Consider the following 72,089-nt stretch of genomic DNA (forward strand, 5'->3'; position numbering starts at 1 on the left):
AAGAAGATCAAACTTGTCAGTCCTAAAGGAAAGCAACTCTGAATATTCGTTGGAAGGACTGATGCTGAAGCTGAAGCTCCAATACTTTGGCCACCTGCTATGAAGAGCCGACTCATTGGAAAAGACCCTGATGCTGGGAAAGATTGAAGGCAGGAGGAGAAGGGGATGACAGACGATGAGATGATTAGATAGCATCACCAACTCAATGGACATGAATTTGAGCAAACTCTGAGAAGGACTGGGAAGCCTGACATGCTGCAGTCCATGGGGTCGCAAGGAGTCAGACACAAGTTAGCAACTGAATGACAGGTAGTAATAGGAGATTTTGGAACAGGAGAGGATTATGGTGAAACGTACGGTTCAAGAATATTAGTCCTCTGCTGTTGTATAACATGGATGGAGAAGGGAGAAAGGATGTTCAGAGCGTGAATGCAGACAGAGGATGTCACAGTCATTAAAGGGTGAGCATATGCGACCGAATGAGGCCAGACAGCTCAGCGCAGGAAAACCATCCCCGAGAATCAGATGTGTTAAACTGTCAGGAGGGATGGAGCCTGTTATGGGGATGGTGGAGGGAGAAGGCATTTAAGTATTCATCTCCACGCCTGGGAGAGTGAAGGTAGCATCGAATTAATAGAAATGGGAAAAACAGACCCAGAAACAGGCTTGGGAATAAAATAGTAATCTTGGATTACATGCCTTACACAATGTTCGATGTCAGTGTTTCACACTTTCTGCAAAAGAGTGATTTCCACAATTTATTAGCCAAGCATTTGCATATTCAGATACTGTTTTCTTTCTAAATTAATATAAGGATTTCATTAATTTACTAAATTACATTGCTGGAATATGGCAATTCCCTAATATTTGGAACTAATATTAGTTCCTTCATGGATGTTTGCCGCTACTCAGTGCCTCAGCTTCTAGCAACTAACCTCTTTAATTAGAGAAAATAATGAAATGAGTGTAGATCACATTCTGCTTTTGGAAACTCAGTCATCTATGTGATGTCAGCCTTCATTTTAGAGTTCTTTGAAAAATGTGTGTAAGAAGTACACGGAGTTAGTTTATGATCTGTGTGTGTTGATGGAGATACTGTCATCCCTTGGCAGCCTTGTGGGATTGGTTCTAGGACCCTGAAAAAAAAGGTGAAAGTCCTGGTTGTGTCCTGACTCCACTCCTTGCGACTCCATGCACTGTAGCCCACCAGACTCCTCTGTCCATGGAATTCTCCAGGCAAGAATACTGGCGTGAGCAGCCATTCCCTACTCCAGGGGGTCTTCTAGACCTAGGGATGGAACCCGTGTCTCTTGCACTGAAGGCAGATCTTTCACCGTCAGAGCCACCAGGGACCCTCCCTGATACCAAAAGTTACGATGCCAAAGTTCCTTATATAAAATGGTGTAGGATTTGCATTTAACCTAAGCACATCCTCCTATGTACTTTAAATTATCTATAGATTACCTATAATACCAAATGCAATGTAAGTACTGCGTATGTACTTTCCTGCACATGGCAAATTTCAAGTTTTGCCTTTTGGAACTTTCTGGAATTTTGTCTGGATATTTTCAATACACAGTTTATTGACTCTATAGATGTAGAACTCACAGAGAGTTGACTGTATTTCTTTAGAACATGACCTCCAAAGTTTTTTTGTAAAAGGATTGATTTTTATTTCTCTGAATTTTTGGATAAGTAAAAAATAGATTATAAGATTAAAGGTATTGATTATGAATGTAATCTTTGTATACAGAATTATCTATACTTTCCTGATCATTAATGCTTTCGTGGTAAGTCTAAAATTAGCCCTGAATTTGCATGTTACTGTGTACAAAATAGGAAAGAAAATAGTGTATATCCAATATTTAATGGAAATTCCAAGGAGCTATTTATAAATGTTGGTTAAATGTACTTTTAAGAGCAAAATAATATTTTTAAAGACTGTTGTGAATAACTCCAGCACAATTAGGTAGGTCAGAAGTGTTGGGATTATGTTTATTCATTTAAATCAACTAAAATGTAGATCAGTCCTTACCAATCTTGAGAGACTTTTCTATATCTTCTTTTACTTTACATTTCCTCTTAACCTTCCATTTTTTACTATCCTTTTTAATTTAGTGATTATGTTTTGACATCAAATGACCAGATTCCAACATTGACCCCTTTGCAGAAAACAGATGCAAATTATAAGACTTTTCCCAACCTCATTCTTGATCAATAGATAACAAAGTACTGCTCAGAGGGTCTACTTGAAACCATTTGAAAAAACTCACCAAATCACGTGACTGACATTTATAGGATTTTCTAACTAGTCCTGCAGTATTAAGACAGTGCCATGTGTACAGTGTATTTTATGAGAACTGATTCAAATCCCCTATGTGATACAGTTGGGCTTGAAACACCATTGTATTAATAATTTCTGAGAAAATACAGTATGCCACAACTCACTCCATAAAGAGCATGTGGGAACATGACTATTTTACAAGAAACCTTTGGAAATCAGGGAATCTTAGATTAATGCTGTATTATAATTAAGAGGGGAAAACCCATGTGCTTATTAATTTTTGTAGTATAAGTACCAAAAAATGAAAAACAAGAATACCCGCAAAACCTCCCTCAACCCGAAAAGCTTAGGACTGTCTATGGAACCCAATATGTTCTGTAGATAATGTATTTCATTACTGAATGCAGTTGATCTTACCGAGAATAATTCAATGAATATAATGCCATTTTTCTACTGTTTCAATTATATTTTAATACTGGAAGAAATGTGTGAGACTTAGTCAATTCTACCATGATTAAAACTTAATTCCATTTATTAATAGCCATTGTATTCTATTAAATCTGGTAGAAAAGATTTATACTGCCATTTATTTCCATTCTTAATCATTAGAATGAAAGAGAGCTTATCAGTGTGCTTCTTAAAATACGCTTGGATTATGAATTGAATATAAAACTGTAGCTGAAAAAAACAGGAAGGTGTTTTTTGAAATGAACAAAAAAGAAAATCTTAAAGCGGCAATGGTCTGAGGTTGGACTGTTTGACCCTCGCTTCCTTCTCTTCCCTCGCCTCCTTCTCCCCTTCTCTTCTCCCTCCACTTCCGTCCCTCCCTTCCGACTTTCCTCTCCCTTCCCTCTCCTCCTTCTTCTTCCTCTTCTTCTCTTCCTTCCGCTCTCCCACTTCACTCTTCCTCCCTCCCTGAAAATAATTCCAAACTTTGTCAGAGATGCTATAGTACATTCTGGAAGTAATACATATAATGCTATTTAGCTATTGCTTAAGCAAATACACACAAATAATTGCGCTTAGATACATACTGAAGGAGAAAAGCATGGTGTGACTGCATGTACAATTTAAAAATTTGAACCTTTCCTTTTGAGATACTTGAAGCTTCACGCGCAGTGTAAGATGTCATATAGACATCCCGTGTACCGTTTACCGTGTTTCCCCCGATGGAAACATCTTACAGCGCTCTAGCTGACCTCACAGCCGGCGTGTGGACACTGACATAGTCAAGACAGAGGACATTCCCATCGGCACAGAGATTCCCTGGTACACTTTCTTTATCCCTCCCCATTTCCTCCCCACTCTGATTCCCTCCTTAATTCCTGGCAGCCTTTAATAATGTGATAATACAATGTGATATGATGTAAACATTGAAAATTATAAAGGCTATTCTTTTAGAGTCATTCTATTCTTTCTGCAGCCATCTGCCTGCAGTGCAGGAGATGTGGGTTCAAATCGGGCCAAGGAAGTTCCTCTGGAGAAGGAAATGGCAACCCACTCCGGTATTCTTGCCTGGGAAGTTCCATGGACAGAGGAGACAGGCTGCAGTCCATGGGGTCACAAAGGGTCAGGCGTTACTTAGCACCTAAACCACCGCTGTTTCCTTCCCATCTTGACTCCCTCCTTAATTCCAGGAAACTATTAATAATGTGATAATATAATATGATATAAATATTTAAAATTATACAGACTATACTTTTAGAGCCATTTTAGGTTCACAACAAAATGAAGAGGAAGGTCAGAGATTTCCCATACACTCCTCGCCCCAAACATGCATGGCCTCCTCCACTGTCAATATTCCCCACCACAGCGGTGCGTTTGTTACAATTTGTGAACCTAAGTTGCTGTGTCATATTTAAAGCCCATAGATTACATTTTAGGTCTCTGTTGGTATTCTGAACTCTGTGTGTTGGTTGCTCAGTCGTGTCCAACTCTTTACAACCCTGCGGACGGTAGCCTGCCATGCTCCTCTGTCCGTGGAATTTTCCAGGCAAGAATACTGGAGTGGGATGCCATTTCCTTCTCTAGAGGATTTTCCCGACCCACGGATCGAACCCGAGTCTCCTGCATAGCAGGCGGATTCTTTACCATCTGTGCCCCCAGGGGAGCCCGTATATTCCATGGATTTAGACAAATGTATGATGACATGCACGCATCATTAATGAATTATACAGAGTGTTTTTCAATGCTCTAAAAATCCCCTGTGCTGTACCTATGCCTGCTAAAGGACACTCTTGGTTTCTTCTAAGTTTCGGCAATTATGTGTAAAGCTATGAGCGATGTTTGTGTGTAGGTTTCTGTGTGACACGACTTTTCAACACTTTAGAGCTTGATTGCTGGGTCACATGGCAAGAGTCTGCTTAGTTTTGTGAGAACCTCCCAAAGTGTCCCGCCAGCCACCTGTGTTGGACAGCAGAGGGTGAGAAACTGTGTAGCTTGGAATTGGACCAGTGGATGAGCTAGCCCCCAGCTGATGGCCACTGGCCACAGAAGTGTTAGGGAACCCAGCTGAGCAAAGAGAAACTGTCCAGCTGAGCCCAGGACAAATTGCTTAATCTTAGAATTTTGAGTTAAATGATGATTATTTTATAATGTGTAAGTTTTGGAGGTTTGCTGGTTAAGCAGCCAACCTATTTGTAGTCTTTTTTGTTTGTTTTTTGTTTCTTTTTTTTAAAAAGATTTATTTAATTGGAGGCTAATTACAATATTGTGGTGGTTTTTGCCATACATTGACATGAATCAGCCATGGGTGTACATGTGTCCCCTATCCTGAACCACTTTCCCATCTCCCTCCCCATCCCATCCCATCCCTCAGGATCATCCCAGTGCACCGGCCCTGAGCACCCTGTCTCATGCATCAAACCTGGAAGGATGATCTGTTTCACATATGATAATATACATGTTTCAATGCTATTCTCTCAAATCATCCCATAGTCTTTGGACTTAAGGTGCAAGGGTCTGAACTAGGAGGATGGTGAGAAAAGTCAAATGGAAGGAGCTGATATAAAAGTCATTTCATGTAAAAGAGGAAAATAGAGCCTGTATGAAAATAGCTTCCATTTGGTGCCACATCTGTGCCCATGCTATATGCTTTATCTCGTTTAATCTTCAAAGGACCCCTATATAGCTATCATTTCCTGCTTTCCTGTATATAAAAGACCGAGCTTTGGGGAAATTAAATAACTTGCCCAGGTTTATGTTTCATTGGAATTCAGATCGGGTCTGAATTGGAAGCCCTCGCTCTTTCTCCCATGTCTTAACCAGAGGAATAGTAAAAATTTCATCAGCAATTTCCAGCCTTGCTCAATCTTTTCCTGCACTGCAGGGCCAGTGTCCCTGAGTTTTAACCAGAGGTCTAGGCAGCTCTAGACTGCTGAAGTTGGAAGTTCATGAAAGGCTATTCTGATTTTTTTAGGTCAGAGGGCTGTGTAGAACGTGGTTGCAGCCGTTAGCCAATGGGGAGATGGCGGCTGTTAACTATTTTGTGACAAGAAAAGGCAAACCTCTCATTCTGGAGTAAAAAAAGACTCCTGTGAGGGTGGCTGGGGGCTGGCAAGAAAGAAATGAGAGAAAGAAAGCCTGTAGGGTCAGTATTTACGGAAGAAATACTGAACCCTCCAAATTTAACCAGCTTTTTTGCACTGTTTTCAACTTATTCATAAATATGTTCACATCTGAATTGCACACCGTAGGGAGACCTTGTCTACCAGGCCAGCTCTGAATAGTCCAGGACATCAGGCTGAAGAATAACAGCTAATCCAATCACACCCGCGGCCCCCATGCTTCGCAAATATATACAAATAACGTTGGCAGGATCAACACTTAATAAACTATAGGGAGAAATAAAAACACGACATTTGTAAATGTCACGTATCTATTCTTCAGTCAGAAGAGATCCTCTATCCATTTGAGTTTAAATGACATATTTGTCTTTTACGGTAGGGGTATACATCCGTTTCCATTGTGTCACTTCATAGGCACAAAAAAGAAAAAGATCGCAAGAAAACAAAAGTCACCTAAAAGCGTAAAAGTTTGTTTTTCTCTTTATAAAATCAATCAGAATGAATAGCTTCCTTGCAGTCAGCAGGTACCCGGGCTCTTTCTGTCTTCCTGTGTTGTGACTTCAGCGTGTGGTTTCAATTCTCAAGGTTATTTCACAGTGGCTGCTGGAAATCCAGCGATCATGTCCACATTGGAGATATCTGGAAGGAAGAGGAGAGATGTATAAAGCAAAACAAAAAACGAACATTCAAAAGCCCACATCCAGAGTCACCTCTGTTTTTTAAGGAGACTTTTCAGGAGTTCCGTGGAACCTGCAGAAGGGCCAGGTAACCTAAGCTGTGGACCAGGAGCTGGTCATTTGTTCACATCTAGCTGCAGGCTGTAAAACGGAGGCAAAGTCCGCACTGCTCAGTCACTAAGGAAAAAGAGAAAATGGTTCTTGAGGGACAACGAACTTCTCTGACAATAAGGATGTAAGTGATTAATGTTAATACATGAAAAATTTCTCAGAATTTTGTCATTAAATATTTATCCTTTCTTAGAACCAGAAACAGTCACATGTACTGATTGGTTTAATGCTTTGTTAATAGCATGTATATGATGACTACAGTTTAAAAATAAATGCAGTTTTGCATTTCAAAGTTCATCTAGGCTCTGCATGTTCTGATTTGGCTTTCTGCAAAAACAACACTGGCTCTTGGGCTTTAACAGTTCACTTTCTGTTAAATGTAGCATATGATGTTTCAATATTAGAAGCTGACAGAAAAATATATAAAGCTTTTGTGTGTTTGCGGTTTGCGTCTATGTAAGCGAAGAATATATTTTTGCACTGGTTACTGGCCATTGTTAAAGCAATTGAATTATTGCCATTATCCATCATGTAACAGATTTGGATTTCTAGGAGAGAAATTAAAATACAAACAATCAGACAACAAATAAGTATGAGTTTAAAAATATCCAATGAGAAAAAATCAAATCTTTACAAAAAGAAAGATCGTAATCGCCTGATTGTTATGAACCATCTGAATATAGTTTTCAAGATATTGTTCACTCTGAATAGAGAAAAAATGACTCCCACGGGATAAGAAGAAAAAAAGCAGTAAGATCTAAATCTTAATCAAATGTTATTCAGACCTCTGTATCTAGGGGCTGGCTTTACAGGAACATTCAAAAAAGTTGTGTCTGTGTTTCCAGGTCTCAAATGTTGCTTTAAAGACCTCATGTGGAATACAATTGCATTCAATAATTTCACACTGTGTAACTAGAAATTCAAAGCCAGTAACAAGTATTTTTGTCCTCTTTTGAAATAAAGAATAATATCTTCATCGACTGACAAAAGGGATTCTTAGGAGCAGGGACTATGCCTTTAGGCTCTAGGACGATGACTTTTTAGTGTCTAAATGCAAACTTTAGTTGAATTATGGCTCTAATTGATGGGACTTGAAAATCAGAGCACCCACAGGCCACGTTGCTACATAGAACATCGTCATTTTCTTCCACATTGAATTAATTTTCAATCAACATTGTTTAAAAAAATGAGCAAGAGGAGAAACTGGCTACCAATACTCTAATGCTATTTCAAATCCCAAAGCACAAAGATTAATTAAGAACCAATTAATACAGAGGGTATACGTCAAAAGCAGATAAAGGAGAGATGATGAGGTCAAAGTAAAAGTCGTTTTTGTTTTCTTTTTCTGAAGCTTAGATATAGCATAACTATAAAATAGAGGAGAAAATAAAACTGCTGTTTGGATTATGTTTAAGAAATACACATATAAATTATCTTTGATGTTACTTACCCATAAGATCATCACCAAAGAGGAAAGCGTCAGAGGCATTCAAAAAGCTCCGCTTGTCATTTCTCAGGAATAAGATAAGTGGATAAGGGTGGAGGCCTTAGTGTGAAGCTGAAAGTAGTGAAAGTGTTACTTGCTCGGTCGTGTCTGACTCCTTGCAACCCGTGGACTGTAGCCCACCAGGCTCTTATGTCCATGGAATTCTCCAGGCAAGAGTACTGGAATGGGTTGTCATTTCCTCCTCCAGGGGATCTTCCCAACCCAGGGAGTGAACCCAAGTCTCCTGGGTTCAAATTCTGGCCTATTTGTATCACTGTGAGCAAGTATCTTCTTTGTATTTTGCATGATGTGTTTTTAAGTATTCTTCCACACAGAGTCTTGGTGAGAAATGAATGAGAAATTACATGTGAGATACATAGAAAAGAATCTGGATACAGCAAAACCTAATAAATATTCTATTCTTCTTATTCAGTTACAAGATATAAGTTAAATGGGAACTATGTAAAGATTATACATGAAACAGAAGCAATTGTACTGCCTTTAGAGGGTATAGACTTATTACTATTGTATTGAAATTTTAATTAATTTTAATTTACCCTACCTGAGGGTAAGTACAAATAATATACTATCCTTGTGTCATTTAGACAAACAAATAAGAAAATAGCCTGACAATGTTTTTAGCAAGTTCACTTTTATATTCACTTATTTATGTCACACTTATATATTAAAGGCAAATGTTCACACAAAATTGCAAAACTGAGAAATTGCATCTCAGATAAGAATATTATTTGTTGTTGCTGTTGTTGTTGTTCAGTTACTAAGGCATATCCTACTCTTTGAGACCTCATGGACTGTAGCATGCCAGGCTCCTCTGTTGCCCATTATAAAATGGAAAATGTACTTGATTACAGAAATGTGTGGTAAAGCAAAGTCATCATTTTCAAAGAAGGAAATGAGAAGAATTTGAAAGACAGTGTATTGAAGTAAGCTGGATAGAAATGAGATTGTACTATGTAAAAAGACTGTACAGTTAGTTCAGTTCAGTTCAGTCGCTCAGTCGTGTCTGACTCTTTGCGACCCCATGAATCGCAGCACGCCAGGCCTCCCTGTCCATCGCCAACTCCCGGAGTCCACCCAAACCCATGTCCATCAAGTCAGTGATGTCATCCAACCATCTCATGCTCTGTCGTCCCCTTCTCCTACTGCCCTCAATCTTTCCCAGCATCAGGGCCTTTTCTGATGAGTCAACTCTTCGAATCAGGTGGCCAAAGTATTGGAGTTTCAGGTTCAGCATCAGTCCTTCCAATGAACACTCAGGACTGATTTCCTTTAGGATGGACTGGTTGGATCTCCTCGCAGTCCAAGGGACTCTTAAGAGTCTTTTCCAACACCACAGTTCAAAAGCATCAATTCTTTGGCTCTCAGCTTTTTTCATAGTTCAACTCTCACATCCACACATGACCATTGGAAAACCATAGCCTTGACTAGATGGACCTTTGTTGGCAAAGTAATATCTCTGCTTTTTAATAAGCTGTCTAGGTTGGTCATAACTTTCCTTCCAAGGAGTAAGCGTCTTTTAATTTCATGGCTGCAATCACCATCTGCAATGATTTTGGAGCCCAGAAAAATAAGGTCAGCCATTGTTTCCACTGTTTCCCCATCTATTTGCCATGAAGTGATGGGACCAGATGCCATGATCTTCGTTTTCTGAATGTTGAGCTTTAAGCCAACTTTTTCACTCTCCTCTTTCACTTTCATCAAGAGGCTCTTTAGCTCTTCTTCACTTTCTACCATAAGGGTGGTGTCATTTGCATATCTGAGGTTATAGATATTTCTCCCGGCAATCTTGATTCCAGCTTGTGCTTTATCCAGCCCAGTGTTTCTCATGATGTACTCTGCATAGAAGTTAAATAAGCAGGGTGACAATATACAGCCTTGACGTACTCCTTTTCCTATTTGGAACCAGTCTGTTGTTCCACGTCCAGTTCTGACTGTTGCTTCCTGACCTGCATACAGGTTTCTCAAGAGGCAGGTCAGGTGCTCTGGTATTCCCATCTCTCTCAGAATTTTCCACAGTTTCTTGTGATCCACACAGACAAGGCTTTGGCATAGTCAATAAAGCAGAAATAGATGTTTTTCTGGAACTCTCTTGCTTTTTCGATGATTCAGCGAATGTTGGCAATTTGATCTCTGGTTCCTCTGCCTTTTCTAAAACCAGTTTGAACATCTGGAAGCTCACGGTTCACGTATTGCTGAAGCCTGGCTTGGAGAATTTTAGGCATTACTCTACCAGTGTGTGAGATGAGTGCAATTGTGTGGTAATTTAAGCATCCTTTGGCATTGCCTTTCTTTGGCATTGGAATGAAAAAGACTGCACATGGGTATTCAGTTTTGGGTTAGAAAAGGTTAAATGTTTAAATATTAGTGGGCTGCAGGAAAGAACTAGTAGAAAATCTATCTTCATGAAAAGAGCATTGGACAAAACAATTTGGGGTCTGAGTTTTTCATTAATTACCTGTTTTTGTGAATAAGTTGGCTCTTGAACCTCAGTTTTCTTATCTGTAAACCAAGACTATTTTATGTGATAATTTCTAAGGTTTAATATCTCAAGTAGGAAAAAAAAGGACAGAAAGCTTGATGTGTAATTATATCCTTGCTTCTTTTATTTTCTTGAAGGCATGACAGTTTTGCAGATAATCCTAGATTTCACCTTTGTAAACACCCTCTCAAGGGCAGCTAGGCTATTTTATCCACTAAGAGCTTTACAAGTATTAGAGGTGGGTGATAAAGGAGGCTGGGTGCTGATGAATTGATGCTTTTGAACTGTGGTGCTGGGGAAGACTCTTGAGAGTCCTTTGGATTGTAAGGAAAGCAAACCAGTCAATCCTAAGATAAATCAACCTTGAATATTCCTTGGAAGAACTGATGCTGAAGCTCTAATACTTTGGCCACTTGATGTGAAGAGCCGACTTATTGGAAAAGACTCTGATGCTGGGAAAAATGGAGGGCAGGAAGAGAAGGGGGTGGCAGAGGATGAGATGGTTGGGTAGCATCACCAACTCAATGGACATGAGTTTGAGCAAACTCTGGGAGATAGTGAAGGATAGGGAAGCCTGGCATGCTGAAGGCCATGGGGTTGCAAAGAGTTGGATATGACTGAGTGGCTGAACAGCAAAAACAACAGGAGGTGGAGGTGGGAATACTATAAGGATGCTGAGCGTCAAGACTCAGGGTTTTGAATCACTGTGCAGGTGCCCCACTTCTGGCTGGTGATGGCCTGGGTCCAGTGTGTAAAGGGGCCCTGGAGCCAGTCATTAGACAAACCAGACTCATGGCCAGTCTACTTAAGCTTCTGTGGTTTAAAGCCAGGAAGGGCTTTGCTCTCTGTGTTCCTTTGTCTTGGTGGTAAGGTGACGCCTGATTATACATCATACAATCATACTGCAGTGAAAGCGCACTTCAGCTACATTTCCCTCTGGGTCCCGAGTCTTCAATCCTGTCTTCCTCGTGCCTCGGTGCTGTCCTTCCACATTCTCCCCCTACATCTCCTCCAGTGAAAATCTCGGGGGTAGGTAAAAATAAATTCCCATTCTTGTATTCTTCTCTCTGCGGGTGGTGTTTGCATGGAAGCAGCATGCCACACATTTAGCTGAGGGCATTCTGTCTTCCTGGCACTAGCTGAGTTGTACCAAGAAACCGATTTTGAGTTGAAGCATGGCAGATGACGAGGAGATAACTCAGTAAAGAAGGATGAAAGAGCACCCTGGACTGAAGAAATACTACAATACCTGCTGGTAGGAAGCTGCATCCAGGTTTGAGAAAGGGAAAATTAGATTACGGGGCAGGAGGCCTGAAGGCGGGAGGAAGAGAGATGGAAAGAGAAGTTCCCCAAATAGTCAGGAAATTTTCTCGTGTTGTAGGCCATGTAAAAATGGGTGGTTTTCATCCTAAGATTAATGTGGAACCACCGGAGAATTTTAAGCAGAGGAGTTGCATGCTTAAATCTGGCTGTGTTTGCTACATAAATGTGGTGAGTGAGGGTCAGTGAGCGTAGTCACAGCAAGGCCCCCTGACATGTGATTGTAGTTTTTCAGGAGTCCGATCAAGTAAGTTTGGTCTATAGTTGGGCAATCTGCTGGAGAAAAGATGGATATTTTTGAGAATTACTCAGACGGTAAAGCTGTAGGACTAAGTAGACTGGATATTACGAGCGTCACACTTAGTGTTTGCTCGTGCGATGAATTCCAGTCATCCTTGGGCAGCTGGATGGCCTCTCTTTGTTTTTCCTTATCTAGTTATTTGTGTTGCTGGGAGGAATTTCCGGATGTCCTAAAGTCCTACTGAGGATGAAGGGACTATTCGTAATGTCTGTGTGTGAGTCCTGCTTTTTGTGACTTAGGGATTTAAACCGCAGTTCTTCTGGGGGCAAAACTATCTCAGCAGTGCTGCAGTAGCAGAGGTGAGGATATCTCAAAGTCAAAGGGAGGGGGGAAACTCAGGAAGAGGTAAAAAGACAAAACAAGAAAGTGAGAGAAGGAATTAAGGTTTTTAGTGAATTATAGGGATTACGTGGGGAGTTACCACCATCAAGTAATTATTCATTTTCTGTATTGCCCTATTTAATATGTATTGGAGGGGGTTTTGTTTGTTTTGGCCATGACAGAGGGCACATGAGACCTTACATGAGTTCCCTGACCAGAGGTCAATCCTGGGACCCTTGCACTGGAAATGCAGAGTCTCTTAACCACTGGGTTGCCAGGGAGGTCCTTACTGGTTAGTTATTTTTAAAAAAATCTTGCAGTATTCCTAAGAGCGGTTGAAACCCTGGTTTTCACATCCATTTTGGCGATCTAACTTATGTTTGCATGCATCTGTGTGAAGTTGCTTCAGTCCTGTCCGACTCTTTGTGACCCCATGGACCGTAAGCCGGCCAGGGTCCTCTGTCCACTGGAATCCCCAGGCAAGAATACTGGAGTGGGTTGCCATGCCCTCCTCGGGGGATCTTCCCGACCCAGGGATTGAACCCGTGTCTCCTACGTCTCTGGCATTGACAGGTGGGTTCTATACCGCCAGTACCCCCTGGGAAGCCCTGACTTATGTTTAGTAACTATTTAATCTCAGCCTACCGTAAAATTAAGCTGCAAAGACTATTTTCTGTAAAGAGAGCTCTCAAAGGTACCTTTAGTTGAGCTTTTTATTATATTTTATTTTGTACTTGGTGTATCATTAATATTAGTGAAGTTGCTTTTCTGACAGTTTAATAACTAGTTATTCTCATGGTGTTTGCTGTCAGAATCCTGACTCTCACAATTGAATGTGACTGTTTTAATTAATTGCTACTAAAAGAAGACAAAGGGGAACTGCAATAATATTAAATTTTAAACTTAATATAAATATATATATATTTATAATAGGTGAATATTATTCTTATGAGTTTTCATGAGGCATAACTAGCGTGCAAGCTAGGAGACTATGTTAGGCTATGTTTCTCTGTACATATTAGCGTGCTGTGAGTAATAGTCATCATATAAAACTTTAATAAATTCGTTATACTCTATATCTGAGTGATGTTCTGAACGTGTCTGCAATGCAAAAGGACAACCATGTACCCAGAATTTTTCTCAAGTTTATGTAACGTATTTAATCAGTTAACAAATTCTAGCAGATCTCTGTTTTTGGCATAGAGTTAAGTTTGTACAAATAGTGTTACAAACTTCTTGTTCTTATAGTTCTTATGCATCTGTTCAGTCATATACATTATACATAATAAATCGAAAATCACAGAGCTCCGTCAAATTGGCACAAGTCTATGAAAGCAATGGTATTTGAGTTGGTTAGAGTGGATTCAATCTGAGGTAAGATGCTGTTTTGTTACCTTGTCTGTCTAAAAGTCCGTCCTCTACCAAGTGTCCAGAGTGATCTTCAGAAAAGAGAAATCAGATCACCTGATGCCCTTGAGCGAAAACCACTGATCATTTTAGGATTAATATGATGGAAACAAAAACGCAGCTTCCTTTTCACAGGCTGTCACCCTCCGTGGCCTTCCCCCGTGACTCCTTAGCTGCCCTCATACCAGGCTCCCCTGCCCTCTCTAAGCTCTGCCCACTGAGCTTTCCTTCTGCTCCATGAATGTGCCAAGTGTTCATTCGGTCACCCTAGTCCTGGAATAGTTTCTTCCTCGTTCTCTCTGTGATCCCTTCTCATCATTCACATCTTGGTTCAGATGTCACGTCTTCAGAGAGATCTCTGCTGAGCACTCTTTCCAAAGGATCTCAACCCATCTTCATTACAATTACCCCATCTTCCTGTCTTATAGTCGTTATATCATTTATGCATACCTCTATTTGTCATATTTATTTATGTTTATTTATTTCCTTTGTTTTTTTCCAACTGGATGCAAATTCCAGGAGGGTATGAATATTGTCTATATGTTTTTACTGCTGAATCTCTAGTGCCTGGAACAGCAGGCTCCCAAATAGTTTGGCTAAATCAATGAATGTCAGGAATAAATGAATAAATTTTGAAACCCGATCGATCAGCTTGTCCTGTATTAGTGAATGGCACCTCCTTTCATCCATCGTTGTTCAGTTGCTGTCGAGTCAGACTCTGCGGCCCCATGAACTGCAGCACACCAGGCCTCCCTGTTCCTCACTGTCTCCTGGAGTTTGCCCAAGTTCATGTCCATTGAGTCGGTGATGCCATCCAACCCCCTCATTCTCTGCTGCCCTCTTCCCTTTTGCCTTCAATCCTTCCCAGCATCAGGTTTTTTCCCAATGAGTTGGCTGTTCACATCATCTGTAAGTAATTAAAGTCACTCAGTCGTGTCCGACTCTTTGTGACCCCGTGGACTGCAGCCCACCATGCTCCTCAGTCCATGGGATTCTCCAGGCAAGAATACTAGAGTGGGTTGCCATTTCCTTCTCCAGGGGATCTTCCCGACCCAGGGATCGAACCCGGGTCTCCCGCATTGGAGGCAGATGCTTTAACCTCTGAGCCATGAGAGAAGTCATCATCTGTTGCAGAGGTCAAAATCTTGGGGTCACACCTAACTTCTCCTTAGTTTTCATTCTCCATAGAATCAATCTTTATGTTCTGTTCATTCCAAAATAGCTCATAAATCCCTCTACTTTGTCTCTAGAATAGTTGTTGTTGATTCTAGAATCTATTGCTGAGATGTCTAACTGGCCATTGTCTCCTGTCTGTCCCAGCTGCAACACCCTCACGTCACCGCAGCCAGAATAAGCTTTCAAATCACAGTGCTGGTTGTGTCTCTTCAACCCTTAAAACACTTCCAACATTAAAACAGTTCCATGCTACGGCCACAGTGTCCTTTTTGCCCATCTGAGCTGCCTGAAGCTATGGACAGATTCTAGGAAGTCATAAAGTTCTGATGGTTTCCCATATGAGGCTTATGGTCTCTCTTACTCTCTATGTGAGCGCTTTCTCTAGCATCAGGGCAGCTCGCTCCATGCTCAGCCACCTGTCTGGAGCAGCTCTCAAACCAGTGGGAATGGCATCAGTGGGTGAAGCCCAGCCACCCAGGCTTCCGTGGCCTTCAACCCTGTCCACGTGTGATCTGAGGACTGCTTCATAGAATTAAGGCCTATTGCCTGTAGCCAAGTTGTTGTTTAGTCGCTAAGTTGTGTCCAACTCTGCGACCCCGTGGACTGTAGCCCACCAGGCTCCCTGACCATGGGATTTCCCAGGCAAGAATACTGGAGTGAGTTGTCATTTCCTTCTCTAGGGGAACTTCATGACCCAGGGGTTGAAACTGCGTCTCCTGTGTTGGCAGGTGGGTTCTTTACCACTGAGCCACCAGGGACGTCTGCCTATATCCATAACCAGCTCATTAACAGACCTTTTCCTGGATTCTTCTCTTCCTCACTTGTGCATCCTGAAATCCGCTCTTAATTAAACTACCTGCTTTTGGGAAACCACTAACAATGATACATGACTTGTAATAGCTCATGGATCTGACCTTCACATCTCTCCCACCCCTGGTGAGTTTTCCCAGGCAACAACCACTTCCTACCCAAATCAACCCTGTTTTTTGGCCATACTAATTCCTTTCTAAAAATATATAGTGTAATGTATTTATTTATTGGCTACTCCTTGAATCTTGCAGGATCTGAGTTCCCTGACCAGGGATTGAACCCGGTCCCTGGCAGTGATAGCGCCGACTCCTAACCACTGGACCTCCAGGGAATTTCCCAAACTAATTCTTGAGTGTATCATGTTCTTTCTAGCTCTATGAGCCTTTGCCTACTTTTGCCTACACCTTAAATGCTACCTCCATCCTCCAGCTGCTTACCAAGGGCTTTTTTGTTCAAACAGGCATTTCATGAATGCATGTCCAAATAATTGGAGCCTGAAATGAATTCCTCCTCTTGCAATTCCACACAGAAGTCAAATTATTTTGATTTATTTTTTCACAAACTATTATGGAAATATTGCTAAAATTCTGAGAAGATATACAAGCAGAATATTAACATGCAATAGTTTTTAAAATTTTTAGTACGTTTTTCTTCTTAATGGGCTTTGAATTAACCAGGTGCAAACTATCAACTATTTTCATTTGGAAACTATGGAATATTCAGCTGCTCAGAGAATACATTTATTTGAATAACATGATTTTTAATAAGCTAATATTAACTTAAATTTTTCTTTTTATAAAAAGTCAAGTCCTTTTTTACGGTGGATTATCACATTATTATTTTTAATATGGCCTTCTTGCCAAAAATGTTCCCCCAAAGTAGTTTGCTAGGTTTTAAAGAAAATTTAAGTTGTATTAGCAAGAGCCGAAGTGATGATGGAATTAGACTCATGATGTTTTTATTTTATTGCAATACTCTTAGCAAGAAATAGGGCTGATGCTCAGCATATAATTAGGGCATTTGGTATAATCCATGCTTTAACGTGATTTGAGATGATAAACGCCAGTTACGGCAAACATGTTACTGCTCCTTTTGCTGACGCTTCTTTGCTTTCTCATTAATACCTTGTGTTCCGTTTCTTCTACAACATCTTAAATTAGAGAAGATTAACAAAAACCTACAGTTCCTCTAGATGGGTGATATCTACTGATCTGATAACATTTAGAAGAATAGGTGGTCAACATTCACTAGTGACACTACTTGCGGAGTATATTCACATAGGTTATACTTCATATAGAGACACGTTTTTATTCACCTCTTTACAACTTAGATCTGAGAAATCTCTGCTTACTGTGCAAAACTCAAAGACACGTTCTACGGCCACCCACATTACTCTAGAATACCAGTGTTTCCATGCACCATGCCATTCTCCATCACAATCCATTTTCTTCTTTTAATTGGAGGATAATTACTTTACAATATTGTGTTGGTTTCGGCCATAGGGATACATACGTTCCCTCCCTCTTGAACATCTCTCCCACCTCCCACCCCTCATACTGGTCAGAATGACAATCAACCAAAAAAAAAAAAAATGTACGAACAATAAAAGCTGGAGATGGTGTGGAGTGGAGGGAACCCTTTGGCGGTGTTGGTGGGAATGTAGATTGATACCGTCAGTATGGCAAGCAGTATGGAAATTCCTTACAAAAACTTGTAATAGAACTACCACATGACCCAGCAATCCCACTACTGGGCATATACCCTGAGGAAACCATAATTGAAAGAGAGGCATGTACCCCAATGTCCATTGCAGCATTATTTACAATAACTAGAACATGGAAGCAATGTAGATGTCCGTCGACAGATGCATGGATAAAGAAGTATATACAATAATACAATCTGTTTTAGACATTGATAATTGTGTCCTTAATGTAGCTCTTCTCCACTGGGCTAGCTAAATGAAGATCCAAAGTGCATCTAATTTTTCATCACTATATTCCTAGTTCTTAGCATAACACCTGATGTATAGTATGTACTCAGACAATGTTTGAAACTGCCTCCAGGTTGCATCTGTATTTATTTTCCTAGTATGCATAGAACTTCAGTGGATAACTTCATTTATTCATATGTTCCTACATTTAACTTTAGCTACACATTTATGTATTCTACAAACTTTTACTGAGCTTCTGGTTTGTGCTGATGGATTAGGCCAGGTACTAGTGCTTTAAAATAAAAAAAAGAAAACCCTTTTTTTCTTAAGAAGGGAGATAGGTAAAATATTAAAATACAGTAGAGGAAGGAAGGAAAGAACTCAAGATAAATTAAAAGGAAAAAAAAAAAAAAAGACCTGTCCCTAACTCTTTGTTTCTCCTTTCTGGTTCTACTGTAGAGACTGAATGCCCTATTTCAGCGTGGCTTATGGTTCCAAATATACAACAGTGACCAAGTAGCATGCGCAGTTTGGGAAATGGAAGGAATGCTTTACAGAGACATTTAAGAAATATTCAGAATATTAGTGACACAGTCCAGCCTTTCTTTCTAAGTAGGTTTTACTCTAAGTCTGGAGAAGGAAAAGGCAGCTCACTCCAATATTCCTGCCTGGAGAATCCCATGGACAGAGGAGCCTGGCAGGGTACAGTTCTTGGGGTTGCAAGAGTCAGACATGCCTTAGCAACTGAACAGCAACAAAAGGCCTCATCGGTGGTTCTCAAAGTTTGCTCTGGGGACCATCAGCTGGAAGGCTGTTAGGAATGTAAAGAGTAGGCCTCTCTCCAGACCTCCCCAGGGAGACTCCAGAGTGGGGCTCAGCAGTCTGCCTTTTAACAGGCCTTCCTCTGGGTCTCCTGTGTGGTTGAATGTGCTCATTCGTGTCCCGCGCTTCTCGACTCCATGGGCTGTAGTCTGCCAGTCTCCTCTGTTCTTGGAATTTCCCAGGCAAGAATACTGGGGTGGGTTGCCATGCTCTCCTCAAGGGGATCGTCCCGAGTCGGGGATTGACCCTGCCTCTCTTACGTCTCCTGCATTGGCAGGCAGGTCCTTTACCACCAGCGCCACCTGGGAAGCCAGTCTCATGTTGGAGAACCACTGGTCTAGAAGCGCTGCCCACCCCACACCTCCTGCCCCGCCAGCGTTCCCAGTGCAGAGTTCCTCCCTCTGCCAGTACCTATGTTATCAAACCGGAAGTCAAACCTGAATCCGCTATGGTTCCTGGGACACAGAATCTGGCCTGACCGTTGCACTGCCTGTGACGTGATTTCCATCACCAGCTGGCCTCTTGCAGGCAAGCCTGCAGCCAGAATGGTCCTCCGCATGCTGTTCCGACCTCCTCCTGGCCACTTGTCTTTCCCCCTCTATTTTGTGTCACCCGAAGAGCATTCCCTGGTGTAAAGGAAAAGCAATAGGAATTTAGAACAAATTTAATAGTAGATATTTGGAGCATTTAGTATGACAGCGATAAGTCAGTGAAAAGAATCGGAACCCATCAAAGGCCATTTTTATTAACTCTATGAGTTTCAGGTTTTTTTGTTTGTTTGTTTTTACTATAACACCAATCTTTAGTGTCTTGAATTTTTAGTATGAAGCTGTAATCAAAATGGCAATAAATGAACCTCTATACATCAACATAGGTTCCTTACTTCCTGAAATATCCGGTATATAAACACATATACAATTTTTTTTTGGTTCAATACATGATGTTCTTTTCAAATGTATTTCAGAGGGTTTTTTTTTTTTTCCAAAAATGTATTTCAGAGTGTTTTTTAGTCACATCTGACTCTTATGACCCCATGGACTGTAGTCCGCAAGGCTCCTCTGTCCATGGGATTCTCCAGGCAAGAATACTGGAGTGGGCTGCCATGCTCTCCCCAGGGGATCTTCCGGACCCAGGGATCAAACCTGTGTCTCCTGTGACTCCTGCACTGCAGGCGGATTCTTTACCGCTAGCCACTGGGGAAGCCCTAAATACAGCATTCTTTTAAAATATATTTCAGAGTTTGTTTTTTTTTTCTCAAAAATGTTTAAATTGTTTGCTTTGTAATGGGTGGCTTAAAAAATCTTAGTTTTGCCATTCTGAAAATTCTGACTTTCCCTTAATGGCTCAATTGATTTTTCAGCGAGGAAAGGCTTGCTATTTTTCAATTCAAAGCAAATAAATTTATCTTACTGTTCTATTTTTTATACTGTCTCAAAAACATATCTAAGAGCAGTTCAAATGGCTTTTGAAAATTAGAAGAGTAAAGTATGGGGAAGCTTTCAATTAAAAATATCTCACTTTGTCCTTTGAGCTATTTTCTATTTACTAGGACATTATTTAACATTGAAAAATTAATGTTAAGACTCTCTGGAGAATGCAGTGCTGTGATGAAGATAGTAAGAGTTGCCTAGAAAATACAGAAAATATCAATCTAAGAATCAGTCATTCCATAAATGTCTTAGAAATGTCAGCTTCATGCAAGACACAGCTCTAGATTCTAGGGTGAGATTGGAGGTAACACTTAAATGGAAAAATACACATGAAAAGCCAAGTTACAATATCAATATTAATAAGAGTTTGCTTTTGTATGGCTCATTTAAATTGTGTTATTTCATCCTATGGTGCAGGAAGAGAAAGAATTATTACCCTCACTTCCACATAGGAAAACTGAGGCTGAGACTGGAGAACATCAAGTGTCTTACCCAAGGTCCTGAATCTCTAGGGAAGAGTCAAAGCCACGATGAAGAGTGACTGGTTAGCCTCCTGGTAGAGGACTTGTCCTATGTTGCCGCTTATAAAAAAACAAACAATAGCAACAATAATCAAAAGATGGCGCATGGTGGATTTGTGAGTGAGTAATCTGGTTATATTAGCAAAATGCTTTTCTCCAGTAGTGATGGTTGGGAATTCTCTCTTTGAAGGAAAGAAGGATGCCTCTAATTTGGAGCCAACTGATCTGAAAGTCAAAGAGCCTGGTCTTGGGGAAACGATCTCACCAGCTGTGTAAGGAAGAAATGGTGTGGGGAGACCCTGCGTGGATCCATGGTCTGCCGTGGATGAATGTACCCCCTTCGACTTTGATAGGCTGTCCTGATGTTTGCCTAGGCCTGGCCGTTTATTTGCAGAGACTGTCGTGAGCTCCCAAGGTCTAGTATGGTTAGCCCCTGGGGGCCACATGAATACTTGTGAAGTCTAGACAGCTGTGTTTTTGTCCAACTAAGACAATGAGGCAGTGGTTTTCTGTCAAGATCTTTCGGGTCTGTCGTCCTTGGATATTGTTTGGTAATTCTAATTATTTTAAAATTAGGATATAGCTTTCTTTGTTCCCCACCTATGAGGTCAGAGGGTGTGGCTGTGGTCCATGCTTATTTAACACGGCTCTTTGGAGGGAAAAGCCATGTTGCTGGAGGACGCAGCAAGGGTCCGCCGCGATTATCATTAGCCTCAGACTCTGGAAAGAGAGTCCGGGAATAATGCTCAGGACGCTCCAAGCCCTTGGCAGGTCTTTCCTTTTTCCTTCAGAGCGGCGGGCATCAGACAGTAGATGGCAGTGTGACATGAGGAATTTAAACCTTGGCAGAGGCTTGCTTGAAACCAGCCCAGTAAAAATGGCTTTTTGACTTGGAAGCATTTATTAAATGAACCTTCCGTCAGAGTTCTGTCTGGTGGCCAGGAACCCGCCCTGGAAGGTTCTGGCAACCCACAGGTGCGACTGTAAGTGCTTTGTTTGAAGTGAGCCTGCTGCCCGGCTGGAAAGCAAGGTGGGGGCTTTTGTGCACAAGTTTGTTTTCACGGAGCCAAGCAAACTGACACTCAACGGTCTCGGCACTCCTGTGCCCCTGGCAAAGTTGGCGTCTGCCCTCTTCGCCTTTGTGGGACATTCATCCTGTTTCCGCGTATAAGTGGAAACCTTGAAATATACAAAAGGTTAACCATGCTTCAGGTTTTTACCTAATCTTCACCTTTCTTTCTGCCCCAAATCCCTTAAAAACCAGAGGTAAGGAGTGAGATGATTTCTAGACTCAAAAGCAGATGATTGCATGAGAGAATTTCTGAGTTAATCTACAAGGATACTTACTGCTCCCCATGGTTTATCAAAGAATGGACTCTATTCAAAATTTGTAAGCAATCGTGGAAAACAGAAGAATGTTGAAGCTGGTTTGGATCTCTTTTCTCTTTCAGACTCTTTGCCAGTGCAGGATTTGGTGTCTGTAATTAGCCCCCTAAATTTGTCTCCCTCTGGAACATGTTACAACAAGGAAGTGTATTTTAAGTGGGGAAGGAATAACTAAAAACATTTGATTTACTCATTATTTCACTTAATAGAAAAGAGGTCGATAGTTCTGAGAGGATCCGCGCCCTACATGCAGTAATTATAGAATTAAAAAAAGGTGCACTATCAGAGTCTCATAAAATTAGTAATTTTTCTGCTTTGTGTATACGTTGAGTGCTAAGTTGCTGCAGTCATGTCCTGCTTTTTGCGACCCTGGGACCGTAGCCTGCCAGGCTCCTTGGTCCATGGGATTTTCCAGGCAAGAATACTGGTGTGGGTTGCCATGCCCTCCTCCAGGGGATCTTCCCAACCCGGTCATCGAACCAGAGTCTCCTGTGTCTCCTGCATTGGCAGGCAGGTTCTTTACCACTGGTGCCACCCAGGTTGTGGACCAACATAAAAATATCTCCTTAATTTTTTTAAATTTATTTTTATTTTTATTTCTTTATTTTTTTAATTTTTATTTTTACTATATTTTACTTTACAATACTGTATTGGTTTTGCCATACATTGACATGAATCCACCACAGGTGTACATGCGATCCCAAAGATGAACCCCCCTCCCACCTCCCTCCCCACAACATCCCTCTGGGTCATCCCCGTGGGGATCCTTAATTTTAGATGCAATTTCTAGAGCAGTGGAAACTTCAGCTCATGTATGATGTTGTATTCATTATTTAACTTCTCTAAGCTCCGCTTTTCCCAGCTGTAAAATGGAAGTAATAGAGGACTTACTTCATAGAGCCCAATGCATGATAACCATTAGCTACTATAATAAGCCTGACATAATAAATATTAGCCAATATTGTTAAATAGATACTGATGAATGTAGTTATATTTTCAAAGTTACTTTCTTACCACTTCCCAAAATAATTCAAAAATATAGTGACAACAAAGGTCTGTCTAGTCAAGGCTATGGTTTTTCCTGTGGTCAGGTATGGATGTGAGAGTTGGACTGTGAAGAAGGCTGAGCACCAAGGAATTTATGCTTTTGAACTGTGGTGTTGGAGAAGACTCTTGAGAGTCCCTTGGACTGCAAGGACAGCCAACCAGTTCATCCTAAAGGAGATCAGCCCTGGGTGTTCTTTGGAAGGAATGATGCTAAAGCTGAAACTCCAATACTTTGGCCACCTGATGTGAAGAGTTGACTCACTGGAAAAGACTCTGATGCTGGGAGGGATTGGGGTCAGGAGGAGAGGGGACGACAGAGGATGAGATGGCTGGATGGCATCACTGACTCGATGGACATGAGTCTGAGTGAACTCCGGGAGTTGGTGATGGACAGGGAGACCTGGCGTGCTGCGATTCACGGGGTCACAAAGAGTCGGACACAACTGAGCGACTGAACTGAATTGAACTGAATAATATTCTATACCAAGAAATCTAGTTGGTAAATCTGCTTAAAAAAGGATGCGTTCTGAAAGGAGTTGGGACCATTTACAGAACACTCATTTTTATCAATGAGCTTCAGAGAAGAAAGGCATGAGAATTAAGTATTTGCCTGAAGTCATATAAATCTCTTCCTTTTATTAGGTAGAGTTTCTTTTCATCATATGAGAATGGGCATCAGATATTGAAGGATTAGAATGTTTAGGTATGAAAATATTCTCTTCCTTTTATTAGGTAGAGTTTCTTTTCATAATATGAGAATGGGCATCAGATATTGAAGGATTAGAATGTTTAGGTATGAAAATATAGTCACCTTCAGAAAACCAGAGTCTTCTGAGATGTTCTGTGACCAGAACTTATGTTTAGTACTAGCAAGAATAAGAGGAATTGTCCCAGTGAGTTATATTATAAAGTATCAAAAAGTTCTTTCCTGACTCCACCACTTTTTTTTTTCATATTTTCCTCAAGTTGTGTTTTACATTTTGTTTTGTTTAACCAAAAAGTTTAAAAAGTTTTTCTAAGTCAAGGTGCCTGGCTCTGCCATTTCTGAACTTGGAGAGCTCGAACTGATAGTTGAATGTCTCTCTGTTTCACCTATAACAATAAGGAATAATAAGGCCTCAAGTTCTGGTGAAGCAAAATGAGCAAAAACACAGAATACCCTCCAGCTCATTGTTGGAACATAGTATGTCCTCATTCAACAAAAACCAGGGATATAGTTATAGAATTAGAAAACTACAGAACAGAGTTATGGCTGAAAAAAATTGGAGAATTAGTCAAAGCTCCTTATTTTAAAAATAAGGAAGTTAGTGACTAGAAAGGGTAAATAAACATCAGTAACACTTATTACATTAGTATTAGCCAGGGTTCTTCAGACAGAACCATTAGGGGATATGGATAGACAGATAGAGACTTTCATGTGCTCAGCCTCTCAGTCGTGTCCGACTCTTTGTGACCCTGTGAACTGTAGCTCGCCAGGCTCCTCTGTCCATGGAATTCTCCAGGCAAGAATACTGGAGTGGGTAGCCATTTGCGACTCCAGGGGATCTTCCCAACCCAGGGATCGAAACTGAGTCTTTTGGGTCTCCTGCATTAGCAGGCAGATTCTTTATCACTAAGGCCATCTGGGAAGCCCATACATACATAAAAACATAATTATTATGAGAAATTGGCTTGCATGATTATGAGCTGAGAAATCCTAAGCTTTACAATTGGCAAGGTCTAGTCAATGGCAACCCACTCCAGTACTCTTGCCTGGAAACTCCCATGGACAGAGGAGCCTGGTGGGCTACAGTCCATGGGGTCACTAAGGGTCAGACACGACTGAGCAACTTCACTTTCACTTTTTACTTTCATGCATTGGAGAAGGAAATGGCAACCTACTCCAGTGTTCTTGCCTGGAGAATCCCAGGGACGGGGGAGCCTGGTGGGCTGCCATCTATAGGATCACACAGAGTCGGACACAACTGAAGCGACTTAGCAGCAGCAGCAGCAGCAGTTACTAGTTTGAAAGCTGGCAGGCATGAAACTGAGGAAAACCTCATTTTTCTGTTTGAGTCTGAAGGGAGAGAAAGACCAGTGTCCCCGCTCAGAAGTGTCTGGAAGTTTCCTGTTAGTAGATCGGCTTTTGGTCCAGCTAGTCCTTCAACTGATTGGACGAGGCCCACCCATATCAGAGAGGGTGGTCTGCTTTACTCAGTCTACCTGAGTAAATACTAATTTCACCCAGAAACACCCTTGCTGACCCACCAGAATAGCCTCTGACCAAATATCTGGGTACCCCATGGCCCAGTCAGGTTGACCCCAAAGTCAATCAACACCCTGATGTAAACCTAGTTTATACTGCTATTGATATTTAGGCTTCTAAAGCAACCTGTGTAAGGAAAGCTTGAGTCTTAGTCGCCCTGGTTGCACAAGAATAACATTTCTATTTTATCCTCAATGTGTTTAGGCTCTTCTCTTCTTAAAATAAATCTACCTTCTCTGGCTTTGAAAATGCTACTTTGTTAATAGCTTCCCTGGTCGGGGTGGTGGGGGGTGGTGGCGGAGTTATTTTGTTATAAGGCCTTGAAGCAAAGCAGTTCCACATATACAGAGCTGGCCGTAGATTCATGTGTAGGGGCCTTGTGTCACAGTCCCTGCTTGAACCTTACTGCTATTGTCTCTGCCTTAAAGCATGTGCAGTGAGGGTTTCCCTCAACCAGCCAGCAGCTCTGTTCTTTTATTTACTTATTGGGGTTTAGTTGCTTTACAGGGCTATGTTAGTCTCTGCTGTACAGTAGAGAGAATCGGCCGCATGTGAATGGCAACCCGTTCCAGTGTTCTTGCCTGGAGAATCCCAGGGATCGGGGAGCCTGGAGGGCTTCTGTCTATGGGGTTGCTCAGAGTCAGACACGACTGAAGCGGCTTAGCAGCAGCAGCAGCAGCAGCAGCAGCATACACATATCCTCTCTTCCATGGATTTCCTTCCCAGATTACTCAGTCAAAAAAAGGAACAAAACTGTGCCATTTTTAGAGATGTGGATGAACCTAGAGACTGCCATACAGAGTGACGTTAGGAAGAGAAAAACAAATATTGCATATTAATACATGTGTGTACAATCTGGAAAAATGATGCAGGTGAGCTTATTTGCAAGCAACTCTGTTCTGACCCTCTTTGCCTGGAGGTGCCATGGAAAGTCCTGGCGTCACCTGTGCTTCTGACCAACGGGCTACAGATTGGACATTGCCACGCCTCTCACCTTCCTCTTTTGTGTGCAGACACCAGCTGCAAGTTCAGGTTCCCACCTGTGCTTCTAACTGAGCAGCCACACACCAGAGGTTCCTGCAACTGTGTCCTTAGGTTAGATTAATTCACTAGAGTGTCTTTCAGAACTCAGGAAACCTGTTTGCTCTCTGGCTGACCCGTTTATTACAAAGATGTAAAAGAACATGACTCAGCATTCTGCCTTTCTCCTTTGGCTTAACCTGATCTCCTGCAAAAGTGTACCCATAGGTAAGATTTTTTTTTTTTTTGCACAGAATTTCTGATTTCTTCTAAAAAACAGAATTATTTCAAAGATCAAATTGGATGAAGACCCAGTATATATTTCTCATAAGCCACGATATCACATCTGCCATAGGGAAAGCTCAGAACTGGTCATCTGCCTTGAGAAAACCCTGGGACGAGAGCCCAGAGAAACTGTGATCTTACCACCTGGCTTGGAGAGTTCCCTTCACCAGTAGGAAATGAGAGGGAAAGGGTGCGAGCTCGAATCTACCAGAGGAAATAAAACCGTATGAACATTTGGCCAAGATGAACCTAAGCTGGAGACAAAATTCAGAGGAGAAATCTCCCCATGTTGTCCAAGGAAAGCAGATGATCAACATGTAATTTAATTATAGGACCAAGATGTGTGTTACTGAAAGGCCTTGCCAGAAGCTCAGGGCATTACTTAGCTCTAGATTCTTTGGGGCAAAGAAATCCAGTGTCACATTGATAATAAATGATGACTTCAGTTGGTAAAAATGGCAGCCAAGACCTACACCAAATTCACCTGAATATTTTCTTGTCTTTTCCTTCTCAACTACAGTCAGTCACATGTTGTGGTTATTAGGCTGTATTCTTTCAGGGAGTACCTTTACACTTCAAGACTTTTTAATTACTCATGATTTTTCTGTGTTGTCCTTACTGTTAATAATAAAAATAATTGAAAGTCTAAATTGATAAATATCTCAGCGTGTTGAAGTTTCTGATCATGTTTCTGCTTAGTTTGAGTATTTATTGCAATAAAAAATATTGTCAATAGAAATCTATCTGAAAATGTTTTTTAAATGCTTTCATCTGATGAGTGATATTTAATTTAACCTATTAAAAGAATCTTGGCATCTGAAATATGATCTGAGAAGAACCAATAAAATGTTTCCTACTATTCACTTTACTTCTAATCATTTTTATTTAAAATATTTTTGGATTTTTTCAGATCTCATAAACAGTACATAAGTAATATTTGAATTTATTTTTAAAATTTTAATATATCCTTAACTATTTAAATTTAATAAATTAAATATTTAATATAGTAAAGATTTCCCGAACACTTTAGAGTCTATCTTTGAATTATATTAAATACTTTTTAAAATGGAAACTATTGAAATTAAGATAGGAATAGGAGTATACTATGGGTAATATACAAATAAAAATTGATCTCATTTTTTTTTTACCAATGCCTATTTTGGTTCCTAAATTAACGCTGTCAATTAAATGTATGCACTTAAAATCAACTTTGTTGGACATGTAGAATCAAGTGGTAGACTCAAGAAATAATATGTGTTCTTTGCTGCACAGCAGAAAATCACACAACATTGTGAAACAACTATACTCCAATAAATTTTTTAAAAAAGAAATAGTATTTGTTTAAATAATAATACTTTATATTATAGGTAACATCTTATCCCTATATTATTAATTTTTAATTCAAAGTGTTTTCACTATAATTCATGAATACTATTGTGTACTTCCAGTGAGTCTTCATTTTCCAAATTCCAGATTTAAAACAATGAATAAGACATCATTTTTGCCTCCAAGAAACTTACAGTCCACCACTATAGACAGATAAAAGTGAAGAAATAATTATGATCTGAGAAGAACCAATATTATCATTTGAAGTATAAGTAAAATGTTACAGATACAGAGAAGGGAGGTACAAATTCTTTGTGGGGAATTGCAGATGGTTCAAAGAGGGCTTTGAAGCTAATACCTGTTTTGAGCTGAATTGGAAAAAACATGAAGAGTTGTCCAGGAAGGGAGATTGGGGAAGTGTATTTCAGGAGAGGGACTGGCAAGGGTAAGGAGGTATGCAAGCACAAAGAATATTGGAAACTTAGGTAGAAATTAAGAAATAAAAAGATAAAACTGATGAAAAGTGATTGGAGCCAGACGGTAGAGGATCTTACAAATTATTCTAGATATTTACAAGCAGAAGAGGTTTTGCCTTGTTTATCTTTCAGCAGCTCTAAGAAGTAGGAAATGAAGGTGAGCTCATGTTGATAAATGATCACCTGTCTAAAAAAATATCCAACTAGATTCTGGTCTTCTGATTTCTGACCCTGTACATTTAAACTACATCTCAAACAACACTGGATTTGTTTGAACCAATGTTCCAGTAAGTCAAATAATAAACCAGAATGAGCTGCAGGGGGCAAGGATTTTATCTACTTTGTTCACTACTCTATTCCCAATTTCTAAAGCAGTGCCTGCTTTAAACTGGTGGAACAAATAGAGAGCAAACATTTATTGAGTGCTTATAAAGTATCAGACATTCTTTTAAATGCTTTTACATGGATTAAAGTATTAAAGCACACACTTTAGAGAATCATGCTACATTTTTGGTGCAATATTTTACAAATTATTGCTAGACAAAAAAAGAGTAATGTGATACTGAGAGTTCTGCATAATATCATCAAATGTGGTCTAAAATGACACATTTTTTGGAGAACAGATTTACTTAGAAAGTGAGACTTGGCTTCAAATATATGAAAATCTATCACGTGAAAGATGTAGGCATATTTTGGAGAACTGTCTTCAGAAGCTTACCTGGGGTCAAGGTGTGGGTACTGGAATAGAATATACGAAGATTTTCTGGACTTTCTGACAATTTGATTTAACCAACAATAGAACAAGTTAATTTGGGATGCAATAAGCTCCTGTTGATTCATAATAGTCACACAAAAGTTTGAGGGCCGCTGATCCTATAGATTTTTTTTTCTTTGAATGACAGGTTGAGCTATATGATATCTAAGATTTATGAGTCTATTAGGTTGGTAGACCAGTTGGATTACTTTGATTTGCAAGTGTAGAGTGCTGGTCTATTGACATGCATGCATGAAAGCAGTTGGCCTGTTTCAAATCAGCTTGGAGCATCAGTTAAAGAAAAAAAAGATCTCTTTGGCCTTTTCTCAATGTCCTTTCCAAGTCTAAGCAAATTATTCATAGTTTCCTTTAAAGTCTGCTACTCTGTTTATGAGGAATGACTCAAGGGAAGTCTTTCTTTAATTCAAAACAAACAGATGGCTTACGTGCTGAATGGCTGGCTGGTACTTGGATGTTTCCTGAGAGTGTTTACTATTTGTCAGGTGTTGTGTTACCTGAAGTTTTCGTGACTCACAAGGAGGAGCAGACATCAGGTCACGAACTCTGGTTGCTGATATTCAGATCCTTCTGTGGACTAATTATGAAATTGCCGGGGAAAAAAAATCTTAATAAATCATCACAGGCAACTGATAGTTTGCATGCTAAGTCGCTTCAGTTGTGTACGACTCTTGCAACCCTATGGACAGTAGTCTGCCAGAGTCCTCTGTCCACGGGATTCTCCAGGCAAGAATACTGGAGTGGGTTGTCATTGCCTCCTCCAGGGATCTTCCTGACGTAGGGACTGAACCTATGTCTCCTGTGACTCCTGCATTACAGGTGGATTCTTTACGGTTGACCCACCGGGGAAGCCCTGATAGTTTAGCAAACCATTGAACTGCAGAGTGGATTCTCTTGGCTTTAGGGTATTGGAAAGGAGATGGCTATACATCTGTAGCTGGAGCTTCTCCTGCAGGAGGCTGTGAAGAAAAAGGGCCGCATTTTTCTGAGGAGGTGAAACAGCGTTTGGATTGGATCTTTCTTCCTGTTTCTTGTTTTCTCATTTGAGATCTTATTTCTGAGGCCACTGCTAACCTGCCCCTATTCCTGGCTGGAGGAAATGGAAACTAAAATCACGGATGCTAGGGCTTCCCTGGTGACTCAGTGGCAAAGAATCCGCCTGCTGATGTAGGAGACACAGGTTCAGTCCCTGTTCTGGGAATATCCCAAGTGCCTTGGTGCCACTAAGCCTACATGTCCCAGCTACTGAGCCTGGGCTGTAGGGCCTGGGAGCCACAGCTACTGAGCCCACACCCTGCAACTACCCAAGTCCTCATGCCCTAGAGCCTGTGCTCCGCAACAGGAGAAGTCACGGCAGTGAGAAGCCCGAGCACCTCAGCTAGAGAGGCGCCCCATTCACCACAACCAGAGAAAAGCCCTGCTGCAATGAAGACCCAGCAAGGCCAAAATAAATAACATTCTAAAGAAGGGTCACCAAAGGTGTGGGTCGCCAAAGACGGTGACCCTGGCTAGGCACCGTTTCTTCTGCTCTTCACACCCGCTATTAAATGTGGAGTTTGAGGTTCCCTGTCAGGCTCACTAAAGCTCAGACACTCAGGATTATTTTCTCCTGGGGGAGAGGCTCAACAGACAGAAAGCTGGAGAGGTGGGCTGGCCACATGGTTTAACCTTGAAGGCTGTCTGACTTAGTAAAGGTCCCCGCTTTCTTCATTGCTTTGCGCAAATCTGTTGGAACATTTTAGATACCTTTTCTTTTCACCTGGAAATTCAGTTTTTATGTAAGAACATTTTGAATTCTTAAATTTCTTCCCTTTTGAACTTCACTCAAGATATAGAGAGGAGGAAAAAAAAATCAACCAACCTTTGACTCTTTAGTACTAAAAAACTATTGAATGAGACTTCTAATTGAATGCATTTGTTTTATGTTCAAAATCAAAAACTCTAAACTCTTAGGTCATTGGAGTAGTGGGCTTATGGCCATGTGATTGTATTAAAGGGTTACAAGGAGATTCATTTATATATATATATATATATATATATATATATATATATATATCCTAGGCAGAAAGATCAGAACATCATCAATCTTTTACCATATATATTTCCTAAATAGTATTTCTTTGAATATAATCTTCACTCATTGGTTTCTACAGATAATCTGCTTTGTTCTATAGATAACACATGAATATTTGGAGGTCAGGCTTTTAGCTTTCTATCTATTTATCTTTGATATGGACCGTTTTTTAAGGTCTTTATTGAATTTGATACAATATTGCTTCTGTTTCATGTTTTGTTTGTTTGGCTATGATGCCCCTGGGAGCTCAGTTCCCTGACCAGGAATTGACCTTCACCCTCTGCTTTGGAAGACAAACTCTTAGCCACTGGACTGCCAGGGAAGTTCCCAGCTTTCTATTTAAAAAGTAGTTGGTAATAGATGTACTCTCTATCAAGCATTCTTTCATGAGTACAGTTTCTCTGAAGTTCAAAATTGTTAGCAAAGGGCAAAGTGGGTAGAGCAGCGGGTGTGGATTCAGCTCACATGGGTCTGGAGAGCCCTCCTGCACCTAACGGCCAGCATGATAGGATAGAACTCACTACCTTCCTGGGCTAGTTTTTTCATTAGAAAAATTTAAAACTGGACCTCGATGACTTAATCTTCCTGCAAGCTGTAAAGCATGTTTTTATATTGACAATATTTCTGAAGAGCAGTAAAGCCTCTCCTTAAGAATGGAATATATTGTATGATTTTTTTTTTAAAGAATGAAATAATGTGCCTCTACTTAAGTAAAATCTCATAGAAATAATGTCTTTTCAAGAAGTAATGGGATATCAAAACAATTCACATTTCACAAGCTTTGTTTTGTGGCAGTTTTTGTTTTTCATTTTTCTTTTTTTTTTCATTTTTAGTAAAACACATTGTTTAAAAAAATGAAGAAAGGTAACATTCTTTTTTTCTTTTTTAACGTTTCAGCTATGATTGAGGCTTGACAATTTCCTAAGATTTTCAGCTTTCGCCACTTTTAGAGAGTCTTGTTTGCTTCTTTATTTCCGGTTTCTTCTCCTGTTCTTCCTGGCTGATCATCCTCAGGAGAAAAAATTAAAAGGAACAGATAGTTATCTAGATAAAAAGGCTTCTTCTTGCCTGAATGTTTTTATTACTTTCTCATATCCTCTCACTTCCCCAAATATGCCAGTGATTTATTCCAAACCTCTTTTTTGGTCCATTGTGAGACTGAAAACTTCACTAGATAGTAGCTGAAAGAGTGCCCTTCCTACCTACTGTTGAAGAAGCCCCAGTCCATGGGTTTAAGCAAACACACAGGCTGAGCTGTGTAGGGTTTGGAATCAGAAGTAATTTAGGAGCCTAGGGTCTTTCATGGTTTCTCAGGAAATTTCTGAGCTTCCCACATGTCTTTGCTTCCTTTTAAATTTAAATCAGGTGCTTTCTGTTTCCAAATCCCTAATTCCTCTTTGGTAGTAAATAGTCACTCAGGCACACACCTCTCTTTTGCAAAACCAGAGGAGCACTGGTATGCTGTTGCAGTAGGGTTGAGTTGCCTGGTGCTCAGTCATCATCTCTCGCTGTCACCAACAGCCCTTTCTCTTCCTTGCTTTCCTCCATTCACTCCGAGTTCATATTCTGTCTCACAATGTCTGTTTTCACTTGCCTTTTTCACTATTTAGAAAACAAATGTATAGTTTTCATCCCCACAGGGGTCAGCTACCTTCGTGGGGTTCTCCGTCTCACATTTCATTCCCAACCCCAGCTGCTATTTTGCACTTGCCTTGCTCACACCACAGTCAGGGGAGGAAGTGTGGACTGCAGTCAGAGGGGAGGCACACGCGCGGAGTCATTTACCCAGGTCTGCCAGTGCCCCTGGAAAACCACACAGCAGCGTGGCTGGAGCACGGGTATTAGAAACTAGCATTCGAATCCAGGCTTTGCTGCTTTGAGCCTTTGCCCTTAGGAGATCACAAACCACCATGAGTTCAGTCTCTTTGTGTGTAAATTGTAGGCAAAAATAATAGTCTTATCAGACTGTTGTGTGGAATGGAGATGATAGACAACGTATCCAAAGTGCCTGGGACTTGAGAGTGAGGTACTAAATAAATGACACTAATTATTTTTAATGCCATGAACGTTAGCACATTTGTTTCTTGATGAGCCAATAGTACAGTCCTAAAGGCAGTTTGACAATCACTCGTTGAGTGCCAAATGTTGACTCTAGTCTGTGTTAAGAGTCCATAGAATGTATGAAAGGAGTATGAATTGTCACTTTTCATCTTTCTCTCATCTTCAGCTCTCCCTACTACACAGAGTCCAACCCTTTGGCAAGATATTCAAAGCTCTTCTCAACTTGTCCTCAGACAATCTTTCCAGCCTCCCTTATCCCTGCTTTGTCCCCACGGTCCCCACTCTTGCCAATCCAGGTAACTCACATCCATATTCTCCCTTGTGTTCCCTTGGGCTGAAGACAGACCAGAATGAGGCAGATCGTACACATTTTAAGACTCAACATAAAGATAACTTTCCCCATGGAGTCTTTCTTGGCCTGCCCTTGTCCCTAGTACCTAAAAGGTTGGGGACTGATGTCTTACGTGGACAAACTCAAGAACTGGAGCTTTAAAAACCTGGGTAGTTTTCACTTGTGTGTGTGTGTGTGTGTGTGTGTGTGTGTGTGTGTGTGTGTGTTTGTGAAAGGACTTGAGTGGATTCAATTAATGATGTCCCCCAGCTGAGTTCCATTTTCATCTGAAGACATGTGGCAAGGCTGTAAATGATACATATACATAGGGGTCCACCTCTGGGGAAAGCCTCCTATAAGCCTCCTGTTCTTGCTCTCTAAGATGCCAACAGTGTGCTCAGCTAGGCTGCAGGGTTGCAACCCCAGGAAAGGGAGCTTGTCTTATCATTTCCCTTTTTCCCCCAAAATATTTGTGTCAAAATATTCCATTTTAAATATGTTTTAAGAACAAGGTGAGATGTGACGAATACATTTCGACTACAAAGAAGATGAGAGATCTCCTATTTCAGGAATTCTGTTGGAAGTCTACTCTGTAGAACACAGTAGATCAGAATGCCTTTACTCCTACTCAGGTATCGTCAAAACTCAAGCAAACATCTTCCACTGGGGTCAAATCTTCCTAGCTATTGTTGCGTTTCAGTTAGAATTTTTTTTGATAACAAAGGGATCAGAGTGTATATAACCTCAAAATGATTCATTATCAACCTCTTTACAGAGAAATATTTTTTAAGACTCAAATAAGATTTTATAGTATGAACAAGCAAAACTGAATGTTAAATGAATACTATACGATATAGTTTATGGGTCTTTACTTTTTGGTTTTAGGCAGTACATCTAATTATAACAGAGAGTTTCCTGAGTTTTAAGGGTTTTTTGATCTTCAAACAGATATAAATGCCACAGGGCTATAGAAATTTTACTGGGGCTCAACACCATTGAATTTCAGGTTACAATGCATTTCAGTACCCAGTGCCTGCCATAGTGGGCTCTGCACAGGTGAGCTGGGTCTCACACCCAGCTCTGCTGCTGGAGAACTCTGGAAACTTGATCAACACACCCACAACTTATTAGATCAATGTGACATTTCATTCAGCCATTAATCATAGAGACATAAATTTTGAGGTTGAAAAGAACCCTTAGAGAACATCTAATCTTTCCTTTGGCCAATGGGGAATTTGGGCTCCAAAGTTAAGTGACTCGTTCAAGGTTAAATGCTGGTTAAAGTTGAGGCTGGAAGTCGTGCTGACATCAGGGTCAGCTGACTCCAGAATCAGCACTGTTCTCAGTCCAGACTGTCTTAAGATACTGATACTTATACTTCATCCTGAGTTTGGGCATGTGATATATGAAATGCTGTTAATGGTACCCTCCTTCAATGGCATATTTACTAGAAGTGAAAAGTACAAATGGAATGTTTTTCTAAACTGGCATTGCCACTACGAAGCTGTGTAATTTTCAACCAGTTACTTTAACATCATTGTGCCTCCATTTCCTCATCTCTAACTCTTTAAACAAAATGATCCTTGCTTCCCAAGACTGGGATGAGGATTAAAGGAGCTGAAAGGTGTCGAGTGTTTAGAATAGTGCCTGGCATGCAGTGGGCTCTTTGCAGGTGTTAGCAATCCTTGCTCATGTTATGTTGGGGAGTAAAGTTTGTCAGATGGCCATTTTCTTGTGAACTGGAGTGATGAACGGCTAGAGGGAAAGGCCAGGTGAATGGTGAATTTTCATAGATGGCAGATGAGCAAACTCTTCTTAATTCCTATCTAAGACTAGACAAAGAACAAATGCTCCTTCTTCCTTATTCCCACCTGACCTTCTGGGCTGGAATACTCCTTCATGTTGCTTATTAAACGTGTCTGATTTGGACACATATTTGAATAAGTACAATTGATAGGCTAGGTGGAATGACCTTAATTCTTACCAAAAGTTCTGGATTATAAACACAAATTCCATTTGAAATGATCAACCCACATAAAAAGCAAGCAGCATGTCTAACATTATGTGCTTGTTGAAACATGTAGTTGAAACATGGAGAAGTTGTAGGTTGGTGCGCAGTTGGTGATGAAGAGAGCAAACGAAGGTGAACTTAGCTTGATAAAATGGGTATGTTTCTGGAAACTTGTTAATAAATTAAAAAATAATAATTAAGCTTCTGTGAAACTCTTTATTTACCAAAAACAATCATAGTGGAAATGGATTTAATAGTCTTATCTCTATCCCAAAGGTACATCTAATTTAATTAGGAAAGATTATGAAAGTACTTATATATAGCATCACATATAATATGTGGTATATATATTATTCATAAAGTGTATATAAATATTTGTCAGTATATATCGGGTTGGCCGAAACGGTTATCTGGGTGGCCAACCTAATATATACACACATAGGTTTGGGTTTGTGTCAAGTTTAAAACATGCATCCGTGCCCATTGCAGAATTAATTCCTAAAGTGAGCTGAGGCAATGAGTTTGTGTTATTCACTGATCACTAAGCAGTTGGATTTACAGCAAACATAACAGATTGATCAGAATTGACAGGAAACACAGTTAAGGGCTCTGGTGGCGTGTGTCGCTGCCATTAAATTCTCCTAATTAGGAGATTGTAACTATTTAAGCCATTTACAGGATGGTCAATAAAAGGCATTCACATCAGAGAAACTTGTAAAATGGAAAGTATATTTGGAACATAGAATGGTTGGTTGGAATCAGGCTTAATTCTTTTTCTTTAAGAAACAGAAAGACAAAAGATGAGGCTGACTTGTTTGTTTGCTTTAGGTTAGGATTCTCTGTAGAAACTTGATTTCTTTTTGAGGATCCAGAAAGACGCACACTCATCTCTCGTAGGATGATCATGTTTACATTCCAAGGCACAGACAACAGACCTTTGTTGAAGGCTGCGCTTCGCTGCACCAGCACGAAGTGAAAGCTTGAGAATCGGTTCTGCAGCTTCCATTAGAAGAAAAGAATTGTCAATTATCCATAATTAATATTTACTGAGGACTCATAGGGGTTGTAGCAGGTATGAGAGAATGTCAAACACACCCACAAAAGTTATGTTATTTCAAGTTAAATATAGATTTGGCTGCAGTGTTTTCCCCCTAGTGCTATATTTTTTCATTCCTTTAGAAATCTAGTTATATGTTTTTAAAGAAGGGCTGACTGTATATTCTTTAACTTGTTTCTCTTTTATGTCTCCCTGGGGCAAAAAGAAGCAGCGGCAACAAAAATAAAAGTTTTTATGATCCTGTTGAATCAAGATACTAAAACATGAGTTAAATGAAGAGGCGTGGTGGTTTTAATGAAGAAAAATAAAACGATTTAAGCGTTGCCAGGTGGAAAATGAAACAATCTCTTTATATGGAATGTGTAGAAGGGGATGAGGCACATGGATGCCTGGGAAGACAGTTTCCAATGTCAGGAATTTTTTGCCATGGTCTTTGATCTGCAATCCAATTTCAGTCTTGGTCTAAGAGAAAAAAACAAAGAGGAAAACTATTACTTGTTTTAATGAAAAAAGTCTCAGTGAACCAAGGCTGACTGTGGAAAAAATCATCCAGGAAAAAGGGTATTGCTTCAAAAATAAACCTTAAAAACAAAAATCAAAACAAAAAAAAAATCTCCCTCTTTCTCACATACACAGACACCAACTCTGTAGGTCATCAAACATTTAATGTGCTGTTAAAGTTATACTATTACGTGATATCCTCTGAGTATCTTTTTTTAATAAGTAGGACTTTTATATCTTTTGAGGAGTAGCCGTCGGTTCTAGCTGATAACTTTATTACTAATATAATGCAATTTGTGAAATTCTGTGAGCAGTCACCTGCCTATTGAATAGAGCCAGTGACGTGTTTCCCACTGCCATTCGGCTGTTACAATATGTTCCGACTTTGTTGCAAGGACTAAGTTTTACAAGTGATAATCACGTTGTAAAGAAAAAGACCACTCTTGTGGTGCCTTATGGAAGACAAAGCTGACTTGTGAGAGTACCCCTTTACTTTTTGATACTCAGGGATTTCTGGTAAAATGGGGCTTGGCTTAAAAAAAAAAAAGTTGCCTGACTTAAAAATATGAAAAGGAAATCTTGAGTTGTCAGAAGTGAAGAGGAAATTCAGAGTCAGAAAAACAGGTCATAGTTTGGGGAGAGTATTTCAAGAGTATCAAGCTGGATATTTTACTTAGGTGTTTGGATTTCAATACCAAGGTCAGGATCTAAGGCACTCTATGAAACTAGAGAGGGCTGTTTTATCTTTTAACTGGGATCAAACCCAATCTAATGTCTAAGGACGTCTCTAGGAAGCCATATGCCCACATTTAGTCACTGACGGAAACAGAGTCCCCTGGAAGAAACTGGAGCTTCAAATCCACCATGAGTGCAGGTGAGGGGCTCCTGTAATGTAGTCAAGCAACTAAGACTCTAAAACTAAAACCCCAAACTAAAAAACAAATGCAACCATCAGGAAAATCCATACTCTTGGGACCACAGGTAATGGAGACATCTAAAAGGAAACAATAATATTAAAAATTTTCTTGTATGAAAGGACAGACATGATAAATGTTACAGAAACAGAGAAAGCAGATTGGAAAGTGAATGTTATAGAACTTTTAAGAGTAAATTTAAATTAAAAAAACCAAGACTGAAAAATATATTAAATATATTTCTTTGTGTGTGAGATGGTCCGGGGTGGGGAGAGGAAACTAAGCCACTGTTTAATGAACAGTGGAGCCTTCCCAAAAGAATGACATTTTCCCAATTGAGGTGTTCCCCTTAATTCTTTATAAAGCTATCCAGGCAACAACTGTGTTTAATTATTTATTTCATCACCCTCAAATACAAAAAACTCTGCTTTCTCATGATTCCAACATCGAGCATTATCTCGAAGGGTAAAAAAGAGAGAAACAGAAGTCGGAAGATGATGGTTCTATTCTTTCTTCTCTCTCTCGCTGCCAGGTGTCAGTTCTGGGATCTGGCTTTGTCCTACTTAGAAGCTGTCATTTCATGGATGCTCACGGTAGACGTGAGACTCATGGGTCAGAGACAAAGGACTCCTGCAACACAGCAGACAGCGTGAACATCAGTATATTCTCACCAGCTCTCCCTAACCCCCAAGTTTCAAGGGGTGATGCAGGAAGCCTATGTGTATGCCAGCCATGTGGTGGGTCGCATCACAAGAAAGGGACTCTGAGCTTGGGGAACTTGCACCGAACAGGAAGTAATCTTCCTCTTTGTCCTAAAGCAGGCTGCTCCCTCATCCTTCAAGGCTTCTCACAGCAACTGTGGTCCTGTGACATAGCCCCAGTAGAGTGGGCAGAGTTTTGCATTCTCAGCAGACCCAGCAAGATGTGTAGGATCTCAAGAAACCCATGATGGAGAGTCTCCCACAGCAGGAATCTCACTTAACCTCTTGAATTCTCACTGCTTCAGCCCCCAATGCTGGTTAGATGAAGCAGTAGATATCAGATACCTCCAAGACTGGATCAGCCCTGACATTTTGTGACTCTCTATTGAGAAAAGGTTTGGTTCTGACATAAAATATATGTGTTCAACCTTGGAATAACGTTTTTATGGTTTCTGCTTCCAGTGTAAAAAGTAGATCTGTTTAGTTCAGTTCAGTCACTCAGTCATGTCCAACTGTTTGCAACCCCATGAACTGCAGCACACCAGGCTTCCTTGTCCATCACCAACTCCTGGAGCTTACTAAAACTCATGTCCATTGAGTCAGTGATGCCATCCAACTAGATTATCCTCTGTCATCCCCTTCTCCTCCCACCTTCAATCTTTCCCAGCATCAGAGTCTTTTCCAGTGAATCAGTTCTTCGTATCAGGTGGCCAAAGTATTGGAGTTTCAGCTTCAGAATCTGTCCTTCCAATGAATATTCAGGACTATTTTCCTTTAGGATTGACTGGTATAAAGTAGATAAGCATTTATAAAATGGCGTATCTAGTAAGAGGAAGGGATCAGATTTTTTTTTCTTTTCTTTTTTTCTTTCTTTTTTTTTAAATATAAATTTATTTATTTTAATTGGAGGTTAATTACTTTACAATATTGTATTGGTTTTGCCATACATCAACATGAATCTGCCACAGGTATGCACGTGCTCCCCATCCTGAATCCCTCTCCTTCCTGCCTCCCCATACCATCCCTCTGGGTCGTCTCAGTGCACCAGCCCCAAGCATCCAGTATCATGCATCGAACCTGGACTGGCGATTCATTTCTTATATGATATTATACATGTTTCAATGCCATTCTCCCAAATCATCTCACCCTCTCCCTCTCCCACAGAGTCCAAAAGACTGTTCTATACATCTGTGTCTCTTTTGCTGTCTCACATACAGGGTTATTGTTACCATCTTTCTAAATTCCATATATATGCGTTAGTATACTGTATTGGTGTTTTTCTTTCTGGCTTACTTCGCTCTGTATAATAGGCTCCAGTTTCATCCACCTCATTAGAACTGATTCAAGTGTATGCTTTTTAATGGCTGAGTAATACTCCATTGTATATATGTACCACAGCTTTCTTATCCATTCGTCTGCTGATGGACATCTAGGTTGCTTCCATGTCCTGGCTATTATAAACAGTGCTGCGATGAATATTGGGGTACATGCGTCTCTTTCAATTCTGGTTTCCTTGGTATGTATGCCTAGCAGTGGGATTGCTGGGTCATAAGACAGTTCTATTTCCAGTTTTTTAAGGAATCTCCACACTGTTCTCCATAGTGGCTGTACTAGTTTGCATTCCCATCAACAGTGAAAGAGGGTTCGCTTTTCTCCACACCTTCTCCAGCATTTATTTCTTGTAGACTTTTGGATCACAGCCATTCTGACTGGCGTGAAATGGTACCTCATTGTGGTTTTGATTTGCATTTCTCTGATAATGAGTGATGTTGAGCATCTTTTCATGTGTTTGTTAGCCATCTGTATGTCTTCCTTGGAGAAATGTCTATTTAGTTCTTTGGCCCGTTTTTTGATTGGGTCATTTGTTTTTCTGGAATTGAGCTGCAGGAGTTGCTTGTATAGTTTTGAGATTAGTTGTTTGTCAGTTGCTTCATTTGCTATTATTTTCTTCCATTCTGAAGGCTATCTTTTCACCTTGCTTATAGTTTTCTTCATTGTGCAGAAACTTTTAAGTTTAATTAGGTCCCATTTGTTTATTTTTGCTTTTATTTCCAACAAAAAGGTGGTGGGTCATAAAGGATTCTGCTGTGATGTATGTCGGAGAGTGTTTTGCCTCTGTTCTCCTCTAGGAGTTTTATAGTTTCTGGTCTTACATTTAGATCTTTAATCCATTTTGAGTTTATTTTTGTATATGGTGTTAGAAAGTGTTCTAGTTTCATTCTTTTACAAGTGGTTGACCAGTTTTCCCAGCACCACTTGTTAAAGAGATCGTTTTTAATTCATTGTATATTCTTGCTTCCTTTGTCAAAGATAAGGTGTCCATAGGTATGTGGGTTTATCTCTGGGCTTTCTGTTTTGATCCATTGATCTATATTTCTGTCTTTGTGCCAGTACCATACTGTCTTGATGACTGTGGCTTTGTAGCAGAGCCTGAAGTCAGGCAGGTTGATTCCTCCAGTTCCATTCTTTCTCAAGATTGCTTTAGTTATTCGAGGTTTTTTTTTGTATTTCCATACAAATTGTGAAATTGTTTGTTCTAGCTCTGTGTAAAATACCATTGGTAGCTTGATAGGGATTGCATTGAATCTATAAATTGCTTTGGGTAGTGTACTCATTTTCACTATATTTCCGATCCATGAACATGGTATATTTCTCCATCTATTAGTGTCCTCTTTGATTTCTTTCACCAGTGTTTTGTAGTTTTCTATGTATAGGTCTTTAGTTTCTTTAGGTAGATATATTCCTAAGTATTTTATTCTTTTTGATGCAGTGTTGAATGGGATTGTTTCCTTAATTTCTCTTTCTATTTTCTCATTATTAGTGTATAGGAATGCAAGGGATTTCTGTGTGTTGATTTTATATCCTGCAACTTTACTATATTCATTGATTAGCTCTAGTAATTTTCTGGTGGAGTCTTTAGGGTTTTCTATGTAGAGGATCATGTCATCTGCAAACAGTGGATCAGATATTTTTAAAAACATGTTAGTGCAGCTAATGAAATCAATCATGAAGAATTGAATCAACAATTAAAAACAGGAAGTGATACATTTATTTTAATATCATTTGTGGTTTAGATGTATGTACTCTGGTAAAATATTGAATGTTATTTCCTTTGGACCTTAAAGACTTACTTATTAATTACTTTGGGCTTCCCTGGTGGCTCAGATGGTAAAGAATCTGCCTGCAAAGCAGGGGCTGAGGGTTCAGTTCCTGGGTTAGGAAGATCCCCTGGAGAAGGGAATGGCTTCCCACTCCAGTATTCTTGCCTGAAGAATTCCATGGACAGAGGAGTCTGGTGGACTACAGTCCATGGGGTCGCAAAGAGTTGGACACAACTGAGCATTAATTATTTTGATTGGTCTATTTTGCTTAATGTGGAAGGAAAAAATAACTATTTCACTTTGTGATGTTAGACTTTTCAAGTGATTTTAAAAAATTGTTTTGTATGAATATATGCAATTTATTTCTTTATAATTTTTGAAGTTACAGATTTACACCATCACCTTTTGCTATCTTGATATACTTTCTGATGACCTACTTCAACTGCCATGATTTGGAAAGGCCTCATAGTCTTGAGAAGAAAGCTTTGGTTGTCCCGTGACACATACACGTACCCATGTTTCACACCAAAATTGTCATCCTTTCCTTCAGATTGATAACTCAGTAGGACCTGTGTTATGATGAGTTTCCCTTCGGTCCAAGATGGTCCCTTTGTCCCCATCTTCTATGAAAACTGAATAGGATTGCTTCCTCTATTCTACAAGGCTAGCAAAGCATGCTCAAGAGCTCATTACTCATAAATCCTTCAGACATTATTTTTCTGCCTCTTTCTAATAAACAAGGGAACTAAATTAAAGCAAATCTCCTGATACTGCTTGTCCTTTTTCTTTTATGCCCAGTTTTATCAAAAAGGCTTCTGCACCACTTGCGTTCAGATCTATATAACCATTGACGCTGAACACCTCCCCCTAAAATGACTGTGCTGGATGCAGCTTCCTGCTTTCTGCTCTTTTTCTGTTTGCTGTTGTTTTTCTTAAGGCACATTCCAGCAGTCTGCTCCCACTTCCCCGAACACTCATTTTGTTCATAGGTTCACTCTAAACAACCATAATGTGGTTTTCCCTGAATATCAATAAATCTGATATATTTTGACTATTTATCTCACAGGCAATAAATATCTTTTTACAAAGTATGTTTCATGAATTAGCTCAAATTACATTTGGGCTGCTTTGGAACCACAGAGAAAGGTGCCAAACATTTGCTACAACACAAGACTGTATTTAACTTCAGGGGAGAACAAAACTTCCCATTCTCTCATTAGAAGTAAAGGTGAAAAGCCTTGTTTTCCTTTTACAAACTTCAAGCCATTTATTTTCATTTATCTGTCACTTTTATTAAAGGATTCACAGTGATGTATGTTTCTTGAAGTTTAAGTATGAATCAAAATGAGCCTTTGCATTTATTTACAGGGTGGGAACAGAGATGCAGACATAGAGAAGAAATTTGGGGCACAGCGAGGGGGAAGGTGGAGGTGGGCCCAGTTGAGAGATCAGCACTGATCTCTCAGCATACATTATGTAAAATAGATAGCTAATGGGAAGTTGTATACCACAGGGAGCTTAACCCAGCACCTTGTGATAACCTACAGGCGTGAGATGGGATGAGGGCTGGGGGGAAGCTTCAAGAGTAGGGAGACGTGTGTACTTATGACTGATTCATGTTGTATGGGTGAAGCCAACATAATATTGTAAAGCAATTGGAGGATAATTGCTTTGCAATATTATGTTGGCTTCACCCATACAACATGAATGAGAAATGCTGGGCTGGAAGAAACACAAGCTGGAATCAAGATTGCCAGCAGAAATATCAATCACCTCAGATATGCAGATGTGACCACCCTTATGGCAGAAAGTGAAGAGGAACTAAAAAGCCTCTTGATGAAAGTGAAAGAGGAGAGTGAAAAAGTTGGCTTAAAGCTCAACATTCAGAAAACGAAGATCATGGCATCCGGTCCCATCACTTCATGGGAAATAGATGGGAAAACAGTGGAAACAGTGTCAGACTTTATTTTTCTGGGCTCCAAAATCACTGCAGATGGTGACTGCAGCCATGAAATTAAAAGACGCTTACTCCTTGGAAGAAAAGTTATGACCAACCTAGATAGCATATTCAAAAGCAGAGACATTACTTTGCCGACTAAGGTCTGTCTAGTCAAGGCTATGGTTTTTCCTGTGGTCATGTATGGATGTGAGAGTTGGACTGTGAAGAAGGCTGAGCGCCAAAGAATTGATGCTCTTGAACTGTGGTGTTGGAGAGGACTCTTGAGAGTCCCTTGGATTACAAGGAGATCCAACCAGTCCATTCTGAAGGAGATCAACCCTGGGATTTCTTTGGAAGGACTGATGCTAAAGCTGAAACTCCAGTACTTTGGCCACCTCATGAGAAGAGTTGACTCATTGGAAAAGACTTTGATGCTGGGAGGGATTGAGGGCAGGAGAAGAAGGGGACGGCAGAGGATGAGATGGCTGGATGGCATCACTGACTCGATGGACGTGAGTCTGAGTGAACTCTGGGGGTTGGTGATGGACAGGGAGGCCTGGCGTGCTGCGATTCATGGGGTCACAAAGAGTCAGACACGACTGAGCGACTGAACTGAATTGAACTGAACTGATACATCTTTTAGCTGGCTTACTGTCCACCACTGATTAAGAACTATTGCATGAAAACGAAAAATTGGGCAACACTGGTGCAAGCTGTGGCTTTAGCATGCCTTGAAAGTGAAAGTTGCTCAGTCGTGTCTGACTCTTTGTGACCCCAGTGCATTGTCAATGGAATTCTCTAGGCCAGAATACTGGAGTGGGTAGCCTTTTGCTTCTCCAGGGGATCTTCCTGACCCAGGGATCAAAGTGGGGTCTCCTGCAATGCAGGCGGATTCTTTACCAACTGAGCTATCAGGGAAGCCCCCAGCATGCCTCACCTTGCTTCTTTTTGTCCCTGGCTTCTCTTCATTTATGAGATGTTTTCTGCTTCCCCACAATCATTTTAGTTGGTGATCCTGTGATGGTGAGGTTCTTTGCCAGTTGTAAACACAAACCTTGCTCCCATGAGGGTTTTTTTCACTACAGGAAGGCTTAATAATTTTTCCCTCCAACTTTTTCTGTCTGTGACAACCACAACAGTGTAATGAGAAATTCTCTGATGAATAAAGCTTAGCTTCTGAATCTGTTCTGACACTGAATTCTCTGGTTTATCTTTTTTGATAACTGGAACCCTAAGCATGGGCTTCCCAGGTGGTGCTAGACATGAAGAACCCATCTGCCAATGCAGCAGACATGAGATGTGGATTCGATTCCTGGGTGGAGATGATCCCCTGGAGGAGGGCATGACAGCCCACTCCAGTATTCTTGCCTGGAGAACCCCATGGACAGAGGAGCATGCGGGCTATGGTCCATACGGTTGCAAAAAGTCAGACACGACTGAAGTGACATAGCGTGCACACATGCTCCCAGAACAAAGCGGTAGCCAGCAGGTATTCCCAGAGAAGAGGAAGTCAAGGACTTCATGATGTAGTAAGGACTCTTAGAGGATTTCACAGGACTTGTATAATCTGTATTTTCTCTTCTGTCTCACCATGAGCATTGTATATAAAGACAGTACAGGACCATCACACTAGGGTGAGGCTGCTAGACATGGTAAAAAGGAAGCAGAAACACTTGGATCAATCTTGTTACATTTCAGTCAAAAAGAGCATCTCTATTGTTTTTTTTTTCAAATGAATTAATGAAAGTTTGTTGAGAAACCACCATATGAAAAACACTGGGCTTCTGATCTAAGTGCATGAAATGCATGGTCTCACCTACCATCAACTTTGCCAGGCATGGGGTTGGATCTGTAACTATACATTTATTTATTTATGCTTAAGAATAGTCATTCTGTTCTGAGAAGGATAAACCAGTTATTTGGGTATGACATTTTATCTATTGAAGATCTTTAAGAAAGCAATATTTACAGTAGAAATAGCTATGTGTTCTGATCTTCTTTAGCATCTCTCGTGTGTCATTTTAAAAACCAGTGAGGAGCAAAGCTTGAAGTCAGGGGATTTTTGCCTTTGGTCACTGATAAGACTGAATGGTCTTATGAGGATGTCCTTGGGGACCTTTGGCAAAATTCTTGATGAATTTTTTTCTGGTATTGAACAAATTGGGTAATGTCTCATCTTTTTCTATTATCTGGGAGAATTTGTGTAAGAATAAGTTTATTTCTTTCTTACTGTATGAAAGGACTTTTGGGGAAAGATGTCTCAGCCTGGTGATTTCCATTTAGAAAGTATTTAATTGCAGACTCAATTCATTTGTAGACACAGGACTATTCTGATTCGCTATTACATCTTGTGTTAACTTAAAAAAAATTTTTTTAAACTCTTTATCTTCTAGTGGGGTATAGCTGATTAACAATGTTGTGATAGCTTCAGGTGAACAGCAAAGGGACTCACCCACACATGTACATGTATCCATTATCCCCCAAACTCCCCTCCCATCCAGGCTACCACATAACATTGAATAGAGTTGCATATGCTATATGTACTTGTTGGTTTAAAATGTTTTTCTCCAGGATTCGATTTCATCTGAATTTTCATGTTTATTGGCACAAAGATGTTCACAACATCCTAACTTTCAAAATATTTTTAAATGTCTATAGAATTGTTGAAATGTCCTCTTTTTCATTATTGAGATTTGTAATATATGTCTATTTCTTTATAAATCTTGTCATGGAATTTTCTTTTTATTTCTTTTATTTTCTATTGATTTAGTTTGTGTGTGTGTGTGTGTGTGTGTGTGTGTGTGTTCTCTTTGCTGCTTTTCAGTATGAATACCCAGATCATTGATTTCAGCCTTTTCTTTGGCTCCCCAGGTGGTGTTAGCGGTAAAGAATCCACCTGTTATGCAGGAAACCCAAGAGATGTGGGTTTGGTCCCTGGATTGGGAAGATCCCCTGGAGGAGGGCATGGCAACCCACTCCAATATTCTTGCCTGGAGAATCCCATGGAGTCCATGGGGTTGCAAAGAATCAGACTGAAGCAAATTAGCACACACGCACACACACACATACTGAATAGAATAATTATATCCAGTATTTATTATGCAGTTGGATACTAAAATACACTGAAATACATATTTAATTACATATTTATATATGTTTATATATTTTATGTGCTTATATTTTATACAAATACATATCTTACCAAAGAAAAGGTTGAAGTCAATTATATATAATATACATATGAATATTCATATTAAAGAGTGTTAAAAGATATAAAAATTTAAAATATATAATATATCAAAACTGTGTTATGCAAGGGGCCCTCTTCTCTTCCTCTGTCAAGGACTGTGTTGCCTTGAGCGAAGCTGAGGTTTTGGTATGGCTCCTAATTCCATTCTACCTGGTCTCCAAGGGTTAGTCTTCCAGAGACTGGGATGTTTACTAGGGTCCCCAATTTCTTGGTGGGTTCAGGACTACAGTGTTTATTTCATAAGCATTGAAAACTGCTGAAAACTTTACCCGATTTTCAGAGTGTTGACTTTAAATATAGTAATGCATTAAATCTAATTTACCTATGCAAATGAAGCATTTTTCATAGGCTCGTTGACAAAATTTGGGAGCCGCAGAAAAATGATAATGAAACCAATCAGATTTTCAAAACTTAACTTTGAAAACTAGTCACTAGCCAAAAATGATTAAACAGTTCTATGTTGATTCAGCCCGTAGTAAAGTCCTATTGCCTTTGTTTGAAGACTATGATTGAAATTGATTGATGGACTTCAAGGGTGGAAGGAGAAACAGATTATGGAAACTGGATAGATGCACTCGGAAAGCTAGGCTCATTCATTAGGAAGATGTAAATAAAGTTGATGGTTTATACATGCTGCTTGGTTTGATTCAAATATATTCCTAATGTTTTTGTTCTGAGTCTTTCCATTTATACTACACTGAAAAAGCTTACGCTGACGTATTGCCTATATGTATACACAATAAAGGACGGAGTTAATTGTACATTCATTTGTCCCTTTAAGCCAGTTAAATACTATCCCAGGGAGGTGCTCATTCATCAACAAACACCTCATTTGCCATTTCATTTGACATCATTAAGGAAAAGGTAAGCAACTTAATATAGCTGCCATGGCATTTGGAGTAAAGACGGCATATCATTATTGCTCTTTATGCACCGAATCAACCAATATCCATGTATTGCGGAGCATCTACTATGTAGAGAACACTGCGCAGACGCTGGGGGCAATAAAAGGCAGCAATTAAAGCAGATTGTGTTTACTAGGGACTTGTGCATGCCCAGTCCTCAGATCAAAACCCCAGCTCAGCTCTTCTAGCTGGTGAAGTTTCTGTGGCAGGTGAGTGATACAACATAGTTTATGTTCAAATATTTACCAATAACTGATAGACACACGAATGAAGCTTAACTGATGCCATGTTCCCTTCTAAGCATATCCCAAATATTGACTAACAGCAACCCTAGGGGATCAGTTGAGTATGAGTTCTATTCAAAGGGAGGAAACTGATGAATTGAGAAGTTCAGTAGCTTCTCCAGGGTTTCCGTGATGGCAAAATGGTAAAGAATGGGCCTGCAATGCAGGAGACAAAGGTTCAGTTCCTGGGTTAGGAAGATCCCCTGAAGAGGGAAATGGCAACTCACTCCAGTATTCTTGCCTGGGAAATCCCATAGCCAGAGGGGCCTGGCAGGCTACAATCAATGGGGGTCACAAAGAGTCAGACATTACTTAGCGATTATACAACAGTAGCTTCTCTAAGGCACACAGGTAGAAAGCCACAAAACAGAATTTGAACTGCGAGGGCCTCCAGCCTCCCCATGCTCTAACTCACCATGCGATGACCAAGGAGAACCAGTTAACCCAGAGTTAGGGGAGAACGAGCAGTCAATGAGCGGGGAAAAGGAAGGAGAAGAAACTTACAAGAAGGGTTTTCTAACCAGCTAGTTTAATAAACTAGCCAAAACTTGGGAAGCAAAGGGGCAACTGATTAAACTAATTCATAAGAAAATTTCAAAAAAGAGACAATTTCAAGATATTTTAAGTTGTTACCTGATTTATTAAATGAGAAACTCTCATAGTTTTCTTGCCACTAACGGGTAAGAATGAAGTTTGAAGAACTTAACTGACCACTGTCTGGTTTCCTTCTCCCAAAATTTTTAAAAAAATTTATTTATTTTAATTGGACGCTAATTACTTGACAATATTGTATTGGATTTGCCATACATCAACATGAATCTGCCACAGGTATACACGTGTTCCCCATCCTGAACCCCCCACCCTCTTCCCTCCCTGTACCATCCCTCTGGGTCATCCCAGTGCACCAGCCCCAAGCATCCTGTATCCTGCGTCTAACCTGAACTGGCGATTCGTTTCTTATACGATATTATACATATTTCAATGCCATTCTCCCAAATCATCCCACCCTCTCCCTCTCCCCCAGAGTCCAAAAGTCTGTTCTGTATATCTGTGTCTCTTTTGTTGTCTTGCATACAGGGTTATTGTTACCATCTTTCTAAATTCCATATGTATGCGTTAGTATACTGTATTGGTGTTTTTCTTTCTGGCTTACTTCACTCTGTGTGATAGGCTCCAGTTTCATCCACTTCATTTATAAAAATTTTGGGTGACTCTAGGGGATTTTCTCTGGTGGCTCAGTGGTAAAGAATCTGCCTGCCAATGCAGGAGACACAGGAACTTCAGGTTCAATCCCTGGGTCAGGAAGTTCCCTTGGAGAAGGAAATGGCAACCCACTCCAGTACTCTTGCCTGGAAAATTTCATGGAGAGAGGAGCCTGTTGGACTACAGTTCATGGAGTTGCAAAAGAGTCGGACATGACTTAGTAACTAAAAAACAACAAACAAGGGCTTTCCTGGTAGCTCAGCTGTTAAAGAATCCACCTGCAATGCAGGAGACCCCAGTTCCGTTCCTGGGTAGGGAAGATCCCCTGGAGAAGGGAATGGCTACGCACTCAAGTGTTCTGGCCTGGAGAATTCTTGGATGACTCTATTTCAATTCAAAATTTGCACACACAATGCTTTTTGTTTTTATTTCTTTAAAAATTCTAGAACTGCCTTATGACCCAGCAATCCCACTGCTGGGCATACACACCAAGGAAACCAGAATTGAAAGAGACACATGTACCCCAATGTTCATTGCAGCACTGTTTATAATAGCCAGGACACAGAAACAACCTAGATGTCCATCAGCAGATGAATGGATAAGAAAGCGGTGGTACATATACACAATGGAATATTATTCAGCCATTAAAAAGAATACATTTGAATCAGTTCTAATGAGATGGATGAAACTGGAGCCTATTATACAGAGCGAAGTAAGCCAGAAATAAAAACACCAATACAGTATACTAACACATATATATGGAATTTAGAAAGATGGTAATGATGACCCTGTACGCGAGACAGCAAAAGAGACACAGATGTATAGAACGGACTTTTGGACTCTGGGGGAGAGGGAGAGGGTGGGATGATTTGGGAGAATGGCATTGAAACATGTATACTATCATGTAAGAAACGAATCGCCAGTCTATGTCCAATGCAGGATACAGGATGCTTGGGGCTGGTGCACAGGAATGATCCAGAGAGATGATATGGGGTGGGAGGTGGGAGGGGGGTTCATGTTTGGGAACTCATGTACACCCGTGGCAGATTCATGTCAATGTATGGCAAAACCAATGCAGTATTGTAAAGTAAAATAAAGGAAAAATAAAAAATTTTAAAAAAGAACATAAAAATTCTATTGCTCAAAGTAGAAACGTACAAAAATCCAATGAGAATTTTAAGAGAAGTGACTTTTATTCACACCTTTAATTTCCTGGAGCTGAACTTGAAGCCTCTATTCAGTACTTTTCAGAGACTTCTCAGCAACAGTCATTTATCTGTGTCTAGCCCAGCTCTCTTACTGGTGAATCACCTCCTGATAAACTTGACTTCCTTAACTAAAGGCTGAAACACATGAGATATAGGCCCTGGAAATCCACAACAGCAAAGAAGCCATAATTGCTTGCTTCTGTAGCTTGCAGAAACTGAACCAGATCTAGACAGGCCCTTGCTTTCCTGGTAATAACCATTTTTGCTGGCCACTTTTCTCCTATCTCTTGTCTTTGGGGTTGTATAAAATGCCTTTCAAGACAGAAATTAGTTTTCAGATTGTTTTCTGCCAAATCCAGTGAATGTAACACATCTTGACTGATGCCTGCCAAGTACAAATGGTAAGAGCAGCACGTGACTCCGAAAGATTTTCAAAAGGGGATTTTGCAATTAGCATGTGGTCTTCTTTTCTTCCAGCAGGTAGTAAAAAGAGAAACATCTAACAGTGGGGCTTGTATCTCACCAAATATCAAGCGGACCAAAATTACTTGTTAGAACCTCAGCTTCCCATGAAGTCTGGGAGAGAGCTTGTAAGTTTCCTCCTGGGCATGGAAGAGTGGGAGCGTGTTTTCCCAGGGAGGAGTGGGGGCCGGGTGAGCGCGACTTTGCCCAGGGCTCATCGTGGGGCAGGCAGACGGCCAGCCATCGAGGCAGGCACAGGGGATGTGCAGAGTGCCGCAGAAGCACGCAGCGAAGAGACAGGCACAGATCTGGAAGCTGCATGTGGAACTCGTCCTTGTAATTCTAAACCCTGTTTATTTGATTCTTAAAATCCTCTGCTGAAAACGTGGTGAGTCATTGCCTCTGATCCTGGCTTGTCTGTTGGTATTCTGTGAAGCTGCTCGAATCATGGAGGAGCAAAGGAATAAGTGCCATTTTGGTTTTAATTAAATTTTGAAAAAGATTCAACCATATCCTGCCTCTTCCTTCCATCAGGGATCCTGCAATTATTAAATTAGGCCGGTGGTGTCTACTTTCAGAATCAAGAATTTTTACCAGCAGATAACTTCTCTTTTCTATTGTTGGATATTTTCTTGGTGCATTTTACGGCTATCATCTTTGGCAGAGCTAATCTGGTTTTCTTCAGCCACAGTTCTGCTCGTTAATCCATTTATGGATTTTTGCATAGTTTCTCCTTGGATGGTGAGTGAGTGTATTACCTCTGAGGTTTTCTTTTTTTCAAGTCACTTAGTGGAGCTTGTGCCTCTTTTTATTTTTCTATCCAAAATATGTGCTTGAATCCTTCCTGTCTGCTAGCTTTTTGAAAATTTGTTTAATGTCTTGGCTGGGATGACATTTGAAGAAGATAGTCATGCAATGAACACATTTATAGAAAGTTCTGTGTATTCAAGCTGAGTTACTTATCTTTTTAAAAAAGTGATTTTTCTTTCTGGACTTGAAATTTATCTACACATTAAATATCTTTTTGTACATCAAATACCCTTCTAAACACAGAGAGGCACACACATATGTATACATACAAACTGAAAAAATACCGTTTTTTAATTCTACCAAATGTTTAAAGAATTAGAACTAATTCTTTTCAAACACTTCCAAAAGAACATAAAAGGTGAAATGACTTCTTAACTCATTCATTGAGGCCATGATACTAAAGTCAGACAAAGAAATCAGGAGAAAACTAGAGACCCACATTCTTTATCAATAGAAATGCAAAAATCCTCAATAAAATACTAGCAAGCTGATTTCAACAGCATATTAAAAGGATTATACCACAGGATAGAGTAGGATTTATCCCAGGAATACATGGGTGGTTCAACACACAGACATCTATCAAAGTAATACACTGTAGATAGAATTAAGGAAAAAAAAAATCCTGTGATTATCTCAATGGAGGCAGAGAAGCATCTGACAAAATCCAACACTCTTTTATGATAAAGACACTTAAACGAGGAACAGAAGGGAACTTCCTAAACATGTTACATGAATCTTAGCTCAATTTAAAAGGATTATTACAGGGTGCCATTCTCAGGTAGTTCAGAGTCTTGTTGAGAAGGAGATGGCACAAACGTATGTCCAAAATCCAGTAGAGGCATTTCTTACTTCCCCTGGAAGCATGGAAACATAATATGGCTGTGGAAGCTGAAATTGTGCAGAGATCTCTTGCCTTTTTTTTTTTTTATATACAGCTAGCTTCATTGGAATTGTTGTTCAGTCACTCAACTGTGTCTGACTCTTTGAGACCCTGTGGACTGAAGCCTGCCAGGCTTCCCTGTTCTTCACTGTCTCCTGGTGTTTGCTCAGATTCATGTCCATTGAGTCAGTGATGCTATCTAACCATCTGTCCTCTGTTACCCTCTCCTCCTGTCCTCAATCTTTCCAGTGAGGGAAGACCCCATCAGGGTCTTTTTCAGTGAGTCAGCTCTTCACATCAGGTGGCCAAAGTATTGAAGCTTCAGCTTCAGCATCAATCCTTCCAATGAATATTCAGAGGTCTCGTTTTTTTTTTTTTCTCTCTCTCTCTAATTTTTCAGCTTTCAGCTCAGCTCAGCTCAGTTGCTCAATCATGTCCGCCTCTTTGTGACCCCATGAATCATAGCATGCCAGGCCTCCCTGTCCATCACCAACTCCTGGAGTTCACTCGAACTCATGTCCATCGAGTCGGTGATGCCATCCAGCCATCTCATCTTGTGTTGTCCCCTCTTCCTCCTGCCCCCAATCCTTCCCAGAATAAAAGTCTTTTCCAATGAGTCGACTCTTCACATGAGGTGGCCAAAATATTGGAGTTTCAGTTTCAGTATCAGTCCTTCCAATGAACACCTAGGACTGATCCTTTAGGATGGACTAGTTGGACCTCCTTGCAGTCCAAGGGACTCTCAAGAGTCTTCTCCAACACCACAGTTCAAAGGCATCAATTCTTCGGTGCTGGAGTATAATTGACAAATAGAAATTATATGTATGTATGGTGTACATCTTGATGATTCGATCTGTGTGTAACAGTAGAATGATCACAATCAGTGTAGTTAACATATCCATTAACTTACACTGTTACCCTTTGGAGAGGTGAGAACACATGAGACCTGCTCTCCTAGCAAAATGTCGTATATACAATACAGTATTGATGACTGTAGCCACCACGCTCGGCTTCAGCACTTACCTTGCATAATCTGAACTTTGTATGCTCTGACCAATATCTGACCTCATTTCCCTTTTCCTCCAGCCCTGGCAACCATTTCCTTTGGATAAAGACCCAGAAGTGGGATCACTGGATCATATGTGATAGTTCTGCTTTTAATTTTTTGAGGAACCTCTGCATGACTTTCCATGATGGCTGTAACAATTTACAGCTCCATCAGGTGTGTACAAGGGTTCCCTTTTTCTGACATCCTTGCTAACAATTACTTTCTTTTCTCTTTTTGATCATGGACATTCTAACATGGATGAGGTGATTTTTCTTTGTGGTTTTGACTTGCATTTCCCTTATGATTAATGAAATTGAGCACCTCGGAAAAAGTGAATACTGTTGCATAGCATTAAAACATGTTAAAATATTAAGAACTCTTGTGCTGTATAGGGGAATAAATTAGAAAGGGTAACAGTGCAGTGTAATTGAAAACATTAAAAGTATTGTGAATTCGTGTTCTATTTCTTTACAAAACAAATATCAAGATGGGTTTAGGTAATGCTTGCTTGTTCTCTTGGCATACTGCTACGGAGTAAGGACCCATCTATTCTGTGCCCTGGCAAATTTTGCTGTTGTTTTATAAGTTTGAATCAGCTTCTTGTATTTTATCCTTTGCGTTTTCAAAGTTATAAGCCATCAGTGCAGTCTTTTTTATTTTCACTCTTTTCATCACAATTCTTTTCTTTATTCATCCCAATAAGTTCATTTTCACTAAGTTCCTCTGGCTGTATATGTCTAGAATCCCTTGAAAAACAGTGTCAATTTCCCCAGGATCAGCTATTTTATCTTTTTAAAATTTATTTCCTTTTATATTTTTAACTGGAGGATAATTGCTTTACAATGTTGTGTTAGTTGCTGCTGTACAACTGCATGAATCAGCTGTGTGTCTGTGCTTCATCTCTTAGTTGCGTCCCACTCTTTGAGAACCTGTGGACTGTAGCCTGCCAGACTCCTTTGTTCCTGGGAATTTTCTAGGCAAGAATACTGGAGTCATGATGTGTATCTGTTATTTACATACTGATCCATGAACTAGAGTGAGCAGCAAAAACTTTACTCTGTGCAGCTATTCACAGTTAACATGTCATGGTAGCTAAAATTAGAACTGTGTTGTTGGGGAAATTGGTGCTATGCCGGGGTCCAGCCCCGATGGATCCAGGGTAATTCGAAGGTGGGGAAGGGGTCGGCATCCTGGAAAAAACTTATTTAATTACAGATATAGAGGGAGATTAGAAACAGATAGTGTAGTAGGAGAATTAGTGGAGAAAAGAGGCTGAATAACTGGTTTACATGGAATACCAATCACCACCTACGTAGGCCACGGGCGTCTTTCCATTCTCCCGAAGGAGAGGAGGCATTGAGGCCTCCCCGGTCTGATCTCAGAAGCCCAGGCAGAATTAGCAGGCTTGGTAAGTACCCACATTGCAGATGGGAATTCAGCCAGGAAAGCGGGGAGCAAGAAAGAAACGACACGGGAGAATCAGTCTTTCCAGAAACTGATTCGATTTCTTTATTCTTCAGGTTTGTTTATATACCTTTTTGTTATACATAGGGATGAATACAGAGTCACGTGGGGGTCAGCAGACCTGACCCTTGTCACAATCAGGTGCTTCATATAAAATTATACAAAGGTCTTACGAGTTTCATCATCTTCTGGCCATGAGGTCTGCTGACATTTTATGGCCCTTTCTGATACTGGTCAGTTAACCAGAAAACTTATTTTTCCAGGGGTGATTTTTTCTTAAATCAGGCGTCAGCCTCCAAATAAAGTTGCATTCCTATAGGGTGAGGGTGTAGTGAGTTACAATCAAGAAAGGAATTTACTTAACCTAAGGTTCAACATGATTAATCTTAAAGGTTAATACTTATTTCTCCTATATGCTAGTTATATTCATTATAAGGGCAGGAATATGGAGATTTAGCAGCAAATATTGGCTCAACAAATGTAAACCCTTCACCAATGTTCCCCTTAAGATCTATTTTGTCTTAAGATAGTGATAAAGTTATTTTTACATAGCATAGTGATTTATAACAAAGTACAGTGATCTATAACAAAAGAGAAGATTCATTAACTCAAAAAGTCTAGTATTGCTAACATCAAAAAATTACTATATTTCCTTTTCTATATTCCAAATACATTGATTAATATATTCCCAGGTGCCTAAGGATATGGAGGCCTGATGGCAATCATTGACTCATCAATGAAAAAAGCCTACGCTAATACTCCAAACTCTCTGTGCTGTTTATGGTTGAGAGGTTGTCACATGAGCTAGTCTGTCAGCAGAGAGGTTTGACCTGAGACATCCTTGTCACACTCAGGGCAGGGAATTAGCAGTAATTATTGGCATGACAAATGGAGAAAAAACCCTTCACCAATATAATTCCTAATCAACCCACTATACTATACTAATGATCTTCTAACTTCTCAAGAGAGCCTGTATTTAGAAAGTTTTAAAACATCCCATGCCTCTCACAGTTGGGAGGCTGTAAACAATCACATGTGGCTGGACGAGCCTGATCAGGCAGGTCAGAGAACCTTCAGAGTTCGTAAGTTGAAACACTCTTGTCATGCCCAGGAATTTTTATTAACTGGAGCTGCAAGTTAACTCCTTCTCTGAGAGAAATGGAGAGCTCCCCATAAAGTACTCTGGTTTTGGGGGTAGATGCTCGGGAAAAGGGGGTTTCCTGAGGCTTGATCACGCCTTTGCGTATGCCAAGCTTCCTTCCTCATGACCTTTGCCATGGGTGGAGTTCCTCACGCTGGCTCCCAACAGTGCTATTTAACTAAACCATGATCATTGTAATTGGTGCATATTGGAGACATACCAAGTGAGGGCTACACGTACTGAAGTTGTGCGGTATTGAGCAACATTGCAATAGAATTCTAGAGATTGGATTCGTGATGAGTTGGATTTGCTTAAGGATGAAGGTGTTCCTTTAAGCTAACACGTGAGCATACGCTATGAAGGAGGGAAGAAACACAGTGTAAGTAGGCCAATGAGCAGCTTTACTTGATAATGGCAAAGAAAGTAGTCTTATCAATGGCTAGGCAGGAAGAGGACTGACCGTGACGGTGCTTGAGATATGGGCAGAGTGGTAAACTGGAAAAAAAATCTACTGAAAGGAAAAATCATGATTTATACATGGGGGGAAACCTGAGTTTTTTCTACTCTTTGCTACACCTTCTATTTTTAATCTTTGGTAAGTCATGGGCAGCCACTTCCTTATTTGCAAAATGAGGGTAATTGTATTTAGTGCAAATGGCTGAGTGTAAAGATTCTTGAAAGTGGGGAAAAGATTTATGACTGTGCCTATTCTTCAAATGTGGGTTCGATCCCTGGGTCAGGAAGATCCCCTGGAGGAGAGTATGGCAACCCACTTCAGTATTCTTGCCTAGAGAATCCCATGGACAGAGGAGCCTGGTGGGCTACAGTCCATTAGGTTGTAAAGGGTGGGATACAAGTGACGTGACTTGGCATATATGAACACCATTCTTCAAACATTTACTGAGTGACTGCTTTGAGACAGGAACTGGGCTAAATATTTCTGCTCAAGAGGTGATAAGACATTGCCTCATGTGTAAGCATTAGGAGACGGGAGGAGGGAATAGTTAAACGAATCAAAAATTACCCAACAATCTGGTAGCTACTGGAAAGGAGGTCATAGTGAATAATTGAACAGGGAGCAATCGTTATAAAATATCACATCATTTTAGGAAGAATTCTATGGCAATTCTTGACAGGATGAAAGAGGATGGATGTCTAATGCTGGTGAAGGGTTTAATAGCTCCTGTTTTTTAATCTCAGGTCTTGGATAAAACCACTGGAGTGAGGCGCTGAAGTGGACTGGAGGAAACGTTTGGAGAAAGTCAAGATTCTGAAAGACTAGAATGTTTCAAGCATCATCTACATATAAAGTCCCCAAGAGTGATGGCAGGATTCACCCTCATTTAGAAAGATAGCCTCCATGGAAATAGGTCCTTCGTAATGCAGGGGATTGATTTCACTATTTGATGAGTTATTATATCCTGGAAGATAGCTTTCAAAGAAGCATCAAGTGTTCATTACCTGCAGCATGTTGTATCTGTGTTTCTTAAACTTTAATGTACATTAAAAAATCACCTGGAATCTTGTTAAAAAGCAGATGCTGACCCAGCCATTCTGGAGGGGGACCTGGGCGTCTGCATTTTAGAATGTCTTCGGTTGACTGCACTTGAGTAACAGTGTGGCATTCATCAGTGACGGTTTCAACCTGAGTAACTTATTCTTGAATTTCATGTCTGTGGTCATAGTTTGACAAGTAGAGGAAAAGCACTTTGTCTCTTTTTCTACAACATAATTATCATAATTTTGTGAGTCACAAAGTAAACAACAAGTGAAAGTCACTCAGTCGTGTCCAACTCTTTGCAACCCCATGGACTATACAGTCCATGGAGTTCTCCAGGCCCGAATAGTGGAGTGGGGAGCCGTTCTCTTCTCCAGGGGGTCTTCCCAACCCAGGGATCAAACGGGGGTCTCCTAAATTGGCAGGGAGAGTCTTTACCACTGCACCACCTGGGAAGCCCCATTTACAGCATATATATGGTCGATAGTTATTATTAGTAGTTACGTTTTCAGTTGTGAATGGTCTATTTGTACTCTTGACTTATATACATTTATTTTAAAAAAATGTTAATACTAACTCATGCTGCTGCTGCTGCTAAGTCACTACAGTCATGTCCGACTCTCTGCGACCCCATAGACGGCAGCCCACCAGGCTCCCCCATCCCTGGGATTCTCCAGGCAAGAACACTGGAGTGGGCTGCCATTTCCTTCTCCAATGCATGAAAGTGAAAAGTGAAAGTGAAGTCGCTCAGTCATGTCTGACTCTTAGCGACCCCATGGACTGCAGCCTACCAGGCTCCTCCGCCCATGGGATTTTCCAGGCAAGAGTAATGGAGTGGGGTGCCATTGCCTTCTCCAATACTAACTCATAATTGGGGGTAAAGGATGGAAGCAATTGTTTAGATTTGTACTGTCCTATTTTGTAACCACTCGCCATAAGGGGCAATTGAATTTAATTAATTAAATTTATATAAAATGAAAGTTACGTTCTTTAGATATTTTAACCATGTATCAAGTGGCAGTAGCCTCATGCGCCTCGTAGGTACTGTGTTGGCCAACTCAGATTTAGAGAACATTTTCTTTACCACAGACTGTTTTATGGACAATGCTGATCCAGATAATACCTGTTAATGAGATTGAAGTGTCTTTTGAACCATGAACTATCCAATCATTTAAATTCTCACTTCACTTTACTACTATAGTTTTGGCATTTATTGCTCTGTTACTTGAGATTTTCCGACATATTTCTTTACTTTCTTAAAGTAACTCTGGTAATGACATAACAAAGCCAGTCATCCATAAGAGGTCTCAGGAATAGGAATTTTTGTTATGTTTGGGAAAGTAGAATCAAGGGAAACCAAAGTGCTGGAAGTGTTTCTCAATTTTTATAGGGATAGTAATGGAAAGAATATAACAAACCAGATAATATTTCATTCATTATTTTTCCAGTAATAAGTCAGACATAAGAATCTTCAGTTCAGTTCAGTCACTCACTTATGTCCGACTCTTTGCAACCCCATGAACTGCAGCATGCCAGGCCTCCCTGTCCCTCACCAACTCCTGGAGCTTGCTCAAACTCATGTCCATTCAGTTGGTGATGCCATCCAACCATCTCATCCTCTGTCATCCCCCTCTCCTCCCACCTTCAATCTTTCCCAGCAGCAGGGTCTTTTTCCAATGAGTCAGTTCTTCACAAGTGGCCAAGGTATTGGAGCTTCAGCTTCAGCATCAGTCCTTCCAATGAATTTTCAAGACTGATTTCCTTTAGGATCGACTGGTTTGATCTCCTTGCAGTCCAAGGGACTCTCAAGAGTCTTCTCCAACATCACAGTTCAAAAGCATCAATTCTTCAGTGCTCAGTCTTCTTTATGGTCCAGCTCTCGCATCCGTACATGACCGCTGGAAAAAACCATACCTTTGACTCGACAGACCTTTGTTGGCAAAGTAATGTCTGCTTTTTAATATGCTATCTAGGTTGGTCATAACTTTTCTTCCAAGGAGTAAGCGTCTTTTAATTTCATGGCTGCAGTCACCATCTGCAGTGATTTTGGAGCCCGCCCCCCCCCCTCAAATAAAGTCTCTCACTGTTTCCATTGTTTCCCCATCTCTTTGCCAAGAAATGATGAGACTGGACGCCATGATCTTTAGTTTTTTGAATGTTGAGTTTTAAGCCAGCTTTTTCACTCTCCTCTTTCACTTTCATCAAGAGGCTCTTCAGTTCCTCTTCACTTAATTTTCTCTACGCTAAGAATCTTAGTTTGTTGAAATATTTAGAATTATTTTGTTCTTTTGTTACTCATGTATCATTTCTAATTATGAAATAGTGGTTCTGACATATAGTTAACACTGGGCAGCAAAAAACTGATGGTTGGACACTAACAGGCTACTAATATGTGATTCTCTTCTGTTTGTAGTAACTTTACTTGCTGAACCACATGAGGTAACAGGCAAAATAGTAGCACATAATAAATGAAATAAAGTTTAAAAATGATGAAAATAAGTGAAAATAGAATACATAAAATTTTTCATCTTCTAAAAGTGTTAGTTCTTACTAGAATTCTTAGTGTTGAAGAATGGATCATTTACCACGCAGAATATTTACATACATCTGAAATGAAATCTTGATCTCTCAAAGTAATTTCATGAATCATATGACTTTCATATTATTAGAAGCATAATAATAAGAAAAAATAGAATATCAGTAGCAAAACTGATATGCTATAGGGATTCAAAGGAAGAAGTTAACCAAGTCATTTGAGGGGAAAAAAAAAGTGATATATGAACAGTTTACATTGGAAATGGACCTTAAAAGATGGAAACAGTTTCTTAAGAAATTTAAGAGTGTTCTTATAAACTTATGAATTTTCATATATTTGATGTGTTACATTCCATTTCAGATATTATCCTTTCTGGCCCTCTAGAGCCCCATCTTTGACTTGTAGGGATCCTTCCCGTTGCTTCCATATCTTAGAATATGACTTGGTCTTTCAAGTCTTCCTTGCTTTCCTAGAAGTGTCCAGACTTATCTTAAATATGTGGAGACCATAATGGGCATCACTGAAACAAGAATCTGAGATAGTGGAGGAGAGTTTTGGAGGGTAGATGAAAAGACATGAGCAAAGGCATTTATACTTGCTGAGGGAGGTGTTGAGGTCAGAAAATGCCTCTGTAGGTCTACCCAAAGGGGTGGAAAGTGGATAGATAGAAGATAGCATGGCTGTGGGGAACTGGTTCTAAAAGCTATAGGCAGTGATGGATTGCCTTATTATTATCCTCTAACATTTTTAAACAGATGGATAACTTGACTGCAATTGAATTTTAAGAAGGCAGATTTAAAGATGGTTTGTTAGATGAGAAGAAACTGCAAAGAAATTAATTGCAGGGCTATTACAATAAATGTGATGAAAGCTGACGAAAATTGCAATAGAATTGTGCAATATTGTACAGATGTCAGGGATGCTCCAGAACTAAAATCCACGATACTCAACTACTGATTGAGTGCAGCAGCTTAGCAAAAATAGTAGTCAAAAATATTAATGAAGTTTGGAGCCTGGGAATACAGACTTTCAACAGGTGTATTATGTCTAAAACTAAGGAAGGATTCCTAGGTACCTCAGTGGTAAAGAATCCGCCTGCCAATGCAGGAGACACAAGGGATGAGGGTTCTATCCCTGGGTTGAGAAGATCCCCTGGGTAGCAAGTGGCAACCCACTCCAGTATTCTTGCCTGGGAAGTCCCATGGACAGAGGAGCCTGGTGGGCTATAGTCCATGGGGTCGCAAAGAGCTGGACATGATAACATGAGTACACACACACACAAGGAGGGAAAGAGAGATTTGGCAGTCTTTGATATCAAGATTGCGATAAATCCTTAGGCAGGGATATAAATTTAAGAGATTGTGCACAGAGAGAAAAAGATGGGTTATTAGAAGATCTTGCATAGTCCTTATCATTTCAGGAAAAAGAAGACTCTAAGGATTTGTTGAAGGGGACTAAGAAAAAGCCTGCATAGAGTTAGGGCAAACGAAGATTGGTTGCATGCAGACTAAGGAATGAGGCATTCTCAAGGATGAGACAGTTCTCAGCTGAAAGGTTAAGTAGAAGAGGAGTTGGGAAAAGGAATTTATTTTGCAATTGTGTCTTCAGTGGCTCAGTGGTAAAGAATCTGCCTGCTAATGCAGGAGACGCAGGTTTGATTCCTGGGTGGGAAAGATCCCCTGGGGCAGGAAACGGCAACCCACCTGGAAAATCTAATGGACAAGGAGCCTGGTGGGCTACAGTCACAAAGAGATGGAAATGACTCAAGCAGCTGAGCACACACACACACACACACACACACTTATGGACCAATGAAGGGTACACAGTATAAGTGGAATACCTCAAATATGGGGATGACTAGGATTGGATATTCCTTGGGTTAAGAGTTCAGAGATTGACGTCTGGAGATCCTTGTAGCCAAGCAGGACCTCCCAGATGCATCTGAGAGAGTTTGTTTTAGGAGAGCCAGGAACTAGGCATGAACAACAGCCAAAGGCTAGATTCAAGATGTCAACAGGTGGTCAAGAGCTACAGACAAGACGAACTTGGGCAAGAGTCCTACAGCAGGGAGTGGATGATCTAATAAGTATCTGAAAGTGTTAGTCGCTCAGTTATGTCCTACTCTTTGCGACCCCATCAACTGTGGGAGCCAAGGCTCCCTCCAGGCTCCTCTGTCCACGGAATTCTCCAGGCAAGAATACCATTGCAATTTCCTCTTCCAGGGGAACTTCCCGACCCAGGGATTGAACCCAGTCTCCCACACTGTGGGCAGACTCTTTACCATCTGAGCAGCTGGCTGAGACATTTCGTGGCCAGGTGATATGACTGGAAATTCTTTAGCTGTCTTTAAGTGCCACTTCTCAATAGGAGCTTGTGGCTGTTTAGCACAGTTCTGGAAGTGGTGGAGAGGAAGTCTGCAATAAAGATGAGGAGACAAGCTGAAATTAGCAGAGCTGAGTACTTTTGCAAGAAGTTTTTAGTGAAGGGAAGGGAGAGTAGCTCCAGAATGAAGTAGGATCAAGAAGAAACTTTTTACGAGGTTATAGGAGAGTTGAACATATTTATAGGCAGCGGGAAAAGATTCTGGAAAACGAGGGGAGTATAAAGATGAAAGCAAGAGGAAATAAATTTGGAAAGAGACAGTTTTTTTTTTTTTTAAGGAAGAGAGCAAACAGAAAGACAGAGTCCAAACCAATTTAATTTTCCAAGTGTCAGGCACTATTTTCTCATTTGGTGTCTAAGAGTCCATGGTATTTGTCATGCCATAGGATCTGATTTATGAATAGATGCAGTTTATTTTAGTAGAATTGACTGGCAACTAGTTCAGATTCCAGGGGAAATACAGCAAGGTTTTAATTTGTATAGATATCACCAATTGCTCCTTATTTTTGGGAGAAGCACTTTGGACTGATTTAGCAGTGGGGGATTTGCACGGGGTGACCATGCTTTCTTATTCAGTCTCCCTCTAGATCATGGCAATGATTTTTTAGACAGTTGCTAGAAACTTTGGCGGGCTTCCTAGGTGGGGCGGAGGTAAAGAATCTGCCTGCCAATGCAGGAGACAAGAGATGCAGTTTCCATTCCTGGGTTGGGAAGAGCCCCTGGAGTAGGAAATGGTAGCCTACTCCAGTATTTTTGCCTGGACTATTTCATGGACAGAGGAGCCTGGCAGGCTACAGTCAAGGGGGTTACAAAGAGTGAGACATGACTGAGTGACTGAGCACAGAAACTTTGGTACACTCTTTGGCCATGGTGGCTCAGAGGTTAAAGCGTCTGCCTCCAATGCAGGAGACCTGGGTTCGATCCCTGGGTTGGGAAGCTCCCCTGGAGAAGGAAATGGCAACCCACTCCAATATTCTTGCCTGGAGAATCCCATGGACGGAGGAGCCTGGTGGGCTATAGTCCACGGGGTCACAAAGAGTCGGACACGACTGAGCGACTTCACTTTCACTTTCTTTCATACTTATTCAAGATAATATAAACACTCAGCTCAGTAGTGTGATGTCTTACCACTAGTCTGCTTTTCACTGGGAAGAGGGAAGGTGTATTTTCAGGATCATACTTTAATGATTCTTAATGCCTATAATATCAACCAAGATCATTATTCTCGTATGACAATTCCCTATTTAACTCATTAATTAAATGTTATACTCATTTCTATGAATCATATATTCCACAGAGAACTTCACAGACTATCCTTCTTGACACCAGATTTTGACTTAACCATCTGAGAAATGACTGTCTTCAATTAGGTTGAAATATTTACTGATCCAGTTAGAAGGCAGAGTTCATTTGGCAAGAATGCAAATGCAGGAAAATATTTTCATGAACAGGAATTATTATTTTTTCTTCAATTTGACTTCCCATATACCAGATGTTTCTATTCTGAGTGTGTGAGAAGAAAAACTCTTCTTTTTAAATTTGTTTTTCCACCAGTACAATTATATGTATTCCAGGAGAATCCTGGTATCTGAAATTACTCAATGGAAAGACAGCAGTTGTATACATTTTCTCCAGCAGGTATAAAATATCCATTGAGGAAGGTGAGGACCTCAGAACATTTTGAACTAGCTGGTAATCTGTAGGAACTCATGAAGCCTTTAAAAATCCAGGCTGGAATGGAGCAGTCTTATTCCCTATTCACTTTGGTCATTTCTCCTCAGTTGTCTTCAGCTGAAGCTGCCAGTGGGGTTAATTTCTTGACTGTTCTGTGAGATGTTAGGCTCTAGTACGCATACTTGTGTATATACGAACAACTGTTTTTTAATAACCTGCCAAGAAGCTATAATCTTCCATTGTGGTCCCCCTGGGATTCAATTAGAATGGTTTTCCACAGCCTGACATGTTTATGGGGCATAGGTAAAGAGACAGTTCATAAAACTGTCAATTTTCTGAGAAATTAAAGAAAAATTGGGCTGCTTAGTGCTTTGGCAATTCTATGCTGCTGATACTAGCATGGAAAGCAATGGAATCAAAGGAAACATAACGAGATCCTGATGCATTAGGTATGGGCAGGTTAAAAAGAAGGTACAAGAGCATTTGTCTATTTGAATGCATCTTTATGCAAGTTGGAGAAAGAAAAACCTAACCTGGGAAGCCTGGCTTTGGGGACAAGGATGTGAATACTGAACCACAACTTATTTGCATCTGGAAGATTTATCATTTTGCTTAATAGGCAAGATCAAGAAATAAATTCTAGGCAAGGAGGGCAGGTGTCAAGTCTCCCTAGGGGAATGGTAACGTGATGAGCAGTGCTTTCCTTGGGGGATTCTTCATTTAAACTGTCTTTTGCTTCTTTAGGGAAAAGGTATTAGTCTAACATAGATTCTGTATTGAGAACCAAGTCTGTTGAAACAAATGAAGCACATATCTCTTGGCCAGGTCTCTTTATCTGTCTTTAATAAAGGTGTTCATTCTCTTTTCCAGGCTGTAACTGTGGCAGGTTTCATGACCATGCCTCTGACTTAGCTCAGGCCAGTACCTGACCTGCAGTAGGAAGCAAACCCACGTGACTGTACCATAGGATCTCAAGTGTTCTAAATTAATGGTAGATGTAGACATGATAACAAAAAATCAGATTATAATATTAATTATTAAATGTTTAACAGACTTGTAAACTGGATCTTATACTGCAGTAACTAATGGATTCTGCCTGAGATGGTAAGGAAATTTTTTGCAAAAGGGATATTATTGGAACAATATAAAAATGTTTTTGAAAGGAGACCAAGGAATTTTATGGGTAACCAAGGGAACAAGTCAGACAGAACTGAGCGACTGAACAAGAGAACATGGCTATCCTGCTTTTGAAAGAGTGTGTGTGTTTGTGTGGGAGTGTACCTGTGTGTGTGTACCTGTGTGTGTGTGTACCTGTGTGTGTGTGTACTTGTAGATGTGTTCGGATGAGGTTGAGGAAGCGGTAAAATGAAGAAGTGCCAGAAGTTGAAGATAGATTGAGTTCCAAGGGTTCCCATTTACACTTACACTTTGGTCTACTAGAATGAAGAACCACTGAAGGATTTTAATCAATAAAGTTAGAAGAAAAGATTTGTATAGCTTCACTACTGGTTCAGCAGGTATTTCCACATGATGATAATAGTTTGGTTCTGAGCCACTCAAATTATACATTGATGCCATTGATTCTTTAGACAAAGTAAAATCAAAATGCTATTAGTTTCAAATATGAAAAATGTACAAATAGTGCTAGCAGAAGATTTTAAACCAGTGTTTAATTAATCCTCCAGTTACTTCCAATCACAGAATTCCACTGAGTGGCTGAGAAAGGAAATTTTGGGGGATAAAACTTATCGAATAATACATCCTACAGCAGAATATAGTCTTGATTGAAAAAAATTAGAAATTTATATGGAATCAAGGAGGCAAAAGATCGATAAAGTTCATAGCATAGAACTTTCTAGCAACAACAATTTTGCTTGATTTCACAAATCAGGAGGCCTGCCAACATTGAAATTACCCTTAGTGTTAAATGTCTTATAATTATCGTATGTAAAACCATAATTAATGAAATGTTATACGTACAACTTTGAAATGCTGGTAATAATCTAGTGTGCTGCAGCTTCTCCCATCTAAGGTTCTAAAGATGATTCATAATCATTAATTAATTAAAGTTCTTAACACCATCCCAAGGATAAGCTAAATGAGTTATTACGAACTCAATGCTCAGTTAAAAGGAATTTCAGTCTTCATTTGAAGCTATGGGAAAATAAGTGTTGGAGAGATGGAAAATAAAATGTGTTTAGTTGGAATTGATCAGAGTATTGATGCCAACTTTTTAAAATGTTGTGGCAAGTCTGCTGGAGCACCAAAGTGTGAGTAATCCTCCTAAATAGTGACTCTGTTCTAAGTATTAGGTGCTATTAAGCGATCACCTGTTGACATATGGCAAAGGACCAAGTCCTTTTAGGTGAAGTGACTGATATGAAGGTAGGGTGATAATATCCTTCGTTAAGATTTTCAAACAAAGCAAAACTTGGTTCTGAATGCGCAGTTGTGCTATCTGACTGGTTTGTAAGTGACTTACTTGCAGTTCTATCATTTTATTATTTTATTGTAATGCTTCACAAAAAAAATGAATTAAGTTTGTAATGTTTATTACTCATTTGGGCACACAGATAATTTAGAAGTATTAGCTATTCTGAGTTCATTTCAAACAGAAATGCATCCTTCTCTCCAGAACAAAATGTTATAACTTGTTAGTATTAATTAAGAAAAGTTGAAAACCTGTTTAAAGTTTTAAATTGGTCAGACCTTTTTATCTCTTTTGAAAAGTATGAGTCCAAAGCAGAGTTCTACCTTACTCTAATGTATGATTTTGACCTAAGATATTATTACAAGGTACTCATGTATTCATCATAGTTTTATGTTATTTTTCAAGTAGAAAATATGTTTGATAAATATATATTATTTATAATACTATAAATAAATATATGTTATATATTACATATTTTCTATTTTCAAATAGAAAATGATGATTGGTTGCATAAAAATTATATTGAATGTAACAATAAACTATTTAACTGATCTTAACTGTTAAAGAATGGAACTGATAACATATACAATAAATGGTACTTTTATCATTCTGTAGCCATGATACACAAATTATGTAAATATATTTATTCTAATAAGAGTACTAAAACAGCATAATAAGTATACTTTTGGTACAACCAATTAAAAAATTTTTACTGGTTTATTTTCTTTAAGGATAAAATGAGATAATTCACCTCTCTGTATAATTTCAGTCTTCTCCTTTTTTTTTCTTTCCTCTCAATATATAATCTTTCCATTTCTCTTTCTCACAGAATACTGCCTTATTTTCATTACACACTCAGTTGTTTCTCTATATTTTTGATCCATTTCTTGCAAGATTTTGAAATCATTATTGTTACTTCTAGGAAAAGTATAATATGAGAAGTCATTAGATACAGATTTTGTGTAGTTTGTCTGGTAAACCACAAACCATCAGAGGAAAAATATTCCAGCAACTCTGGACATTATATTTTTATTTTTTGCTATTCGATGCCTTGTGCCTTTATCATTTTTCCAAGTTACTAAACCACTTGTTGGCTTTCATACAGTCATAAACAAAACCAGTTAAATAACTGACATATTTCTCTCTCTCCATAGATATGATGAAATAGAGATAAAGAATAAAAAGGAGAAGAATGGAAATCAAGGAGAGGCGTGCTAAAGGTCACCAAAGTACGATAGAGAATTCAATTAGATCAAAGAACGTTGGAGGTTATTTGACAGTGTTTAATAGGAAGCAGCTGCGTTGGGAAGTCTTTGGTAAGAATTTGTTCTTCTTTAGACTTGCAGGGGACTGTGCTCTCTCACAGAGTTCAGAGCGTTGAACGTGGCCCCCTTTTCTGATTTCCTTTGTATATTCAGTTTGGGAGTTGTGATGTAATAGGATGAGTCAGCGTATGTCTGATGGAAGTGTTGGGCTCTGTACGTTCTCTGCTCCAGAATCCTGGGGTGATGTGCTACACAGCATGTTTCGGGTGGAGCAGAAATAGCCTGGTCTTTCGTGCACGTCCCAGGCCTTGGCAGAAGGAAAACAGTGAATTCAGAACTCTCCAGTCCATCCAGTCATTGTCCCAGCGAGCTTTGCTTCAGGCGTACTGGATACTGCCAGATAAGAACTAATTCATTCTTTCTCAGGTGTTTGCAGCCGAAGGGCCACGTTTTAGGGCCAGCATTTCTGCCACACAGCCAACCTACCAGCTTCTGCTGCCCACAAATAAATACCCATCAGAATCTGCTGGAATTCATTGCATGATTGGCCTTCTGTTTCATGAGTTACTGATGATATGAAGCCTGGTTTTATCAACTATCCCAGTAAAATAGTGAATCCATGTCATTGCCTAATTGTAAACAAAGATAATAAACAGGTCCGTGGAAGAACTCTGAATCCTTAGAGACTGTTTGTGAGAATTTCTACTAGATATTGCAAAAAGCAGGAAGAAAAATGCTGCATTTTATAGTGAAGGTCACCGGCCTTCAAATTCATTTTTACCGGAAAGGCTGACATGCAATACGTGTGAGTTCTCTTCTCTGCCGTTGACACTGGAGAAGTGACGGTGGTAGAAGCCGGTGAAGACACTTGCAGATCAGCTGGTAGCCCCTGCCCGCCGCCCTTACCTCACTCTGTTTCAGAAACAAAGAGGGTAAGTGCTTGATGAAAGCCTTCCAGCTTCCCTCATCCCCTCTCTTGCCCCACCCAATACGAGTCAGCAGCCTCGCACATTCTCCTCTTTTTCTCTCGCATTTCTAAAAACGTGTCCTCTCTCAGGTGTTAAGTGCAAGGCTGATCCTCTCTCTGTTCCTTGGCTCCATCCTGTCCTGAATCCAGAGGAAGACTCTGGAGTCTTTTTCCAACAATGACCTTTTCTCCTCCCTTTATTTAACTCCTCTCTCTCTTCCCATGAGAGGAAATCAAATTGTATGGCATCGAAACCTCCCATCAGCTTGGTGATCTTCGAAAAATGTTTTGAACATTTTATTAGGGAAATCTATATATACACACAAAAGCAGGGACAGCAGAATAATGAGCGCCCATTTATGCAACACTCAGCTTCGATAACTACAGTCTTCGGCCAACCTCATTTCATCTCTCCTTCCATCCATTGCCTCCGGTTGGAGTATTTTTAAACAAATTTCAGGTATTAAATCATCTCTAGGATTTATCACTAAAATAAAAGACTTCTTTCATTAAACATGACAATGTCATTCTCACACTTTAAAATTAACAGTAATACTTTTATAACTATCAAATATCCAGTTAGTGTTCAAATTTTCCCAGTTGTCTTCGATGATTTTTTTTGAGTCAAGATTCAAATAAGATCACCCTTTGCAATGAGTTGATGTGTCTCTTAAGTTTCTTCTTCCTGCTCCTTCTCCTCCTCCTTCTCTCTTTCGGTAAATTATTTGCTAAAAAATTTGTATGTTTGTTAAATGGACTTTCCCACAGTCTGGATTGTGCCTATTATATCCGGTCATGTCATTTAGAAGGTTGTCACCCCTATGATACCTTCAAATTGATGGCTCGATCTAGAGGCTTGGTCAGATTCAAATTCTATATATATTTTTTGCAAGAAACACCTTTCAGGTAGTGTTCTAGACTGCAGTTAAGAGGCAGATAATGGCTGGCTGTCTCTTGGGACCGGATCCAGTGTTGCACACACCACTGGAGGCTGAGGCAGTTGCAGGGACCTGCCCTGGGTCCAGGCAGTAAGGGTGCATTGGCATCCCTGGTGGCTCACGTGGTAAAGAACCTGCCTGCAATGCAGGCGACTTGGGTTCAGTCCTTGGGTCGGGAAGATTCCCTGGAGGAGAAGGAAATGGCAACCCACTCTAGTATTCTTGCCTGGAGAATTCCATGGACAGGGAAGCCTAGCAGGCTATAATATAGTGCATGGGGTAGCAGAGTCAGATATGATTGAGCAATTTGAATCCTAAAGAAGACTTAGAAAGTAATATAAGTAAATGAATGTCGCCACACATTTTGTTATTACTGAGGTCGCTAATTTTAAATAATAGCTCTGAAAAATCTTCTGTTGAACTGAGTTATAAACAATTGCTGCAGTTACTCTTAAATTTTAATACTATGTATGTAAGCTTAAAAAAATTTCCTGGGTAGCTAGCTCAGTGGTAAAAAAAATCCGTTTGCAATGCAGGAGACATGAGAGACATGGGTTTGATCCCTGGGTCCGTGGGATCCTCTAGAGAAGGAAATGGTACCCCACTCCACTGTTCTTGCCTAACCCATGGATAGAGGAGCATGGCAGGCCACGGTCCATGGGGTTGCAAAGAGCTGGATATGACTAAACAGCAATAATGTAAGCTTCTAATTAGCACATTTTAATCACCTACCCTTTAGTAAACATTTTCTTCTACTTGAAAGTTATTAAAATTTGGAGAAACCTAGTTTCACAGTTGGTCTTGACACACAAGGACAGGGTGGAATGTTTCCATTTAAGAATAATTTCATAAGGATTTGGGTTAGAGCTCTGGGTGCAGTCTGTGAATTCAGTCCCTTTGATATAGCCCTATTCAGTTCAAATCCAGTAATTTATCACAATCTTTGTCGAGACGAATACACACAATGCCAGTTATTAATACTTTACTTTTCAACTGGTCATTTTGTATGACCACTTGAAGTTATTCACATGCTATCTCTTGAATTTAACTTCATTTGTTTTTATATTTAAAAGACAAATAGCATGTGAATGGCAAGGTGTAAGAGTTTTGTTTGCTCAATGCAAATTCTGTTTATATAAGAAATTTTACTGAATTTAGTTTACATGTTTAAAGTTGGAATTCATTCTTTTTCTTTGTTAATTTTCATAAACTAAAGAACATATTTGTAGAGGAAGGCAGGGTGAACCTTTGATTCTTTCACTTTGCTTACTAGTTTATTTATTAGTTAGTTTTTTTTTTTTTTTTTTTAGTTTATTTTACTTTACAATACTGTATTGGTTTTGCCATACATTGACATGAATCCGCCACGGGTGTACATGAGTTCCCAATCCTGAACCCCCCTCCCACCTCCCACCCCATATCATCTCTCTAGGTCATCCCCGTGCACCAGCCCCAAGCATCCTGTATCCTGTATCGAACATAGACTGGCGATTAGTTTCCTACATGATAGTATGCATGTTTCAATGTCATTCTCCCAAATCATCCCACCCTCTAGTTTTCAAAATAACAAGTCAGTACCCTAACATGCTCCAAAGGAAAGGAATTCGTTTTTGTTTTTATGAACTCATCGATCTAAATGTATTGGATGTGTTTTGCAACACGTTAAATCAATGGCAATCAGATTGCAATTATTATCCTCTGGCTGCCTCAAATGCCCATCTGCGGCTGGAGTGGGGGTCTCTTCAAGTTAACTCCTGAGTCTTTAAAGTCTTTGACAACTTTCTGCTTTTTGGTCTAACAAGGTGTTTCAGACACATATTTTTCATTTCCCTTC

This window comes from Capra hircus, chromosome 23, assembly GCF_001704415.2.
Source record: "Capra hircus breed San Clemente chromosome 23, ASM170441v1, whole genome shotgun sequence".
Taxonomy (NCBI): Eukaryota; Metazoa; Chordata; class Mammalia; order Artiodactyla; family Bovidae; genus Capra; species Capra hircus.